Below are 71,615 nucleotides of genomic sequence, written 5' to 3' on the forward strand. Positions count from 1 at the left end.
GTAACTCAAACAAAGTTCAAATCAATACTAATGCTAATAAAAGAAATTCAATTCAACACTAGGAATGACAATAGTGTTGGATTTTTTTAGTTTTACATTGGTTTATAATAAAAATACATAACTTAGTTTATCTTTTTTCTTATTGCTTAGTTGTGTAATCAGTAGTATTTATTAGCTATACTTATTTTAGAATGACCTATATAGTATTTTTAGATTATGTTAATTTTCATTATGGCTTATTAATTAGCAATATTTGCTTTATGTAATTTTATTATTTTTGTTATTGAGTATTTTAGTATGATGCAACTTATCTTATATTAGTGTGTTATTTTCTTGAAAAATACATTATATAGTTATATCTTACTAGAACTAAAGAAATATTTAGAGCACAAGTTACATATTTTGTGCTATAAAAATTTTACCGAGAAAAAAAAAACGAAAACCCGAGAAAAACCGAAAAATCCGAGAAAAACCGAGATTGAAAAACTTGACTTTGTTGGTTTGGTTCGGTATATAATTTTAAGAACCTGACGCCATTGGTTTGTTTGGTAATTGAAAATTTTGAACCAACCCGACCTATTTACACCCCTACTAACTAGCATGCGAACCAAACGACTCCTACCTTAATTGACACATGCTAACACTTGGATTGTTATTTCTACAACTCCCAAGATACAACTAACCACGAGGTTACATTAATTTGTAAAATACTAGTAATATGGCCTTAATTTTGAAGTTAGTGTTGTACATTTTATGTGTTTGACCCGATCAACGGTAGTAAAGCCTTTGAAGGATGTGAATGTGTCGATATGACTTCAAAAGGTCGAGGTCAAAGATGAAAGATAAAGCGGAGCCGAGGTCGAACCGAATCGGCAGAGGACGAGGACGAGCATCAATTCTCACCACGTAGTGACGGCTAGTCCTATGATTTAGAGAATATTTTATGGATATTCTCTTATGTTGTACTATCTAGGGTTTTGTTACCCATGTGCCCTTATAAATGGGAAGAGAGGTAGATCAAAGGAGGATTGGGCATTTTGTAAAGGATTTCATCAAGATTTTCACTTTGTTGAATAGAAATAAAGATTGACTTTACATTTCCCTTCCTTTATTTTCTAGTTCTTGTGATGTTAATATTATTTCTTTGGTTTCTGTTTGATGGTACTAATATATTATCCCTTCCCTTCTCTTCTCGTATTTTCTGTCTTCTTGAGCCGAGGGTCTTTCGGAAATAGTCTATCTACTCCTTCGGATACACACTATCCTCTTCAAATCCCACTTGTGGGATTTTACTGGATCGTTCTTGTTGTTATTCTTCTCTCTCGATCCAAGAAGGATTGGAATATACGATCACTAATCAACCTCCATCATTGTTGAAAACATATTGAGGATCTAATACTTGTCGCTTGTCGGGTTATCTTTGTCTCATTTACTGCTTGAAAGTCATTTATTACTATCATTTATTGCTCTCCTTTAGACTTGTAGGTCTTTATTGCTTAATTCATATTTCAAGTTGTTTTCTTTAGTGTTACACATTAACGCACTTACCATAAAACACTGGATCTGTCCTTAAATATTGATTTTGACTGTGATTAACCACATTTTTCTATTAATCTAATTGTATAAAACCAAAATCTATTTTTTGGGTCATACAAGTTTCAAATTATCTTTAGCTTGTAGTGAAATTTTGCACTTTCCATTGAAAAAGTAAAAGTGCTTCTCACAAGGCCACACCTTAAACGTTGTAAACCGATGTCAGGATCTGGTTGGAAATGCCATTGCAAAACTATACCAACAATAGAAGTTTGATTAACACAGAATCTGTCTTCTTACAAAGGAATCTCAAAATCTCTTTCTTCCCCTTTAAGAATGCATTATCTGCTCTTTCTCTCCGGTCAAGAATGTCTTCCAGATAATCTCCTTCACGGCTCGATCATGAATAAGCAGATGTCCAACATTGGGTACTTCATGGTATTGTATCCACGGAAGCCATTGTGCGACGTAGCGCTGTAATATAACAGGCACAACCCAGTCTTCAACACCATGCCACAAGTGGACAAAGCCTTCACTGTTCGGGAAAGGGCTCTTAAGATCCATAGGATCAAAATCCCATTTCCCGAACCCCACCATCATGTCACGATGGAGGGACTCGTATACTCCTTGTTTTACAGCATATTCCTACATACGAAAGAAGCAGCAACTTTTAAGCCAACAACGATCATCAAATAAGTAATAGCTCATGAAAGTAATTCCGAATTGTGGGTTATTTGTACTAATCAATTACATTCTAGCACTATGGTGGCTTGCTTTTCACTTCCACTCAAAAATAACAACATCAACAACAAACCCAGTGTAATCCCATATGTGGGGTCTGGGAGGGTAGTGTGTGCGCAGACCTTACCCTACCTTTAAGAAGGCGGAGAGATTGTTTCCGGTAGACCGTCGGCTCAGGAAAGATAAAAGGTAGGGCAACAACAAGCACACCAATCAGAAAACCGAAGCGAAAATACAAAACTAACACTAGATAATACAATGAGAAAACCGAAATGAAAGCAACAACAAGCAATAACAGAAGTCAAGAAATACGAAAATACACAAATGACACTAAGTCATGTACTAGCCACTTCACATGACTAGCCAAGGTGCAAAAAGTAACATAATACCACAGATCCTGGTGCAACAAACATGAAAACTTGTAATTCGTATGGTTTTGTCGCTCCTATAGTGGTTATTCTAATGTCTCACTAAAAACAGTAGAAACATGTAATATGAGCAAGAATAAAACAACTCCAAGCCGTGACACTTCACATTTCCATGAATTCTTCCAGCAAATTTATTACAAGGATCAAACACATTCAAGGGATCGTGAACCGACTGTAATCTAACGGTAAATTATCCATATTCAGGCAGGAAACTGATTTACCTTAAGATTTTTTATTTTGCTTGCGTGCTCAGCAGATCTAGAAGCAACTTTTAAATCTGGAGGAGACATTTTTGGTTTTTCAGCTATAACACTATTGCACGGGAACCACTTCTGAGTGTTCCACCAGTAGACTAGCCAAGGTGCATAATGTGCAACTCGAAGCGCCCATTGGTCCTGTGGGAGCTGTAGATTGTATCCTTCTGTAGATAAATTAGCAGGAAATCCAGGCCACCAGTAATTGACAACGGGAGCAACTAGAGCTACTCCTGCCAACCTATTAGCACCAGAAAAAATGCAACTTTATATTTGAGAAAAGCAATCAAATCTTATGAGTAAAAGGAAGAACTGCCACAGAGAGGAAAAGAATGTAGCCCTGTAAAAATAGTAGAAAATACAGGAATTACTGGAATTCTACTTGCTGTTCATGAGAATAGCGAGGTTCCACAAGAAAGTAGCAAAATATCACGTAGGGGAACTTTGATTCTGTCAAGTTGTGAAATAGCGAGATCTACGCTTCTTCAGTTACACCACTATACCTTTCAGGTGAAGATATGTATCATAGTGGCAAGTACTTAAGGTGAAAATCTGCTAAAATTTATAGAACAGTTTGTTTCATGTTGGAAAGGCTTTGCTATATAATCAAAACTTCCTCCTCCTCTGTTAATTCTTAGGTCTTTACATTTTGTGACTGATGGGTTATGATAATGATGACATGGTAGTTGAACGTTAAAGACAAGATTTCATGGAGCATGTTGCTCATGCCAAATGATTTTCAGACGTCGAACTTAAAAGCAAAAGATCATTCCGTACACTATACATACCGATTAGGGATGTACTTAAGGCAACCCCAAACTGAATGACCACCCATGGAAAACCCCATAACATAAAATTTAGGGCCAAGTCCCAGTTGATCAGCGAGCTCTTCCATATCCAAAGCTGTAGTTTTTATGGTTCGCTCTGGATCAGGATCGCTTTCCCCATAACCAGGTCTATCAAAAGAGACAACATACGCCCCTAATTCTTCAAGTGTTTCCTGAAAGAAACAACATGATCCATTCCAATCTCAGTTCGATTATACTCGAACGGAAGCAGAATTATAAGTTTGACAAAGAGTCGATGAAATACCAAAGGTGCAACAGCTGCATCATATCTGCAAGATCCAAAGCTATGAGCATATATGACCTTATATTTGGCGGTTTCTTTGGATACACCATGCTCCTTATAAGCCAGATGTCTTCCGTCCCTAAGTTTGATTCTCGGTCCAGTAATTAATGGACCACCAGGAGAGCCACAGATTTTGGGGGGTGGAGGTTGGAGGGGTGGGAATGCCCATGCTAGACCTGCAACCAACAAGACAACTAAAACTTTCCCAAGCATACCTGAAGCCCTGAACACAAGACATACGTAGTTCTTACAATAATATTGGAAAATACAGATCGCATAGTGCAACTGTACATAGTTTGAATGACAGAGGGCCAAAACCTAAGAAATACTGATGACTTAGTTGGAAAAAAAAAAACATTTTTTTCATAACGGATACAGATGAATTAGTTGGACAAAAAACAAAAAAATAGATTTTGCTTACAAGGAAAGTTCAGCATTTATATGACAATAAAGAAAATAAAGAATGGTGGCGAGGTGATGATGAATAAGAGAATGTGGAATGCACAACTGAAGGACAAACAAATTAAACAAGATGTAATAACTTACAATTAGGTGTTCTATTGGAATTTTCAACTAATCAAGTTCTTCAACAAGCAAGAAACATAAGCACCCTCTTTTTTGTTAAGATTGAAGGGTTGCAATCACAAAACTTCAGTATGATAACCCTAGCTGATCTAAATGCCAGATTCCCCGAACTTATGAATTCATCCACTTGAGTCCTACAACCACAATGGATGCAGTAACACACCATATTCAAGGGGAGGTGCCATGGTGTATGTTGTTCGCTGATGATATAGTTCTGATTGATGAGACGCGAGGCGGCACTAACGAGAGGCTTGAGATTTGGAGACAGACCTTTGAGCTTAAAGGTTTCAAGTTGAGTAGGACTTAGACAAAATATCTGGAGTGCAAGTTCAGTGATGTGTCGGGGGAAGCTGACATGGACGTGAGGCTTGACTCACAAGTCATCCCCAAGAAAGGAAGTTTTAAGTACCTTGGTTCAATTATCCATGGGGTGGGGAAATAGACGAGGATGTCACGCACCGTAAAGGGGTGGGGTGGATGAATGAAGGTTAGCATCCGGAATCCTGTGTGACAAGAAAGTGCCACCGAAACTTAAAGGCAAGTTCTACAAAGCGGTGGTTAGACCGGCCATGTTGTATGGGGTTGAGTGTTGGCCAGTCAAGAATTCTCATATCCACAAGATGAAAGTAGCAGAAATGAGTATGTTGAGATGGATGTGCAGGCACATTAGGCTGGATAAGATTAGGAATGAAGATATACTGGAGAAGGTGGGCGTGGCTCCCATGGACGACAAGATGCGGGAAGCGAGGCTTAGATGGTTCGGGCACGTGCAGAGGAGAAACCTAGATGCCCCAGTTAGGATGTGTGAGCGATTAGCATTGGCATGCATGAGAAGAGGTAGAGGGTGGCCTAAGAAGTATTGGGGTGAGGTGATCATGCAAAACATGGCGCAACTTCAGATTTCCAAGGACATGGCTCTTGATAGGAAGGTGTGGAAGTCGACATTAGGGTTGAAGGGTAGGAAGGAATCGAGCGTTTTTCTACTTTGTACCGGGGGCGGGGCTAGTCTGATAGTGTTTTGCCTTGGATTGCTAGTGGTTTATGTAGTGTCCACACTATTTTTCCGTTTTTTCATAGTACTGTGGCATTATTATTGTTTATTGGGTATTGCTTTTCCATCTATTTTTTGTCTCTTACGATGCTGATATTATTTTTCTGACTTTTGTTGTCACTGATCTATTATTTATTTTCGTTTTATTTTCATCTTCTTGAGCCGAGGGTCTTCGGAAACATCCTCTCTACCCCTTTGGCGTAGGGGTAATGTCTGTGTACACTCTACACTCCCCATACCCCACTTGTGGGATTTTACTGGGTCGTTGTTGTTGAGTCCTACATCCCATTTCCCTCAATGTGGCAAGGAAAAATTGAAGTAAAAGATTGTCTACTATGACTTAGCTTGGATTATACTTCCTTTATGGCGATAGGCACTTTTAACTCCAACAACAAATTCCTACGTCTTTCTTTAATCCTCTCTGTCTAAAACCTACACAGTAGAAATGAAGCTAGATTTGGCAGATGCAAACATAAAATTACACAAATATAACTTTATATCTTCTTCTCTATACTTAATTCTTCTCTTATATTCCATCAAACCATCAGATCTTCTTGTTTCCTTTTCTACTCTTCTTTTCTGGCTAATGTAATTTCTCCTCTCAATTTTCCTCTTCAATCCCTCTTTGTTTCTCAATTTTTTCTCAGCAACTCCTACTTTTTCCTTTTATAACCGTGTTCACGCAGCTTGCGCGCCTCGACTAATTCCATGGGATAGGAATTGAACTTGAGACCTCATGGTTCTCAACACACTTCATTTACCACACCCTTGAGTGCAGCTGCTACTTTCCTACTCTAATTTTCCTTCTCATAATTCTAATCCTAAACATTTTAACCAATCAATCAATTAATCAACTACGCCTTAATCCTAAACTAGTTGAGTTCAGTTGCATGGATCTTCAATAACCATTCTGCTCAATTCAGTTAAATAAAAGAATTCATCAATAAAATCCCTTTAAAAAATCGAATCTTGATTTCACTTTTAGTTAAAGAACACAGGACTTAAAAATAAAAAAACAAAGAACAAAAGCATTAACGAGTTGGATGTCATCTAGTTGTCCTGTAACATACCTTGACTGGAATTGGAATGGTAAAAAATTGAGTCTTGAAGATGATTCAAAGGCTTTGTACGGAGAATTTTACGAGCTTGAGGTTTAACAAGTGAGAAGACAGTTGGGTTTAACTTATTAGAACTATGGGGGGAACTGTATAAAGATTTTGTAGAAGTCAAGAATGTTGGGTGAAGTCCCTGTTTTTGAATAAATGGAGGCATTGAAATGTGACAGCAGCAGCCAAATTTATTTGTTGAAAAAGTAGAGGTGACATTTTTATAGTGGTGGTTGGTTCCCAGCAGCACCTACTCTATAATACATAGTAGCTCCTTAAAATTGAGCTACTAACTTCAAAAAGCAAATTCTAAAAAGCTTCATACTCCATTTAAATAAGATTTATCACTATTTTCTTATTAATTTGTTTCAAAAATATTTACTATCTTTCAATATTTTCTTAATAAAAAACATCATAATTTTAAAAAGTTTTACAGTCACACAAATAATATAATTTATTTAATAACACATATCTCAAAAGTCTTTTTCTTCTTTATTAAACTTTGTGTCAAGTCAAACTAAGACAATATTTTTTAAACAGATGAAACAGTTATTTTATCTTCTTATATAGTCTTGGACAAGATGAATAATTCTATCATTATAATCTTGAAATAACTTATTCTCTAATCAAACGCCTTCTAATAATTTAGTTTAAATTAAATTAATTAAAAGAGTAAAAAGCTCCTGAAAAAATAAGAGTAAAAAATTACCGACATACAATTGGTTTTTACATAATCATTGAATTAAAAGAGAGATTAGTATCACATCGGATATGTGATATTAATAATCCCTCAATTATTTAGTACTATTGCTTTATAATCCAATTATTCAAAATTCAAAACATGTGTTTGGCACCAGCCACCAAGCTAGATAAACTTGAATGAATTTCTATTCTTAATAGTAACCTTGAATGTTAAAGTAATGGCAATGAAAAGGGGCTTTTAAGGGGGGTAATATTGGATTTTGATAACTTTATCGTTGCATAGTTAATTCGAATATTTATATCACATATCCAATATGAGATAAATAATACCAAATTTTTAGTATAAACTTGATACCAATATTACCTATAATACTAGTAACCAAACGTTAGATCAACATAATCCCAAATTTTATTTTAGATTAAAATCCTGACTCCACTAACCATTTGGTTCACATATATTAGTCGCGTAAAAAATTTCATGCCTTAAACACTAAATAATAATTTAAGAATCATTTGGATGAACAATGTCATAGAAATTACTATGACTTGCATGAAAATTGCTTAAGAGATAAAAATTGTTATTTTGTTTTTTCCAATATAATATTAATGAACTTCTAGACCAAGAAATAAGTAAGAATGGTTTTAAGAGATCATTTACATGAAAATGGAGTGGCTAAAGTAAAATTTGGTAATTGGAATAAAATTTACGTTGGAAGTTTCATTTTTAACTAAGGAGTTCCTATAAGTAAAGCAATAAAGTTAGGCTGATTTGACCAGAAATTCAATCTATTAAAGAAAGTATGATCAGCTATAATTACATAAACAAATTCCTATTCAATTGCCGATGCAATTTGAAGTTATTACTTAAAAAAACAATTATTTTATTCGACAAGATAAGTTTGTTACGATGATTATAGAATTAGATAGACGAGATCTCTTTATTCTTTATTTAAACCCCAAGCTGGAAAGATCCCAACTACAGATTAAGAAAGAATAAATTATTTTTTGAACTTAGTGGTTTTTAAATATGCCGTGAAATTGTATATCAATAAAAGCATGTTATTAATGACAAAAGAAAAGAATAATATAATAAATAGTACTACATAAATTTAAAAAGATGGGTCATTTTGTAATTAAAGTTTTTTTTTAAACTAGGATTATGCAAACATTTTTAACTAAATTCTGTATTAATCTCTAAATATATTTTCCTAAACTAGAAAACCTCTTCTTTGAACGAGACTGATAAAGCTGTTCTGAAACCAGCTTTCTAGGAAAGGAGTGTTTAATCTTTATCGTTGAATCCTCCGTCTGACATCCACGTGGAAGGAGGAGATTTCTTTATCCCAAAAAAGGAAGAAAGAAAATCATCAACTTGTCACACTTTACTCTAATAAGATGAGAAAAGAAACGCTATTTCAAGACTTCATTAGAAGTTATCAGATTATCGAACTGGATCAAAAGGAAATACATTTAATCATGAGAAGGGTCTTTTGCGAGGAAAAATGATTTCGTGAATCACTTTCATATGAGGAACAGATTTATACTGATCCAAGTAAGACGGTACAAAGCAAAAAGTAGACTCGAATAGATTCAACAACATGATTAATAGCATGTTTAGCCAAGCAGGAAAAATCAGCTTATTTGAGAAGTATTTTTTTTTTAAATGATTTTGGTAAAAAATAATTTGTGTTTGGCTAATTAATTTAAAAAATACTTCTAAACATCAACTTGTGTTTGGTCAAGCTTTTAAAAAGTGTTTCTAAGTGTATTTTTCTCAAAAGTGCTTCTAAAAAAATATTTCTGAAAAGAAACTACTTTTTCCTGCTTCTCCAAAGTTGTTTCTGCTTCTACTCAAAAGCACTTATTTTTCCTTCCAAAAACTTGGCCACTTCAACTTTGAAAAAAAAAAAGTTTTCAGAAAAAAATGCTTTTCATCATCGTGGAGAAGCTTGGCCAGGTTATAAGCCAGCCAGCGCAGCCTAATCTATTCCTTACACATCTCTGGGGTATTTTTTGAAACACTAGTTCAGCATAAGACATGTATAAGCAAGTCAGTTATCTGTTGAAACAACTGCAACGCACATTTAAAGACTAGTTCAAATCAAAGAAAGATCTATCCGAGCTAGGCGAAGATAATTATGAGAGCGCAACGAAGTTTACATGAGTTGGTATGGTGGTTATAGGTAGGATTTCACCTCAGAATTGCCGACATATTTTAGCACTTGTTCATGCAATCAACTTAGCATATGAAGAAGGCACGAAAGTCACTATAACAAGAGAACCAAGAGTCACGTGTAGACAGCAAACAAGCTAAAGGACATTGAGGAAAGTTTCTGATACATTGGCCGTATCAGGCCACAAGATGAAAAGGAGCACTCACAAAACGACCAAAAGACATTCTACGGCACCAATAACAGCACAATCTGCTTGAACCACATAGAATTGCAAAAAATTGCTACACTTTTGCTCCAGTCTCTTGGTTAAGTGATGTTTTGCTCAACCTAAAACTATTGTGGCAAAAATAAAGGAAAAATATCTGGAGATGGAGAGTTTGAAAACTGAAATTGATGATAATTCCTTTCAGCAAACTAAGGACTAACCCCAAAACAAATCAGCAAATAGGTCAGTAGATGAACATCTGTATATAATTCCACAATATTCATTCAACCTAAAACTAAGTTCTTGTCCAGAAAAAAAAAAAAAAAAAAAAGAGGAGAAGGGGGGAAGCAGGCAAAACAAGGTCAGCGACCAATTTTTCAACCAAAAGATCCTTTACTTCATTACAAAAAGAAATTCCCACAATCAGATCCTTTACTTCAGGGCACCTCTTTCTTTGCAAACTAGGTCAAAAATAAATGAGAAAGTAGGTCACTGAATCAACTGCTTCCTTGATCTTATTTTCTCCACCACCTTAGGTATTACTGATAGGTAGTGTAGGAATAATATTGATATAAAAAGAACATTTATCTTAATGCTGGATCCACCACAATAGGTATCTATAAATGACTAAGCTAAATCTTTGCAGAATTCATTGCTCATTAGCTGAAAACAGCTTGTCCACTAGCTGCATAAATGCAAAACGCTCATTTTAACACCATAAACCTTATCATATCACATGTTCACACTACTGTAGACAAATTCATGGAGGCAAGTAGGCATTACATAAACTGTACAGTAGATTCCATGCCAATGTATGTTGATGCACGAAAACATTCTTTGTGGATCTTACTAGAATAAGAAAATATTGAATCGCAGGTCCCTTGACTACCTCAAAAAATCTGGGCCATTCTTTAATATAAACGACAAAGACATTTCGTCATTGATTAAAACAATCAAGTTTAATCTGAAATAATCTTACCACCGATAAATAAACAATTAACAAAACACTGTCATCAACAAAAAGTTGGCCTCAATCCTCTAAAATCTCTAACCACAAGCCTATTCCGAAAATTTGGACCTAGACCTTGACAGAGAACTGACCGGTAGTTACTAAAACAAGCATCAGGTAGATTCTGGATAAGAACTATAGCTTCAATGCACAATAACCGACTCAAAAGGTTGGATCATAAAGTTCAATGTATAACTCACTGCCCCACACAAAATGAAATGGCTCCATGCCTCAAGAAGCTATTCATTGGTAGCCTGAGTCTAATATCTTATATTTTCTCTAGATCAGGGAACAACACTACCATCATTAGCTTGTTCCAACTTGCTCTACCATCATTAGTTGCCATCAAACTTCTCTAGTATATGCATGAAGAGGTGAATGTGCAGGAATTGAAATCACCCAACTGAGTTGTTTATGCTGATAAGAAGGCACATTAACAGATGACACATAAGAACTCAATCATCATTAACCACCATCACACATATCATTCAAGTGGTTATTTGATTTCACTTATTTTGTTGATAAGGTAGTTTTATTAATAAAATCAGTACCCACAAGGTGCCAAAAACGGAGTACAAGAAGTTGGACTTGTTTTCAGACTACCCAAGACCCAAAGCAGAATCTAACAAGTCCAAGAAATCAACTGTGCTAATTACAGGATCTACACCATGCCAATAAGATAAATTCTGCATACATCTGTACTTTACAGAAAAAATTGACACTTTATCAAAGTATCTTCTATTCCTCTCAAGCCAAACTGTCCAGATTATGCATAAAGAGGTTAGCTTTCCGTATCTTCTTCAGCCTTTTGTTCATTGGCCTTCTTTATTTGATACTATGAAACAAATGAAGTTTGGTGAGAGATGGATTTAATGGATCAAGGCTTGCATTTCCACAGTTAGATTCTCTGTTTTATTGTGATTTCACTCATTCTTGCTTACACTACATCTCGCAAATAGATCAGACCTTTTATAATCTTCATAGCATCCAAGCAGTTTCTTGAAAACTCGCTTCAGATATGAAACTTAATACGGGTATCGCCTGATCAACAAAATACTCGAAATCTCTTCTTTTCTTCAACCAAAGTGGAGTACAAAATCCATAATATATCAACACACTAATGAAATCTTTTCTTAATGTTAAGGTAGTTCCTAGTCCACAGGCAATAAAAGAAGGATAATGTATAAACATCTTTAAAATATATTCTAGCAAATTTGAAAGAACTCGTTAATCTTTTGAATATCCTAAAAAAAGCAAGAAATTACAAAAATAGCTCCTTTCAGACCTAGGAATAATGAAGCCAGAAAACAAAAGTACAGCTTCATTTAACATTTAGAATCCCAAGACATTTGAAACCTGCTAAAGCATAGGAAGAAACTAAACCACAAAATCTCCTCCCACTATAACAAATCGTGCATTTAATTTAAAACTAATATAATGCAGTTCTCTATGTTCATCTTTGCAGAATAGAACTAACAAACTAAAAATGGACTGAGCCATAAACAGCAATATACCAAACACATTAATCTGGTTCAAAATATCACTAGCAAAGAGAAGAGCATGTAAATTAAGAAACAGGCATACGCGATCAGGCCACGATGCTCATCCCCACAGGACGCCAGTTCAACCACGAGCCTAGTGCAAACCCGGGTGGACCATATCACGAAAACTCCTGTCACCACTTTAATCACCAATCCTCCAGGCAAAAACAAGGAGATCGCGGACAAAATCACAATAGGCAACATACAGTAACCGATCAGGCTAACACACCTGTACAAATCCAAATTCCCATTTCGGCCCGCGAGCATATTGAACACTACGTAAAGAAACAACGAAGCCATTATAACCCAGCCTAATATAATTCCAAAATGAAGCTTTCCTGCCAGTAATTGAAAAAGCCCAAATGCCATGAGAAATATAAAAGGCCCTGACAGATCAGCATCTTCGTGAAGATCTGATTTGACGCGGAAGGGATTGAGAATACTGAGGGTTTTTTGGTAAATTTGTTTTGTGTTAATCCCTAGCTCTTCGAGCAACGGCGGCTCGTCTTCGAAACCCGTTGAACCGCCGCCGATTGTGGTGGAGGCGAATTGAGGAGTGGAAAATGAAGTGGAAGCAGCTGCAGATCCTACATCGAAGGACATGAAAGGTATGCTAGGGTTTGATGATTTCGGCGGCTGAAACGGCGCCGTTGGAAGTCGACGTTGTTGTGGACCGGGGTTTCCGCCCGACGGAAAAACCACCGGCGGGACGTTGAACTCTTTCGCCATTGATCAGAGATCTGAAGATTGTTAATCGCAATAAAAGGTGAGAAATTGGATCGAAGTTGAGAGGGATACAAAGAAAAGGCTTCGATTTGTTGAAGAATGGGATATTGAAAACACGCGCTTCAATATGAGTGAAATTAATTAATAGCGAGAAACCAGAAGCGTTGAGGCTAAGGCAGCAAATGCAGTGTAAAACCCCATTTGAAGTATGGGAAAAGAAAGGGTGGAAAATCAAATTATTTGTAAAGGGAGCAAAAATAATTAAATTATGTGATCTTCCAAATTTTTCTTTATTCCAACAAGATGAATATTAGCACTCACAACAAGTAGTGCCGTTTATTTTTATTTTATGAAAATTGGTCTTCTATTATTGTAAAATGAAAGCCAGTTGTGAAAACCTTATTTTTGACTATATTTAAATTTTTATCACATTCTACTATATAAATATTTTCAGAATTTAATATATATATTTTTTTAGCTTTGTTACACTTATACATATATATATAGAGAGAGAGAAAAAAAAATTATTAATAATTTAAAAGGTCAATTATTACTATTATTATTATTTTTATTATTATTTTTATCTTTATTTTTAAATAAAATGAATTAAAAACCGAAAATAAATAAAAGTTAATTATTATATTTATTTATTTTAAACAAATTTCGTATGGGAATTAAAAAATAGAAAAACTAGAAATATAAAATTGAAAAGTAAAGTAAAAGTAGGTAGAAATTGTTTAATAAAAAAAGTAAAAGAAAGTGGAAAATTAAAAAAATAAAAGTAAAAGAATGTGGAAATTTTAAAAATAAAAAGTAAAATAAAGTTGGAATTAAAAAATAAAAGTAAGGGTATCTGGGTTTTTTTTTTTTAAGTAAAAGTAAGTGGGAAATAAAAAAAAAGTAAAATAAGTGGAAAATAAAAAAAGTAAAGTAAAAAAGTGGAATTTTAAATATATTAAAAGTAAAAAAAATGAGAAATTAAAAAATAAAAGTAAAGAAAATTGGAGAAATTTTTTTAAAAAAATAAGAAAAATGGAAAGTGGAAAATAAATTTAATTTTAAAAAAAAATGAAAATTTCGAGAAAAAAAAATCTATAAATATAAGAGAAATGTGATGAAAAAAAAAGAGGAGAGAAAAAGGAAAAAATAGGGAGGTAGGAATTGAGAAAAGTTTATTTTTCTTCTTCTAGGATAAGGACATTTCTACACTTTTCATTCTTTTTTCGGCTTTCTTTCGAAAACTCCAGCAACTTCACCACCCCAAAACCAACGGCTCTTTATCACTTTAGAGCCATCATTAACTAAAAAAAAACACTAAATCGTCAATTTTGTAAGGTCGATTGAGGTTGCAAGTTGAGATTTGCCGCTCGAGTTTTTCGTGGTCCGAAGGGTCCGGTTGAGAGCTATCCGATCATTGAGTTGTTATAATTTAAATCCACAATCATCAATACATAGGTTCACTTCTCTTTCTAATTTGTTTTTGTCATTAATATTTTGGGTCACTATGTTTTAATTTAACTTTGAGTATGATATGATCGAGTTCGCATTTGAGTGTGCTAAGATTAATTTGTTCTCATGTTGAGTATTTGTTACGATTAATTTATTATCCTTTTTAGTAGTTCATATGGTTAATTTTATTGATGAATATGTATTAATTCATTACTTTTCTTGTTTATTCAATGAAGTAATGACTTTCCATTTTAGCATGTTTTAGTTTCATTTTGATCTCTTATCTTAGCGACTAAAGTGGTCATGCCTGTATCTATCTATTCCTGCCATAAATTTAGTCTAGTTTTAAATATTGGTTAGCAGTAAAATTATAAGAGATTAAGTTGGGTCATGATTAATGTAAGACTTTAATTGGACTTCCCTAACGTATTTATGGGCTAATTGTTGCACAAGACCAAAAACAAATAAGCATTCACAAGGTAGCCAACTTTTTCCATAGTTAATTTACTTCATTTCTTCCATAACAATATACATACCTCATGACCTTACAATAATATCAAAATTAGTAATTGAATAATATTCGAACACCGTAGCTTGATTTAGGCGCGATTAATAATAAATCACTGTGACTATGGGTACGATTCCTATGGCATAGTCATGAAACGTAAACCCCAATTCAAGTGCGCGTTTCATGCGACTTGGCCATAACTTCAAATAATAATAAAAATAAACATGTTGTAAATCGCGGATACGTTTCACGTGGCGCGGTTTGCAATGTGTACCAAAACGACAAGTATGCGATATCGCGACTTGTTCAAATAAATTCCATGAATATTAAAAAGAGGTAAAAGACAAAAATGCACAATAGGTTTAAACACATGTAATAAATCAGATAACTACGCCATGTATTAATTGTTAAGCGAACGTGCTAAAACCACGGAACTCGGGAGTACCTCACACCTTCTCCCAGGTTAACAGAATTTCTTACCCGGTCTTCTGTGTTCGCGGACCAAAAATAAGAGTTAAATTTTCTCGATTTGGGATTCTAAAATAAATCGGTGACTTGGGACACAATAAATTATTCCAAGTGGCTACTCTAAATAAATAAATAATCTCATTTCGAATAATGTCACTTAAATTGGAAAAACTCTCATATCCCCTATCCCTACGGGAAAAATGAAGTGTGACAACAGTAATTCAAATTTTGAATTTTGGGTTCATTAAGTAAATTTGGATGGTTTTTTTATGTTTTTAATTTTTTGCTACATCATTACATGGTGTTGGAAATATCAACTTCGTACTAAGTTGACTTTGTGTGTGAAATAGCAATAACAAAGTAATTTTTCTTTTTCTTGCACAATGTTCATTAAACTGATGATCATTTAAGCAATCTAACTCTATATTCACCTATGCAACATATTTTTACAATTAAAGTAATATCATGTGGACGAAGAAAATTCTTATAGAATAATTTGTGAAGTTAATTAATTTCATATATAATACATTTTATAGTTTTCAATATAGTTGTGCACAAAAAAATAGTGGTGATGAACAATAACATATATAGTTACCGAATAAAGCAACATGAATAGGTTGAGTAACTCATTAACAATGCCTTTGAATGACTAAAGACGGAAAAGGAAGCCCTATGACTATGAGCATGTGAGATGAGATGCAACAACATAGACGAACCAATTGTGAAATCTAATAGATAATGATATTATAAATTACTCAAAATAATCAAACGTGGCAGTTCAATGTCAACATAATATCTTGTCACAAACTTAATTACTTTAATTTCAAATGTTAGCTAGTGAGTTGAAAGTTTATCAATCGCTTATCAGCGGCATAATTTTCCTTTTCTTACCCCACGTGAATTGACAGTACGTTCATTATCATTTAGCCTAACTCGAATATAACACTAGTTAGAAAAGAGGTAATATTGGTTATGATACCATTGCGTCACCAATCTCATTACAATTTAACCTTGAAAGTTAACTCATAACTAGGGGTGTCAATGGATATCGGAAAATTGACTAAACCGACTGAACCGTAATGTACCGAATCGATTTTTAGATTTCTTAAAAAACTGTAGGTTTTTATATAAATTTATAACCGCACCGATAATTATGATATGTTTTTTATTTTATAAAAATAAATCGAAAAAAGACTGAACCGTACCGAATAAATTTTACACATGAAAAATATATTTATGTAGTAAGTTTAAAAATAATAATGCATTAATTTTTTTGGGGCATTGGAATTATAAAAACTATTACAAGTAATTAAACTCAAAATACTAATTCCTAAAACCTATTATGCTACATCTACTTAAACTAAGTTATTTTAAGTATCTTTATTAGCAAGACACAAAGTATTATAGCGATAATGAGTGGCAAACTATAATGTATTGAATATGTTTCCTTTTATATAATTTAAATTTATCTTTTTTAATATTTAATCTTCTATATACTTTATTCTTGAGTCCCAGCTTGGCTAATATTTTTCTACTTGTGTGATTTATATTTTCTCTGTCTTTGCTTGGTTTCTTTTACGTTGTTGTAGAATAGTTGATGGATCTATATTCTAGCCATCTTTTATTTTTTTTAATTCATCACCCTTTAAACAGTAAAAATATCTAGAGAGCTTTGCTAAATCCTATAGAAGAACGTATGTTATTGCATTCTATTTCTACTGGTGAATTTTACATTATATTTAAAAAAATACCGAAAATTAACCGAACCGTACCGATTCCGAAGAGAAACCGACATAATTGAAAAGGTTTCGAAAAGTCTAATTTTGGTTATACATAATAGAATAACCAAAAAAAATAGTATGGTATAAATTTTATAAAATAACCGATCGAACCGAACCACTGACACCTCATAACTTGGCGGAGCCTTCCTCTCGCGCCTGATGTGAAATTGGGCGTCACAATATGCTCACACGTTGGGTATTTGTCACCCTTGTGCTAACAATAACCAGAAGGAATAGTATTTACTGCTTTTAAACTTGTAAATTGATCAGTGATGTAACTATTGCAAACTGTTGAGCTTAAATTGCGCTATTAAATCTACATTAACATTTATGATCAATTTTTTTCTAACAACTAAAACATGGAAAGGAATGACGGATTTTATGAATCAAATTACTAATGTTTCTTTTTTATCCTTCAATTGATACCGTTATTTTCTCAAAAAGCTAAAATCTTCATTTCAAACTCTCTATGATTTCTTTTGCCACAGAAACTTATTTAAAAGACAACTTTTAAACATTATTAAAGCTTAAAATTCATATGGTTAGATGAACCTGATAATAACCATATAGTTATTATAAAAGTCAAAATTATTCATATACCATCTGCTTACGAACACTTTTACCCTCCGTTAATAGTTGGGTATTTTTGGGGGATTTTTACCTAGCTATACTATAATAGAAACATATTTACCATATTTATTCAGGTTCCTTATTAATTACATTGTATATCTATATTTACAAGTTATATACAAAATTATAAAATAAAAAAAATTAAGATCCCTTAATTTTAGCCCGACACCCACCCCCATTTTCAATACCCCTACATTTAAGATTTTGTTTCTTTTCCAAAGAATGTCAAAAATATTTTCTCTCTTTCTTAATAATTACCTAAAATATCTCTTTTTTTTATACCCCTACCCCCCCCCCCCCACACACACACACACACAAAATTTTCAATTCTTTTCCTTTTCCAAAGTTTTTCAAATCCAATTTCTCTCTTTCTTACTAATCAGCCAAAATTTATATTTCTTATTGATACAATGCAGACGAAATTCAGAATATTGCTCTATAATCAAGTTGTGACTTGTGCGTAAGTTTTGAATCTTGTTTTTTTTCTTTCTAAATTTTTTATTGTATGTGACTTGTATATAATACATCAATACCCAAAACAATACTTGATACAACACTAATACAATTATAATACGATTATATTATACTTTTAATACAAAGTTGTGATTGAAAGTTGAAGAGTATGAAGATCATAATTGTATCACAATTTTCAGAAATGTATCGCGATTGTATTATAATTGTATATGTATCATAATTATTGAAGGAATTGTATTACAAATGTATGATAATCGTATATTCATTGTATATTGTTACGAGTAGTTGTGAGTTCGTGACGAATTTCACACTTTATATCACAAATATATGTTAATTGTGTATTAATTTATTAGTATTGTATCAGGTGTTATTTTGTGTATTAATGTACCATATACAAATTAGGTACAATTGTGATACAAGTATGATATAACTGCGTTTTATACATTGATGTATCTGGTACAATGCAAAAATAATTATGATACTTATCATACAATTATAATTAAATTCCCGAATATTTCTTCATTTTCAGTGTTGTCCAGCCTCCCAATAAAGAACGATGCAATTGATGATTTTTAAATAATATAAAGTTATCTTTAATGGTGGGAAGATAGAAGATGGAGATTGGCTTAGATTAAGGGATTTTGATGTAAAACAAAAAAGGTGAGAGAAGAGGAGAGGGGGAATAAAAGAAGAAAATGATGTAATTGAATCCCTTAATTGATAATGGGGGAGCCTTTTAAGGAGAAATATATACAATTTGTAAGAAAAACCTATATAATTATTAAAAATTATAAAACATAGAGAACATATGTAAATAAGTTTTTAATATAATATAGATAAGTAAAAATCCTTTTTTTGCCCCTACTATTACGAAATTGGCACATAATCGCTGTCATGGGGGCTTTCCAACCATGCCCCATGACCCCTTGGATGCGCCCCGTGGCGTCCTGGCCAGCCTCCCAACGCCCGTCACCACGGTCGGCCCCATGGTCTCGGCAGCTCCAAGTGACAAGCGCGCATGTGCCTCTGTCGCCCCACCGATAGCCATCGCCAGCGCCCAGCCACAGGCAGAAGCCAACAGCGCCGCGCGCGCAGACAATTTCGCGCGCGCAGACCCTGATGCTAAAGACAAAGTTGCTGCCAACGGACTTGTTGCTGCTTTGTAGAAGACTAAGTCCTTTTCATTGTAAATATAGAGTAGTTTTGCTGCATTTTCTTTAAGTGTGATTTTCCAGCTTTCATATGTCTAGTCATGTAACTTTGGTTTATTTTTTTTAAGCATTATTAAGGGGGACCAAGCAATCAAAACTTTCAAGCAAGCAAACAATTCTATGTACTGGTGTCTCTCCCCCCCGACACCATCTTGTTTTCTGTAATAGCTTCCATTCAATGCAATTAAGCTTTCTTTCATTCTCAATTCTCTTTTCTGCTATCTTTCAATTGCTCATGACATTGGTTTTCCCGTACGGCACTGACAATCTAGTCTAGCGTACGGAGGGGGCCTTAGTTGGCGGACAACAACTGTAGTGACATCGGTTTCCTAGCCTTACGTCGCCCTTCCAAGGAACTTCAGGAAGGCGCCGCGTAACAGTTGGTATCAGAGCCTAGGCTCGACATCGGACGAGGGATTACATTGTAATTACTACCATTTCTAACCATGGTAAATTATGGGGATCGCATCGCGATCCTTGAGGGAACGGTTGACGCATTACGGCCCATCGTGGAAATGGTGCCCGATCTAAAGACCATCCTAGTGCAAAGGTTGGACGACCTGGACCGCAGACTCATCCAGGCCGAAGTTGACATAGAAAACATCAGTCGCGACACTGAAGGAGACCGGCAAACAGCAGCCACAGAGGCAGCTGGGATTTTTGGTAAATTTGAGGTCCTCCAGCAGGAGCGTGCCGAGGATTTAGCCAACAGGGAACAAGAGGCAGACAGGGTAACTGCCATGCAACAAACCATAGACAACTTGACAGGCCAGCTCAATGTTGTCAATTATGCTTTACAAGGCCTACTTCGAGGAGGCGGAAACCAATTTGGGGGTGGTGTGAACCTCGCCCCCATGGCACAAAAGCTGAAAATTCCTGAGCCAAAGCCATACAGTGGAGCTCGGAATGCCAAAGAAGTGGAAAATTTCATTTTCGACATCGAGCAATACTTCGATGCCGTGGGAAGCCTGGAAGAAGCTAAGAAGGTAGCAACTGCTGCCATGTATCTTCAGGGTGATGCCAAACTCTGGTGGCGGGTGAAGTACGAAGCCATCAAGGCAGGTGAAGATGCCCTCGACACATGGGCGGAACTGAAGGCAGCCATACGCCTACAGTTCTTCCCCGAAAATGTTGAGTACAATGCCAGGAGAAAGTTGCGGGAGCTCCGCCAGACCAAATCAGTGCGAGATTACGTGCGGGAATTCTCCGCGCTCATGCTGAACATCCGTGACATGGGGGACAAAGACAAACTCTTCACCTTCCTGGAAGGGTTGAAACCTTATGCCCGGATGGAGTTGCAGAGACAAAGGGTAGACACGTTGCCTAAGGCAATCCAAGCAGCAGAGTGCCTTGGGGATTACCAAGTGGAAGACCGGAAGGATAGGCCTCAACAGCCTGTCCGAGGAGGATACAAAGGGGGCCAACCAAACACTGGTGGCCCTAGCAGAAGTGGAGGAGACCGGAGTGCACCCAAATCCAAGGCTCCCTCTTCCGGCAGTACTAGTGTTGCGTCTAACAACAATGATCGGGGGAGGAAGCCCCCCTCAGGATGTCGTCATTGTGGCGGACCACATTGGAATAATGAATGTCCACATGCACAGATGAACGCCCATCAAGCTTTTGAGGATGGGACGGATGACGACGCCGATGATGCAGACCAGACCGAGCCAGTAGGTGCATTCAATGCAATTGTTGGCTCCATTTCTGAGCCCTTAGCGGGAACCAGTGCCGGTATCCGCAAGAAGAAGGACCCTTGTCCAATTGCCAGGAAAGGAAATAAGAAGGCAAATTTGAGGACTCCTCCTCATCAAGAGAGTACCCTAATGTTCGTTGACATGAAGGTAAATGGCAAGCCCATTCGGGCAATGATAGACACGGGTGCCACCCACAACTACTTAGCCCCGACTCAGGTAGAGCGTCTTGGACTAGTTGTAGGAAAGGGCAAAGGTCGTGTGAAGGCTATCAACTCACCACCTCAACTAGTTGGTGGAATAGCCAAAGAAGTACCAGTGAAGCTTGGCCCTTATGAAAGAAAGTTCAACCTGCGCGTAGTGATCATAGATGACTTTGAGTTAATAGTGGGGTTGGAATTCCTGAGACAGACCAATACCATGCCCGCACCGTATGCAGACATGCTACTGATGATGGGGGCAAATGGGGCCAAGCCCTGCATTATTCCGTGCATTCCCATGAAGATGGCAGCCGAGAACATCTCGGCCTTGCAGTTGAAGAAGGGGGTAAAAAGGCATGAACCCACGTTCCTGGCTACCCTCTGCATGGAAGATATAGAACGCTCCTCGGGTCCCATTCCTGCACCCGTGAAGGAGTTACTTCTGGAATTTGAAGACATCATGCCACAAGACATGCCAAAACGTCTTCCGCCTAAGCGAACTGTGGACCATGAGATTGAGTTGGTACCGGGTGCAAAGCCACCTTCTCGGGCGCCATACAGAATGTCACAACCCGAACTCACCGAGCTTCGGAGACAATTGGCGGAAATGCTAGACACAGGGATTATTGTGCCCTCCAAGTCCCCATACGGGTCCCATGTGTTTCCAAAAGAAATATGATGGTAGTTTACGACTCTGCGTGGATTACCAAGCTCTAAACAAAATCACCATGAAAACAAGTACCATATTCCGCTAATGGCAGACTTGTTTGATAGACTGGGTGGTGTGACGGTATTCACCAAAATAGACCCGAGGACAGGTTATTGGCAAGTTCGGATTGCAGATGGTGATGAGCACAAGATGACCTGTGTGACAAGATATTGGTCGTACGATTTCCTGGTTATGCCATTTGGCTTGACTAACGCGCCAGCCACATTTTGCACCTTGATGAACCAAGTCTTCCGAGAATACATTGATGAATTCGTCGTGGTTTATTTGGATGGCATTGTGGTATATATCCAGACACTAGAAGAACACCTGGAGCATTTGCGGAAGGTCCTAGCCCGATTGCGGCTGCACGAATTATATGCGAAGCTATCCAAGTGATCCTTTGCTCAGAAACAAATTGACTTCCTCAGACATGTCATCGAGGAAGGGAGGATCAAGATGGACCAGCAGAAAATTCAGGCCATTACAGAATGGCCGCCTCCTAAGGATATACATGCCTTGAGGTCATTCCTTGGCCTATGCAACTTCTATCGGCGGTTTGTGAAAAGTTACTCCCTCATTGCAGTGCCGCTGACAGAACTTCTCAAGAAGGCCACCCCGTGGGATTGGGGGCCCAAGCGGACAGAGGCCTTCGACGCATTGAAGATGGCTATGTCTAGTAGCCCAGTCTTGGCCCTCCCTGACTTGGCCAAGCCATTCGAAGTGCAAACGGATGCCTCCAACTATGCACTTGGTGGATTATTGCTACAAGAAGGGCATCCCGTAGCGTACGAGAGCCGGAAACTGAAGGATGCAGAGCGGCGCTATGCCGCCCATGAGAAAGAATTATTGGATGTTGTTCATTGCTTTCGCCTTTGGAGGCATTATCTACTGGGAGCCCCATTCGTGGTCAAGACAGACAACACAGTCGTTAGCCATTTCATGACCCAACCAAAGCTGAATGGACGACATGCTAGGTGGCAGGAACTCCTAGCGGAATTTCACTTCAACCTGGAGTACCGAAGTGGAAAGACCAATCATGTTGCCGATGCACTCAGTCAGAGAGCTGATCTAGCATCGATGTGTGTACTCGCCGCCCTAAAGGGAAGCGAAGTAACCACCACCATAAAAGACCAGATATAGGATCTACTCATCAAGGATCCTGCTGCACAGTATTTGGTTGATTTGGTAGGACAGGGCAAGACTCGCCAGTTCTACACCGAAGATGGGTTCATAAAGGTGAAAGGGAACCGACTTTATGTTCCTAAAGGAGGAGATCTGTGACGGACTCTTCTTGCAGAATGCCACGATACTTTGTGGGCCGGTCATCCCGGCGAGGAACGCACCATATCATTACTTCGCCGTGCGTATTATTGGCCTCAAATAGTCGATGACGTCGCTCAGTGTGTGAAGACTTGTCTAGTATGCCAGAAAGATAAGTTAGACCGCTTGACGCAGACATGGCTCTTAGAACCACTAGCTGTACCAAAAAGACCTTGGGAAAGCGTTTCCCTGGACTTCATCACCGGATTGCCTAAGGTCGGAGATCTCACAACTATCTTGGTTGTGGTGGATCGGTTTTCCAAGTATGCTACCTTTATAGCAGCCCCACAATATATATCAGCGGAAGATACATCTCGACTATTCTTTTCTCATGTCATCAAATATTGGGGCCTACCTAAAGACATTGTTAGTGATCGCGACTCACGTTTCACTAGCAATTTTTGGACCCAACTCTTTAAGTGCCTCGGGTCAAAATTGAGTCATAGCTCAAGTTTTCATCCGCAATCTGATGGCCAGACGGAGCGATTCAATGGCATGCTAGAGGAATATCTCCAGCACTTTGTGACCGGATCGCAGAAGAATTGGGTGAAGCTTCTGGATGCTGCTCAACTGTGTTTCAATTTACAAAAGAGCTCAAGTACCAACAAAAGCGCTTTTGAAATTGTTACCGGACAACAACCACTACTCCCACGCATAATGAACGCACCAAACATGTCAAAATCTCCTCGGGCTGCTAGCTTCTCAAAAGAATGGAAGCAAAATTTGGAGATAGTGCGGAGCTATCTTGTCAAAGCCCAAAAGCGGATGAAGAGGCACGCTGATCAGAATCGCCGCTTTGTGGAATACCAGGTGGGAGACAAAGTGATGGTCAAAATCCCAAAGCGGTACTTGTTTGCAGGGGTCTATGACCCTCGCCTATTGCAAAAATATATTGGACCCTTGTCCATTGAAAGGCGCATTGGGAAAGTTGCATACCGGGTGGATACCTCAGCTTGGTGGAAAATCCATCCTGTTTTCCATGTCATTCTCTTGAAACCTTTTCGGGAAGATATGGAGGATCCTTCACGAAGCCAACTCACAATACCAAGTATTCGAGGCCCCAATTCAACCGGGAAAAGGCATGCTAAAGCTATTCTTGATGATCGGGTGATTCACGCCTCAAGAAAAGATCACCAGGAGTTCTTGGTGAAATGGCAGGTATGTGATGTAGATGAGAATAATTGGAAGAGGGGAACAAACCTCAAAGCCTACAAGAGCATGATTGATGATTACCTTGCAAGGAAGGCGCCGAGGACGTCGCCAACTCAGGTGGGGGAGAATGTCATGGGCGGCTTTCCAACCATGCCCCATGACCCCTTGGACGCGCCCTGTGGCTTCCTGGCCAGCCTCCCAACGCCCGTCGCCACGGTCGGCCCCGTGGTCTTGGCAGCTGCAAGTGACAAGCGCGCATGTGCCTCTGTCGCCCCACCGATAGCCATCGCCAGCGCCCAGCCACATGCAGAAGCCAACAGCACCGCACGCGCATGCCCTGATGCTAAAGACAAAGTTGCTGCCAACGGACTTGTTGCTGTTTTGTAGAAGACTAAGTCCTTTTCATTGTAAATATAGAGTAGTTTTGCTGCATTTTCTTTAAGTGTGATTTTCCAACTTTCATAGGTCTAGTCATGTAACTTTGGTTTATTTTTTTTAAGCATTATTAAGGGGGACCAAGCAATCAAAACTTTCAAGCAAGCAAACAATTCTCTGTACTGGTGTCTCTCCCCCCGACACCGTCTTGTTTTCTATAATAGCTTTCATTCAATGCAATCAAGCTTTCTTTCATTCTTAATTCTCTTTTCTGCTCTCTTTCAATTGCTCATGACATTGGTTTTCCCGTACGACACTGACAATCTAGTCTAGCGTACGGAGGGGACCTCAGTTGGCGGACAACAACCGTACTGACATCGGTTGCCTAGCCTTACGTCGCCCTTCCAAGGAACTTCAGGAAAGCACCGCGTATCATCGCTCATGTGATTTGCTAAAGGTTCACTTTATCCTTTTTACGAATGGAGCCATTAAAAAAATAAAATAAACATGGAAAAGGTATAAATTTCTTATTGACTAGAGTGGAGTAATATAATTTTTATATGTTTTTTTCTAAAGTCCTAAATCAAAAATCAATGGAAATCTTGAAATTAAAACTAATAATCGAAGAGTTTTATCAAAAGTAAAAGAGCTATGGAGCTTGAATCCAGATCATTAATTTAGATTCCGATTCTTGATTCATACTTATTATTGAATATAAACAATTACTTCTCTCAAATACAAACATTTATCTCTAAAATCAAGGCATAATACATCGAGACCCCTCCTAAACTTGATAACGCTTATTCGGTGAATATGTAAACTATCTTTTATCCTAATTAACCTCCGAACTTGAAAGCTTGATAGTATTCAGCACCCCTGGATGTTAACGTTGCAAAGAGCGTGGATACATACTTCTTTCCATAGTGTGTGAGTGGAGAAATATATAATAATTTATTTATTTTAGATGTGGGGTACTCTTCAATAGTCAATTGCAACATAGTTGTATATAATAAATTTATTTATTCTAATTGTGTATTTCTTTTAATATATCACATATTTTACCTCGACTATGTATTTTTCCCCCATTTAGTTGCAATTGTTATTTATTCTAACTGTGTATATTTTCCGGACCAAATCTATTACTAAAATATTTGACTGAAACTCTATTAGTTTTTGCTAGATAAAAAGTTTTAACCAAAATAATAGAATTCCAAGTATATATTAAGAGACTTTTTTCTTCTTCTTCTGGAGATGCAATTAATATTTATTCTAACATTGTTCAAGCCAAATATGTAAAATTGAGATTTTCCTCCTAGTGGTCAATTATTTTTTAGTTAAAATAATGGAGTTCTAACAATGAGTTTCTTTTTGTATCTTATTTATGCACCAATTATTATTTCAATGGTGTACTTTTTCTTATTGTCCAGAGCTCCATGATTTTTGGGCAAATAAAAGTTTAGTAGCCAAAATAAAGGAGATTCAAATGTGTATTTTTACGGATAAAAATACTCGAGTGAAATTCCATTATGTTTGAAAAATAAGAAAATAAGCCCAATAATGGAGTTCTAGACATATGCTTTTACAAATTTACCCTTAAAAAATTATTAGAAGAAATTAATAAATTTAAAAAGGTAAAATGGAGTAATATTTTATTGTTAATCCTGGTCTTTTAGCCCAATCCTTCAAATAGGTCCAGATAGTTGTAGTGTTTCACACGACAATGGCGGCCAACGCCATAGCTCGATTCCAATTCCTACAACCATATCCATTCCCCAAACCTTCAGTACTTCTCTCAAAAGTCCCTCACTCCTCATCACCGCGTTTCTCCATTAATGTCCCCAACGTCAATAATCCCTACCGCATTCATTTCCGTAAGTTCTCAGCCGTCACATCACCTCTGTGCTCCACCTCCGGCTCAATTCCAGAGGTCATTTCTATTTCCTAATTTTTTTTACACTAAAATCATTTATTAGGTAATTATAAAGCATTAGTTGGTAAACTGGTAAACATGGAAATTTAGTCTACTATATACTGTAAATAAATACGTCAATTTCGCCTAATATTTTGGGTGTGAACTCCAATATCAAAATTTTAACATTTTCTTCTATTAAGAAATGGCATGATTCATAGTAAGAGAGTTGGTGATTCAAGTAATTTTTTTGTGAGTTGGAATATCAATTTTTATTAATATTTTTAAATTTAAAATAACGTAGTTCCGTGCGAGAGTCAAGTAATATAATTTTGGTTTGAGAATTGAGAGTCAATTCATCTAATTTTGGTGTGAATTCAGATATGATTTAATATTTAATAAAAGCATATGTTTATTACATAAAAATGCTGTAAACCACAATTTTATATAACTGAAATTTCTTAAAAAAATACTTGAAAAGTCATAGTTAAAAGGTCTATTTGTTAACTGAAAAAGAATGGTGTGACTCTTTAAACAGTAATGTGGCAAACAAATTGGGACAGAGAGAGTATTTGCTAACATCTATCAACAGCAGGCAGCAGCAGTTGTTTTTTACCAAAAGATGTTGTTAACCTATACCTTAATTGCAATGCAGAGTGCTGAAAGTTCTGAATCGAGTACATCAATTGTTGGCGACCTGTTAGACTATCTGAATGAGTCATGGACTCAGTTTCATGCTACAGGTATATATTCCTGAAGGCGCAACTTGTTGTTGTATTGTGTTTGTATTAAGTTGCCATTCTTTAGTCTCTGACTGCAGTTTTTAATTTGTGACCATCAAGATGGATATTCACACTCTAATGCATCTTACATTTGCTAGCATTTTTTGTTTGGACCAAATAGCAAAGTACGCGAATTAGAACAATGTATATTGCTTTGTAATGTAATTAAGGAAAAGGAACAATGAATGTTGCTTACTGGGGGAAAGTGGTAAGGAAAACACTATACTGGTTTGGACTTGAGGTTTGACCGTGCTTTTCTTGTTGTGCATTTTTATCTCCTAATTTCCTCTATAAAATCCAAATTCATGCATAACCACACAATAGTTGAGCTCGAAACGAAGTGCGGGGAAGTTTGAGAAGATTGCCTTAAAATGGAAATGTTTCCTCTTGGTGTTATGAGTTCGGAGCAAAGATGGAATGAGACAAGCACAATTATGTTTTTTTACTAAAAAGTGACTGTCTTCCAAATCTTGCAGCCATAAGTCTTCATGCCAAATGTAATAGCAAATGAGTAGGTTACTTATGACTAATTTCAGAGTAGTGATTATGGGCAATATGCACCTTTTTCAGAAAGCTAAAGAAGAAAACACTTTTGGACTAATTTTACATTTTGTGACTTGGTCAATCACAAAACTTGGTAATTATATAGAAAGTTATTAACACAGGTGAAAGTTAGTGGTAGTTGTCTCTAATGATAGATAGCGCTGGTATTTATCAACTTTGGTTATGCAAATTCGGACATCTGTTCAATCTCAATTCTCAACCACCTCCAAGATTGGATGCTTCATGGTGAGGCAATGCACAATAATGTTAAATTAAAGCACCGTATACTTCTTTTCATCAAAAAATATCTTATAACAAAGTTGGAAGTTCAGCCAGTAGAATCGTTCTTGAGCATGAGAAAGGGTTCTCTGACACTCTGCTGATCGCTATAATCCCAATTTTGATGATTTTAATCGAGAGATTCACTCTATGCAAGAATTCCATATTGGATTTAAGGAAAAAGATGCTGCCAAATCAATACATGGATAACCAATTATTGAAGGATAAAGTTTTGACGAATAAAGGCAAAAGAGGGGTCCTTCGTCTTAGATGGGGTAAGGGGACTCCATGCTTACAACTTGGTCTGGATGTGTCAAGGAAAATGAAAGGTAAAATGAGGTGAAGAAAGAAAAGATTGTCGCCGAAAATTCTTTAATTGAGAGTTAGAAGAATTTTGTTAAATGATCTCAGGACAGTAAGGTCATTTAACAGAAAGTGTAGATGTTTAGTTAGTTTCTATAGATTCCATGAATGCTTTAGACATAGTTTTATATTGCACTTTGACGTAGTAATCAAAGTCCTTTCATTTGTGTTCTGTCTTTCCTCTAGTCAAAACTAACCTGCTTACCGTGAAAAAATAGATGCACTATAGGTGAATAACTGCTATTGCACTATGTCGATGTTGTTTCATAAGGTGCATCATGTAGAAAGGAGGGCAAATAGTAGTCTTTATAGCAAAGATAATTTCTCCAACAGCGATAGAAATGTCGGAGGACAGGCTATCATGACAAATACATGCATATATACAAAGCATTTAATAGGTGAAGTTTCCGCTTTTTAAGCAGTGTTGGTAGTCCCATAGGAAACTTCTTTTTTCCTCTCCTTTCACGTTCATGAGAATAAGGACAAGGGGAGCAGTCTCGTAGATTTTAATATAGTCTTCCCTTTACTAACTTGACGACAAAAACACCTCACAGCAAATGACACAATTAAATAAACCCAGTGAGAGAAGTAAATTAGTACCACGGCATGGATCAGGTGACATGATCAAGCAGCTGCATTAATATCTGACAAGGTGTTTTTATAGCATCACAAGTCTCTTGAGTTCTTGGTCTCAAATTTTCTTATTGGAAAATGTTGCATGTACTAATGACTTAATTAATTTTCTTAATTCTTTTCTCTAACTAAATTAAGCAATTGTGTGTGAAATTTCTTTTTTTGATAATGAGCAATTGTACATACGTTTTATTATCCTATTTTAAAACGTTAGAGCTTTTGTTTGGTTGGTTTAGGTAAAATAATCCTAACATAAAATCTTGCGTAGAATAAGACAATGTTTGGTTGGAGGATTACAGAAAACAATCCCCACATAATTAATGCAACGTTTAGTTAGTAGTATAAGAAAATATATTCTTCGCATAATTTATACAATGTCTGGTTGACCATATTAAATAATTCTTGCATTAAGTTATGCAGGAATCTGCTTACTCCAAAAAGAAAAATAATCTTTCTCAAAAAGTTATGCTGGAATCTGTGTACTATTTTGTGTGAGATAGAATTTGGAACAAAATTATACTATTAGCAATACATCGATGAGTGTTTAAAGACCAAAATGCCCTTAAAGTAGGTAATCCCTACATAATATTCTATGTATTACTATTAGTCACTGCATAACAGTTCCTAAATTATTATTTACTGTACAACAATACCTATTATTATTCACCGCATAAACAATCACGACATTGTAATTCCCTCAACGAGCATGTGAACTGACACCCCACAGTGTACCAATAAATTTAGACTGTCTTAAACTTTTATTCTCCAAACATTTGGAGTAGGTGTTCTCGCTCTTCCTAATTTGATCTAAACTTATGACTGCGTCCTTTATGGGCCATCCTCCTTTCAGATCTATTGCATTTTTCACTTTTCCACATTATCTTATTTCTGCCTTTTGTGTTGGTGCATTGTCTATGATCTATCTATATCACCTTGCTTTCACGGAACTTAGTTATAAGTAATATCTGCTAGTTGATTCCTATATAACATTGGTTTACAAGATTATGTATAAAATTTTTTACAATGTAAATTATTGGCTGTTTAATTCTGGTTAGTACTTTTCATTTGTTATCCGGCTATTATTTGCTTCACAATATTTATGCTATTCAATATTATTTGATTTATCAAGCTGTGGAAGTGCATAAAGTTTACGTCTCCACTATGCGTGGTGGACATGTATAGGACAATATGCTGTGCACGTATCCACATGTCTCATTATTTTTGTGACATCTGATATAGCAAAGGGGCATAGTCAGAAAAGTGTATAAAATTAAACCATGCATCCTTGATGCTCCTCTGCCTTTTTTAAGGACCTGGGTTCACAATTCACATCACAGGTCTTGAAGTTTGTGAATTTTCAAAAGGTTTTGAATTTTGTATTTGGACTTGTTTAGTTGTTTTGATCAGATACGTGTTAAAATAGGATAGACAGCAGAGCTAAGATGATTAAGGCAGGAGAGTAAGAAATGTAGGAGACAAACCTGGTTTGTTAATGGCGATTGATGACTTGAGTGGTGTATCTACTAAACAAGTTCGATAGTTGAGAAAGCTGTTTGTTATGTTTTCTTTTAGCGTCTTTATCTGGTTCAGCTGTGATTTTGTAGCCACCATGATGTCATTTTTATGACAATATCATAAATAGAGCATACAATTTGTTGCATAAGTTGATTGGGCATTTAAGATAAACAAAGCTATTTTTCTCGTAGTATTCACCATTTTCTTTTGCATGATTCTTTCTATTGAAAATGAGCTTACCTCATTTCACAGGATGGTTCTCAAATTATTAGTTTTTGGCGACTGGGTTGATTATTCTTCAAGCAACAGTATATGTTAATCTGAGCTGCATGAAATTTATTCTTTTACGTGGGTGAAACTTAGGCAGTCAATCAATTGAGATTTTTTGGAAATTGGAACCAATGTTTGAACTTTGGTTTGGTGCGAAAGCTGCATTTTCTGTGTTCGGACATGTATGGGGAGTGTACAGATCTCTTAAACAGAGTTCTTGTGTTCATGGTTTGTTGCAGTCAATTCAGACTTCTGCTTTCACCTGCACACTATTTAAACATGTGTTCTTTCTTTTTTATGATAGCTGAAGCAAAAAGGCAACTAATTGCCGCTGGATTTCATCTGCTGAAAGAAAATGAGAAATGGGATCTGCAGCCTGGTGGGCGCTATTTCTTTACACGGAACATGTCCTCTTTGGTTGCATTTGCCATTGGAAAGAAGTGAGCAAACACTACATACCTCCTAAAGGTTACATTACAATTGCTAATTAGTCATGCAATGCTCCTTACATATATGAGCCTGTAGAAACCAAATTAAAAAATGGAATGTTCTGCAATTAGACGCCAGTTATATCAAGGGGCAGCCTCTCTAAACAATATTACTCTCATCCAACCATTTCGTTTTCCTCTTCTTCAGGAATATTTTCTTATGTTGTTTAATCAGAGATATGAATTAGCTTTGCAGGTATTCTATTGGTAATGGCTTTCACGTGATTGCTGCTCACACAGATAGCCCATGTTTAAAACTAAAGCCAAAGTCAGCATCGACCAAATCTGGCTATCTTATGGTCAATGTGCAATTATATGGTGGTGGGTTATGGCACACTTGGTTTGATCGGGATTTGAGTGTAGCTGGGAGGGTTATTCTAAGAGCTGATGATGGTTCCTTTCTGCACAGGCTTGTGAAAATAACGAGGCCTCTCTTGCGAGTGCCTACGTTGGCTATTCATCTTAATCGGTCAGTTGCTTTTCGCTGAAGTTTCCTTTTTTTTTTTCCTCATAGTTTTTCCTGCTCTCTGTTTGTGGTGAGGGCGCTTTTACATTCTTGAGTAGGTAAACATGATCCTTATTTCCTGATATCATCTACCATCTAAGTTATTGCTTTGAGACCACAAATCAATTGCACAGAGAACAAACACAATAAGAAATTGAAGCTGATAACTCCTGCATGATCAAGTTTGAGAGTCAAATTCTCTTATTTTTAACTTCATCCTTCTTTCCCTATGACACGTGGTAGAGGAAATTGAATTTGGGAAAAACAATAAATCAATAATCAGCGATATGCTTAAATTGGTCCATTAATGTGTCAATATGTGTTTAGAACATGGATGGGAATATTCATGCAAATTTGAATAGCTTTCTCCCAGAAATGACCTATGTTTGTACTTGATCTAAATTTTACACGAAATAAGATTAATTGGTCCAAGACAAATAGCAATTTTTTTAAGCACTTAAATCTGAAATCTTGTGGATATACTGAGTATTTTAAGTCAAAGTTAAGCCCTACTTAAATTGTTGGATCACATAGCATGTGTCGTTGCTTCTCTTTTATTGATAGAACTTCTTACAAAGACTTTAGAGGTCAATCTTTGAATATCTACCATGAGCTTCAGAATTAAGGAGTGTTAATGGTTGCTCGCGAACCCAAGTGTGTCTCAGTGCCCTTGAAAGCTCAAGTATTTATCTCAAAGTGCAGACATATTTCCTCCTTTCCATGCTGACTAGCTCAAAAAATCACCTTACTAAGAAGAGACACGGTCTAACTAACATCTCGTCCAGCAAAAATTAATTTGTTCTTAGCCTATTTATTATTATTATTATTATTTTTGGGGATAAGGCCGTTTTTTGGTTTATTATGCAATCCTTTTTGTGCAAAGCAGCCGATAAAGATCTGTGCTCTTAAAAGCACACTAGCTACTGTAACTGGTACAAAAGTTTCATTCATGCTTATTGTACGTTCAGATAGTCCTACATCGGTGGCACAATGAGAACAATAACTTGCAATTTCTTCTCCGAATAGAAGGCAACTGCCTTTTCCTCTTCTGTTTTTATGTTTTCAAAAGTTTGGAAGTCTGAAACTGACTAAAATTCTCCAAAAATGTCTAGTTTTTGGTCCCAGTTATTGCAATGTTTAAACTAGCTTCCGAATTTTGTCTTTCTAACACTAGTAAACTCATAATAGAAAGATTTCTTTTTTTTATCCTTTTCCCAAACTCATTTCAGCCTTCTTGTTCATCAGATGTTATTAGTTGAAAGGGAATCTTGTTTTAGTAGCATCACTTTTATACTCATAAGTTGGTTTTTGTTTTCTGAAGTACTGGAGTATTGTTAAACATAGCTTCCTTTTTAAGGTTAGGCTATCTTCTTTAGATTGACAAACATCAATAACAAAATATAAAGATTAAAGGGTAACCTTGATGGAGGAGCTCTTTTGATTTATGTTTTGTCAAACTGGTCAATTATCAGTGACAGTTGTCAATGATCTTTTTTTTTTTTTTTGAAATACGACAGTTGTCAATGATCTTTAATTTATTTCACCACAAGATAAACGGCAATCAAGCATTTTTCTGTAGTGTTTGTTTGCTTGAAGGCTTTGCTGATATCTCCTTTGCCCTGTCCAATTTTCCTGGCATGTAGAACTGTGAATCAGGATGGTTTTAAGCCAAACCTTGAGACTCAACTTATTCCACTACTGGCAACAAAGACAGAGAATGCAACTGCTGATTCCACAGAGAAAAGTAATGTGTCTTCTTCAAAAGATGTTCATCATCAACTCCTTCTGCAGGTAATTGTTTATATTATTTTCACTAAATCTGACCTATAGTCCAGGAAATTTTCTAGGTTGGGGTGGTCAATCCATAGATATGTAAAGAAGATTTTGACGGACAACCAAAAAGAGAAACTCCTTTCCTGAATTTTTTCCTGGACTTATCTGATCATATTATTAACTATAGAATGTAGACTGATAGATGGGTTCCTCATTATTTCATTCCCTGGTCAAACACTGTGAATGCTTTAACCTGCTCTTTCTATGTTGCTTCTAATCAAGATTTGTTTTGATAAACTGTAGTATTGGACAGCATGTAAGAGACACTGTGTTGAGAATATTAAAATAATGTATCAAACAAATGATCAAGATAGGTAGCTGAATGTCAGAGGTTGAAGGCTCTTTTGTGCCAAAGATGTGTAGGTGTAACATTTTTTCCGCGAAGCTGATTCTTTATCTGTTTGTAAGGGAAAATTATCTGTCATGAGCTTATTTATAGGCTCAAGCTTTTGGGGATTGAAATATACTTCATTTCTAGGATAACCAACTGGAAACACAGCTTTAGCTTCTAGTAGTCTCCAAAAACAAACGCATTTAAATGTCTAGTAACGATACTTTAGCCGATGGAAAAGCTAGAACCTGTATTGATTTTTGATTCTTGGTAGATCACGTTGCTATTATTGTCACATGCATGTTTATCAGAATGCCGTATTTATATTAGTTTGCTTGCTTTAGTGGTAGCAGCACTGAAAGCCATGAAATTTGTTACACACCTCATTTATATGATGAGTGTACTGCTTTTCTGTTCTTCCATCTTATTTTCCAACATCTAGAATTTGTTACATTATTTACACAAGGGAATGATGGAGAAGGAATACATTATGGATTACTGGATATGAACATTGATATTTTCCTCTGTGATCGCAGATCTTGTCAGATGAGCTAAGCTGTAAAATTGATGACATAGTTAGTGTTGAGTTAAATCTTTGTGATACCCAACCTAGCTGCCTTGGAGGTGCAAATAATGAGTTCATATTTTCTGGAAGATTGGATAATCTTGCGTCAAGCTTTTGTGGTTTGAGAGCTCTGGTTGATTCATGTGCTTTGCCCGAAGATTTATCAAATGAGCATGCAATTCGGATGATTGCTCTTTTTGATAATGAAGAGGTACGTAGTATTGCTCAGTCTGAAAGTTCTATCAGTGGTTTCCTTAAATTATTTTCTTCTGCATTCTACAAATGCTACTCTTAGATGAGAGGTAGATTCTGGGGAACATCAGATCAGTCCTTGTTCAATTTCTAAATTTTAGAATATTCCAAACTACGAAGTATTTTTGCTTATCACAGACCAAATTTTTGTCTTGAAAATACTTGTTTGATGTCGATCGATTTTTTCATGTGTGTCAAATGTTCCAAGTGAGCACAAAAGCAATAAAGACCGGTTAGCAGTAATCTGAATCGTCTTTACAAGCTCTTTTAAACTATTCTATATCCTCTTTCTAAGCTGTTTTTACATTTTTCCCCCAAAAAACAAGAAAATGAAAACCAGAAAGGTTGTCAGTCTCTTACTTGTTTCGAAATTTCCTAATTTAATCAGTCAAGTTCAGCTTGAAATTGAACTTTGAATGAACTGATATTCCTTGTTTCAGTTTCCCATACTTAAGCATGAGGTCTAACTCCACCAAGACTTTAGGTTGGTTCAGATTCATACCAAGGAGCTGGTGCGCCAACTATGTTTGAGGCAATGAGACGAATAACTCACTGCCTAAGTCATCAGTCTGCTGGAGAATCTGATTTTGCCCGCGCGATTCGCCACTCTTTTCTTGGTACTCTTTTCTTGATATGTCTGTGGCCTTCAGATAAGTGTTTGTATATGACTGGCTACTCCTGTTTGTACTCTCAAACCTTTCCTATGTGGAAACTCCTCGTCTTGTTCAGCAGTAATGCAATTGATCCCAGCTCAAAATAAGACAATATAATGTGAAAGGTTGTTACGTTACGTGATTCTTTGAAAAGGCAGTAAATTCAATATTGGGCCCTGTTAAGTTTACGCCTCTTCAGTTTCATTTACTGAACATATCAATCTGAATACATGCAAAGGTGTATTAGCAATTGTCTTTTGAAGAAAAACTAATACATTCATTATTTGAGTTTATCTTAACTTGTATACACTATATGCTCTATGGACTGACTAAGTGTTCGTACTGAGGCTTTCCCCTGACGAGTGCATTTCATTAACTAATTTATTGAGAAATCTACTAGCCTTTGCTTAAGGATGGAGTTTCTCCCGTTTCATGTAACTAGAAGGTCTAAAGAGTTCCTCGAAACTTGTTCCTTCATAGAAAGGCAAATGTGATTGCAGTGTGATACAAACCAGCCAAGTAGGACATCATTCTCCTTGTCAATAGGTTCTACCAGAATTTATGGGGTCTAACATGCAAATAACTTGTGATGTCATAACATACAGAATGAAAATCAGTTTCCAGCATTCTTGTCAAATCACATTATTTTCTCCTCTACATCTCATGTGAAACTTATGTCTAGTATCTCATTCAAATAACAGTGTCTGCTGATATGGCTCATGGAGTTCACCCTAATTTTGTGGATAAGCATGAGGAGCACCATCGTCCTGAATTACAGAAGGGGCTTGTAATCAAGCATAATGCAAATCAACGCTATGCCACGAGTGGAGTTACCTCTTTTCTTTTTAAAGAAGTTGCAAGACTCCACAGCCTTCCGACACAGGTGATTATCATCTTCCAAGTGCTTTAGCATAAATGAACTGGAAACCATCAAAGAAATAGGAAGAGGGAACGGAAGCCATGACTTGACCTATTCCTTGACTCCCCATCTTTCTCTTGTTCAGGAGTCAATGTATAACTTCTATTAAGGATTCAAATCCTTTGTGTTAATGCTGCAAATGATAACTATTCCTTTAACTCCTTACAGGACTTTGTGGTGCGAAATGATATGGGATGTGGATCAACTATAGGTCCGATACTTGCTTCAGGAGTTGGAATTCGTACTGTTGATTGTGGTATTGCTCAGCTATCCATGCACAGGTATCTAGTTATGTACTATTCCATTCAATGTTGTGCTACACGGTAATTTCCTAGAATTCTCTTCCACTTTTTTTTGGAAATTGGTTATACACCAGTCAGTAGTTTCCAACTTTCCATTAGGCAGAACGTAATACTAACAAATTTCTGAGAGCAAAAAAAATATTGCTTTACTCTTAGTTCCAATCTCAAGTACTATTAACACACTTCTAAAAGCAAAAAAATGTTTCCTTACTCTTAGTTCCAGTAAAATTGTTTTACCCAAGATGGGATAGGGGCAGCAGTCTATAACTAGCTTACTCTATTGTCATGCATCATCTGACATAAATTTTGCTTGAGCCCATATTCGACAGAATGATCTATATTATCAAGCTGCAATGCTTGTCCTACAGTGCAAGTAGTGATAAGTTGTGATATGCACTACTTTTTGGAGTTTCCAAAAAGATAGATGTGTTGGGAAGCGTGTCATGCTAATAGAAGGGAAAAAATATTTAAAAGAGAAGCAATAAATTGCACAAGACAAGACAAGATTTACGTGGTTCGGTAATTTTTGCCTACTCCACGGCCACACAAAGAATAACTCTTTATTAATTGAAGAGAAAGAAGAAGTTGAGGGATAATTTACAACCGAAGGAGGGGATGCCTATTTATAGGCCAAACATCTGGTGAAAGAAATTTTTCAGCGAATGTGAATACGAAGAAGACGGCACCGCAAATTGCGCGCCGAATTTTGCTTTCACATTTGCAGCCTGCCAACTTTGACTTTTCCATGTTTTCTTTCTTCCCTTTTTTTCTCTGTCTTCTTTTACAACTTTTGTTTTTTCACATTTTCTTCTCTTTTTCTCTGTGTCTTCTTTTACAACTTTTGTCTTCTTTCTTTTATTTCTTTTACAGCTGGATTTGTTCCTTTCAATCTCCCCCTCAAACCCATATACATCAAGAAAGAAAATTAAATAAAAAAAAAGATTTGCTATTCTCTGGTGGCGCCTTCACATTATCAATTTTGAAGGCTAACTAAGGCGGTGCACAACCTCAGTTTGTCAACACCGACAACTTTGGTCAACATGTCTGGCAGGTTCTTCGATCCTGGTATCTTCTGCAGGGAAAGAGTTCCTTCACTTATCAACTCTCGGATATGATGATACCTCAACTGGATGTGCTTTGATCTTGCATGAAATACTGAATTTTTGGCAAGATGAATTGCACTCTGGCTATCGCTGAAAAGCTCACAATTGTCCTGCTCTTTACCTAGCTCTTTAAGAAAATTCTTGAGCCAAATCATCTCTTTTTCAGTTTCTGAGCTTGCCATGTACTTTGCTTCAGTGGTAGATAGAGCAACACTTTTCTGAAGTTTGGACATCCAGCTAACAACAGTACCACCCAAGGTGAACACGTAGCCTGTGGTACTTTTTCGACTATCCAAATCGCCGCCTAAATTTGCATCAGCAAAACCTTGTAAGATAATATTGTTCCTTTTAAAACAAAGTGCCATACCTGAGGTGCCTTTGAGATACCGCAATATCCATTTTACACCTTCCCAATGCTCCTTTCCTGGATCTAACATGTATCTACTGACAACTCCAACTGCATGGGCTATGTCAGGTCTAGTGCAAACCATAGCATACATCAAACTTCCTACTGCTGAAGCATATGGAACTTTGGACATGTACTTCCTTTCTTCATCTGTCTTAGATGATTGGTCCTTCGACAAATTAAGATGGCTTCCGAGTGGAGTGCTTCTGGTCTTTGCATCATGAAGACTGAACATGCTTAGTACCTTCTGTATGTATTTTTCTTGAGACAATTTTAAGGTTCCTTCATAAATGTTTTTGCTAATCCTCATCCCAAGCATTTGCTTAGCTAGTCCTAAGTCTTTCATTTCAAACTCCTCCGCCAGTTGTTGCTTAACCCCGTTGATCTCATTTATGCTAGATCCTGCAATTATCATATCATCAACGTACAACAGTAAAATGATATAGGATTTATCAAGATTTTTGATATAACAACAATGGTCCATCTCACATCGTGTGAAACTATTATTATGCATGAATCCATCAAATTTCTTGTACCATTGCCGGGATGCTTGTTTCAAACCATACAAACTCTTTTTCAACTTACACACAATGTTTTCTTTACCAGAAAATTGAAAACCTTCGGGTTGCTTCATGTAGATGTCTTCTTCAAGGTCACCATGCAAGAAAGCAGTTTTAACATCTAGCTGCTCCAAATGCAAATTTTCTGCAGCTACAATACTTAGCACCAACCTGATAGTAGTTAATTTGATTACAGGAGAGAAGATCTCGGTGTAGTCAATCCCTTCCTTCTACTGAAAGCCTTTTACTACAAATCGTGTTTTGTATCTCTTCTTACCATCATGCTCTTACTTGACCATGTACACCCACTTGTTTTGCAATGCCTTCTTTCCTTTTGGTAACACTGTAAGTATCCATGTTTTGTTCTTTTGAAGAGAATTCATCTCTTCTTTCATGGCTAGCTTCCTCTTATCAGAGCTTATCACCTGCATTGCTTCAACAAAATGCTCTGGTTCTCCGGCATCAATCAGAAGTAAATAGTGGATAGAGAGAGTTAACCTATCTAGAGCATTCGTGACTCTTTTAGATCTCCTTAATGTAGGTTCATGATTAACTGATCCCGAATTTGATTCAAGTCCTGACTCCAGATCAGGTTCTCCATCTAATTCTATCTTTGGTTCTGATTCTGATCCAGAATCGACTTCTGGTTCGGCATTTTCAATTTCAGATCCAGTTGTAGTCTCTCTAGCCACTTCATTTCCTGAGATTTCTTCTAACTCATTTGTTTCAGATGTCTGTCTGCTGGTGCTAGTTAGTTCTACTTCAAGCTTGTCTTTGTACATCACATTTTCATTAAATGTGACATTCCTGTGTCTTGGGATCTTTTTATTCTGATCATCCCAAAATCGATAACCAAAATTATCATCACCATAGCCAAAAAAGAAACATTCCTTGGCTTTAGGATCAAGCTTATCTCTATCATTAGAGTTTACATGCACATAAGCAACACAACCAAAAAAAATTAGATGTGAGAGAGTTACCTCCTTTCCTGTCCATACCTACTCAGGAATTTCAAAATTCAGTGGTACAGAGGGTCCCCTGTTTATGAGGTAAGCTGCCGTGTTAACAACCTCGGCCCAAAAATACTTCGGCAATCCAGAATGTATTCTCATACTTCTGGCTCGTTCATTCAGGGTTTTGTTCATCCTCTCAGCAACGCTATTTTGTTCCGGTGTTCCAGGAACTGTCTTGATCATTCTGATCCCATTCTCAGAGCAGAATGCTTTAAACTCTTGACTATCATACTCCCCTCCATTGTCAGACTTCACACATTTTAATTTTAGACTTGGTCTGATTTTCAACTTCAGCTTTCCATCATTTAAAGGCAACAAACACATCAGATTTATTTTTCAGAAATTAAACCCATACCTTGTGGAATCATCAATAAAGGTGACATAATAGCGTGAGCCTCTTAGAGAAGTTACAGAAGCTGATCCCCACACATCTGTATGCACTAGTTCCAGCTTCTCATTCTTTGGCGTCCTTCCAGCCTTAGAGAAACTAACTCTCTTTTGTTTCCCGTAAATGCAATCTTCGCACAAACGTAATTCAACATGCTTTAGGTTTGACAACTTTTCCTTGGATGCCAACAACTTCATTCCCTTCTCACTCATATGCCCGAGCCTCTGGTGCCATAATGTTGTATCACGACTATGATCAACTGTTGCTATAGTATCTCTCTGTATTGCAGTTGCATACAGTGTTCCCTTCTTGAAGCCTCGTGCCACAACCAAATTTTCTTTGGTTATCTTCCACGATCCGTTATCGAATATTGTTGTATAACCTTCACTGTCAATCTGGCCCATTGATATCAGATTTTTCTTGAGGCCAGGAACATGTCGGACATTTTGCAATTTTCATAGCGTGCCTTGTGAAGTCTTTATATGAACTTCACCTTTCTCGACAATGTCTAGAGGTTCGCCGTCTGCTAGATAAACCTTTCCAAATTTTTCAGCAATATAATTATGCAATAATTCTTTGCATGATGTAGAGTGAAAGGATGCACCTGAGTCCAGAATCCAAGATTCGACTGCACAACAAATTAGTGCATCACCGACTTGTTCAGCAATTGCATTTGCTGAATTATCATCCTTGTATTGATCGTTCTTCTTCTTTGGCTTATCGCAATTCCAACACGTAATGTCTTTGCGATTTTTGGATTGCCCTCTTCTCCTTGACTTTGATCTGCCATGACCATGACTTTGTCTTCTTTGGCTGTTTCTCCCCTGCTTTCGGTATTCAAAGCAGATCCTGGGGAATCACTTGATTCTCTTTGGCGAATATCTTCACTTAGAACCAAGTCTCTAATATCATCCAATTTGAGTTTGGTACTTCCCGATGAATTGCAGACCAACTCTCCGGTAGAGATGATAGTAGAATCAATGCCCTGACTTCGTCATCGAATGTTATATAGACAGAACTCAACTGAATTAATATTACATTAAGCTCATTGATATGTTCCGTAACATATCCACCTTCTGTCATCTTTAAGTTGAACAATCGACGCATCAAATAGACTTTATTTGAAGCAGATGGCTTCTTGTACATATTTGATAACGCATTCATCAGGCGTGCAATGGTCTTCTCGTTAATGATGTTAAACGCCACATTTCGTGTTAGCGTCAAACGAATCACACCAAGAACTTGGTGATTTAATAGATCCCAATCCGCTTTGGCCATATTCTCTGGTTTTACCTCGGTCAGAGGTAAGTGTAATTTTTTCTGGTACAAATAATCATCTATTTGTATTTTTCAGAATCCAAAATCTTTGCCATTGAACTTATCAATCTTAACATTCACTTCTTCCGATGCCATTTTTCACAATTTTGTTTTTATGCGAATAGTGCCTGTGAATAGTAACGGCGAATACTATTCCGTGTAAGAAAAAAATATCCCAACTGTATAAGGTAGACAACAATTACTATTGGTGAATAGTACTATCACTATTAATGAATAGTGTTAGTAATAATGATCAATAGTGTCGCACTATTCTTGTTAATAGTACCTGCACCAATACCAGAATTACACTTTCTGTGCTTTAATACCAGTTGTTGGGAAGTGAGTCGGGCTAATAGAAGGGAATTTTTAAAAAAAAGAGAAGCAATAAATTACACAAGACAAAACAATATTTACGTGGTACTCCACGGCCATACAAAGAATAGTTCTTTATTAATTGAAGAGAGAAGAATAGCTCCACGGCAATTTTTGCCTGCTCCACCGCAAATTGCCGGCCGAATTCTTCTTTCACACCAACTTTCCACGTTTTCTTTCTTCCCTTTTTCTCTGTCTTCTTTTACAGCTTTTGTTTTTCCACGTTTTCTTTCTTCTCTTTTTCTCTGTCTTCTTTTACAGCTTTTGTCTTTCTTTTATTTCTTTTACGGTTGGGTTTGTTTCTTTTCGAGATGTTCAACATCCAGGCACCTTGGCGAACTTGCCATTAAGAATGTTTGTGTACTTTTTCAAAATAAAAATTTCTCTATGGTATAAGATAGGCTGCCAGATGATAAACATATGAAGTTTGAAGCTGTCATCAGCTCTGGTAGTTTGACATGATGAAACGGTCGCATGTAACTTGAGAGTTGAGGGACACTATAGTATTTGAATCTGTTCATTTATATCTTCTTCCTCATCCTAGTTTGCTAGATTTGCTTTTGTCACCTGCTTCCTTAAGTTGGTCATCTAATTCGATAAATATGACTTTACTTTTCTGCGATTGCAGCGTGAGAGAGATATGCGGAAAGGAAGATATTGATATTGCATACAAGCACTTCAAGGCATTTTACCAGACATTCTCAAGCATAGACAGGAAGTTAATTGTGGATTGATAATTGGTGAAGTAGAAACCTAGCTTTTTAGTTCACAACCCCTTATAGCATAATCCTTTTCCTGATTTTTCTGTTGGGGGTGCAGTTGGTAGTAGAGCTTTTAGGCAAGCACTATTTGATTACTAAAAAAGTACATTATTTTGGTGCGAATGCAAAAAAAAAAAGTTTTAGTTGGCACATAGCCTTGTAATTGCTATAATGTTGGTAAAACCCAAATTGAAAATTCTCATGATTTTGATCTTCACAAACACCTGGAGGAAGTGACTTGGAACATCACTCTCATTCCAGTACCTGACGTTTGTTGGCTTCCATTTGATCGCTGACAGAACTGGAACCCATATTAACTTCAAATTCAGGTTTCCGCTTGGCATTTATAGCTGCTAATTTCCGTTTCAGCTCTGATAACAAAGCTTGATTCTCCTGGTTGAGACGTTGAGCTTTCTTCCGCAGCCTCTCATTCTCCCACATAATCTGACAGTTACGCAGGTACAGCTCTGAATTCTCTCTGTCCATAGCTGTGAATTGATCATGAAAAAGTGAAGCAAAATCAGTATACCTCAATACAGAAACACAAGGCAGAGCAGAAAATATAGAAGACTATCTTCCATGTACAGTAAACATTGCATATACCGTGCATGAAGACAAAAATTGTAATGAATATAAAATGGTATATCTGGGCTCTGTGTTAACAGATGTAGTTAGTTTTTTTCTTTTTCTTGAGGTCATTAGTAATCAAGGGTCTAATAAACAAACCAACTCCCAATGACAGGACTGAATGTAACAATTAGTCCTTTTTTTCATGATACTTTATTGAAGGCACCAATTCTTAGAACAAAAAAAAGGGCGCAAGCAGTTGATAGACTTTGAGGTTTGAGTTAAGCAAGTAGAACAGAAATATTTTTTTTAAAAAGAAAGGAAAATGCTGAGTTTTAGTATGAACTTGAAGGGCCAGTACCTTAAGAGTAAGATCAATTTTGCTGGGCAGTGTTTGAGACAATAGATATGTTTATATAGTCATATGCACGTAAACTTGGTACACACTAATTGATAAACATGACAACAATCACACGAGAATAGCACAATTCACTATAAAGAAGTATTCATTACCATATCAGCAAAGCCCACAAACTTTTCTTTATCCTCATATAAAACACAGGTCAAAGTGCACTTTAACCATCAAGTTAGGGAAAGAGAAAGGTTTCCTATTATTTCCTCTTCCTAATAAGACGCTAGATTTTGCTTTAAAAGTGAGAAAGAGTTAGGCTAATCTTATAGGGAAATACTATTGCACGTGGTTTTTGCTTTGTAATAATAAGGTTGTTAAAGGAATAAAGCCAAGAAAGAGACATTCTCAGGGTGGAAAAAGTTGCCTCTTGTGGTGCAGACACAAACATGCTTGCGCAAGGCTTGAGCACGGGAGACAGCTGAGGCTAACCTGTGATTTGGATATTCATGTGAGAAACCCCAATATTGTTCACACAACCATATGATGCTGTAAGTTTTGACTTCCATATGCAAAACAAACATTTATAGAGAATTTTTACGTCAATTTAACCTGATGATATAAAAATATGCACGCCAATGAGCATAACTTTAACTCTGACGGTATTTAGAGTTTGAGAGTGCTGGAATAGGATAAAAGGAAGTGGTAGATTTGGTACTCATATATCGAAAACTAATTATTTAACCAAAATACTTCTTTAACGATATGAAATATCATATTTAAAGCACAACAAAAGAAGTTGTAAAGGTTTTCCGGTCTGTTACTGTTCTAAAGGAAACTTAAAATGAGTTTATTGATTTGATAAAGATAAAAAGAAAAGGGAAATAAATTAGGCAAATGTACCAATGTTTGGGATAGCTTTCCAATAGTGGGTTACTAGTAAAGTGTTTCGTTTTTCTTTTGCAAATGAGATAATAAAGTAATCAGGAACACGTCTTTCGCCCGAAGAAATGGTTGAGTAGAAAAATATATTTTTAACGCAATTGCACCATATAAACCTCATCTATCCACAAATCTTCTATTACTAGATCCATCTATTTAAGAGTTTTCTCTTTCTTTTTTCTTTCCAAGATGATTTTCCTTTATATTAGTTATCTATTTCACAAAACATTTACCTCATTTCCCAGACATTCCATTTGGCTACAGAAAGTCCACTTGTACTCGTTTTCATGGTATAACAATTTAGTTGTGAACGCCAACTTGTTGAAATTTGCGTCCTACTAGTAACTAATTGTTCATCCCTCTGACACTCCCGGTGCTAATTGACTGCAATTCTATTACGTAGAGTCCTGGCCGATAATGGGGTGAAGTCAAGAAAATAGACCATATTTGTTGAGTTTCATTGCCATTTTGAATACTTTCAGAAAATAAAAGTAATGCTGTTGTTGGGGGGCACGAGTCACATTTTCTTTGAACCGCCTATGACACTGAATAGAGAGCATACGAGATGTCCTGTTACGCCCAACCCCTAACTATTAGCCCTGGTAACTGGAACGATTTGACACAACCACCAAGTGTCAAGTTGCTTGACACTAGCACACTTGACCGCATCCCATTTCTCTACAGAGAATTAGGATAGATCAACCACAGGGGAATACTGGCATAGTCGCCAGTAAGGATCATTATCATTTTGGTGAAGAGCGACGGAGTTCTGACCAAACAAAATGCTTCAGTTACAAACTAGTCAGCGAAAGACAAAGTAGTCGAATATTCTGTCCAAACAAGAAAAGCAGTAAAAGGGGAAACACTTTCCATTTAAATACATTATCTGCAGAGTCTCTCCTGGACATTGCTTCAGAGGAACATCCGGTAATCAGAGCTCTGTATTATCACTGTCAGTCTGGCACCAAAGCTACCAATTGCTTAAGGTTGCATGTCCTGTCGACACTATTTACTCAAAATCTCTAACCGTATTGCCTTCCTTCTTGGAGCTTTGACGAGGCTGTGACACAAATTAAGCAGCACATTTTTACAATTACTTCAGATGTAGAAAAGACAACATAAAGAAAGGCAAGAAAATGGAAAACGAGACTAAACCTAAAACCGATAAAACTTCTTATATTGCCAGCTCTGAACTCTTGCTGATTTCATTTGTCGTCATCATCATCGTTGTCATGATTCCATGGCAATTGAGCTGAGTGCTCATCCATGCAATGGAACTTCCAGGACATATGAGCATCCTCAGCAATGCAGGAGGTTCCATAAAACTGAGACTGGTGGATGGAAAATATTGCAAGCTGAACAATCTACTCCAACAGGTCTCAGTTGTTCATGCCTGCACCCCGCCAATTGCAACATTTTACCGCTCAGCATCCCCCTCAAGATGCTGAATTGTACGTCGCAGGATGCAGGCATGGCCCGTGCCCCTCACCGGGGCCGGGCTAATCCAAAACCATCAGGTTGCAGTTGATGAGGCTGGAAACCATGAACAGGAGGATCAATCAAATGATGAAGCAAACCCTAAAGTGGAAAAAAAACCAGAATGCCAAACACAAATACTGATGGATAATTATATTATCTCATGTGGAAGAAAGAGACCCTCTACAAGCTAAAATTCCTCATACACATACCAATATAAGATAATATAGCTTAACAAGATACAACAAGCATCCTACAGGAAAGTAAGTGTAGCTGCCATTGGATCCACTTTTTGTATCTGCATCACTAAATCCTTCGAACATATAAACCAAGCACTTAAATATGAAGATCCCAGCATGCTCTTTACCTGAAATTTTTCCCCAAACTTACTAAACTTTGCTTCAAGCTTAACCTATTATCATCTCTTGCACTCTGTGTGAGGGGTAGTGTGAACATGTTACATCGAAACACGACTTATGAGACAGTTTGTCACCACATGAAGTATGAATTGGTGCAATTTCCTCTTAAATCTGTCCAGGTCCCCAGGGTTCAGCAACAAACAAGCCCAAATGATTGAAGCGAAAAGACTTTTTTTCCCATACCTGTGAGAAGGGTTGGTGAACCTGCTCGTGAGGATGGATAAAAGTCATTCCAGGACGCTGACAAGGATACTGCGTTGAATGCAAATATATAGCTGCGCTTGAGCGTGCACTAACATGATTGTGACTAAAAGGGGGAGGCATCATGCTCTCTGCCGGACCATAACCAATGCCAGGAGTCGCTGATGTTGCCCAAGGCCCAGGTAAATGTTGAGGAAGTGGACGAGGTTGGTTTTCAGCAGAAATGGGAGACCGAAGTGCTGCACCAAGCTGGGGAAACTCAGTGTTGTAGTTTATTGCAGGAGCGTACATGGGCTGAATTGTATATGGGCCACCAGTAAATCCAAACCCAGGATCAAACCTTTGCATGTATCTGCAAAATAAAAAGTCAATTAGACTCACCGACTAAATTGCAGGAAAACGACATGAGCATCATAGTAAAAAGACCCACGAGTACAATTGAGAGACTGAAAGATGGATTTGTTATATTTAATGCACATAATTCCATACAGCCATAAAGCTTTTGCAAGAAAAGCCATCACACATTCTCATATAAAGAATTCAAGCAGCATCAAATATAAATAGGACGTCACCCAAAATAGTTTAAACATCCAAAGAAGCAGTATGCAATAGAGAAGGAAGAAACAAGAGAAGGAACATAGGAATAATGGGAACTGAATAGCAGCTCCAAACCACCATAGCTTTAAAATCATAGCAGCTTATCTCAAATCAGGACCTCCCCTCTCTTCTTCCTATGTATGTTCTTCTCCTCCTCCTACCAGCTTCTTCTGTCCCTCTTCGAGTTCTTTCAATTCTTCAAGAGTCTACTTCATAGCTGTTAATAGGACTGTCTTCAGGGCTTGCATCTTTATTCCAGTATTATGTACCAGCCCCATAGTCTTCTGAAACAATTTGTTTGGCCTTTTTGGTTTCTATTTCGTGCCCAGAAACAGATGTAGTCCATTTTTTTACGGGAGGCAGAAGAGATATTCATTTAGAGTAGAGTGTTCCAGGAGACTGCACATGTCCAGGTCCTATCTTCCAATATATAACTCCAAATTCGATATTTGTTCTTCATAGCAAGCAAATAAACAAAATCTCCACTGTCCGGAGGATCATGATGAGTATTATGACAACTTCACTACATTCAAATCCAGATAGAATCACTTCGGCTATGATTTTTCATCAAATACGATTGGACAGGCCCAGAATGACAGTTTTTTTTGCCCAATCTTATCCTGTGTGTGAAGCAACAGACAAAAAGGATTTAAAAGCTTTTCCCTTATGCATCCTATAACCCAAACCTCAGGTTATATTCAATCCCCCACCCCACCCCACCCCACCCCAAAAAAAGAGAAAAAGAACCTACACGAAAAGAAAAGGGAACATAGGTGGTACAATGTCATAAGTCAGCATGTAATAAAAGAAAGAACCATAGATCCCCACATATACTTCGAATCACTCTCTGTGTGACACTAATCATTGTAGAACAGCCAGTCCACAAACAAGCATTTCCCCAGATTGGTCAGTAAAACATCAATAGGAATAAACATTTGTAGAAATAACCCATTTGAACATTTCATATACAGAATACATGGCAAAGAAATTCACGAATACTTGCCAGAATAAAGTGATGGTACTTAAACATCTCATAGAATAAAGGAGTGCTTTTACGACAATATAAAACAATCCGCTCGATCCATGTTAAAAGAGATACCACATGACTGAACCACCAACACATACACAAAACAGAAACTGAAGGAAAGGGGAGCACTTTACAGTATATTCACAAAATAGCAGAGGACTGAGAAAGACCTGTCATAACTCCTGTCGTAATCTGGGTCCTTCCGATCAATTTCCCGATCACGAAAGATAGCCACCTTATTATTAGATTTAGATCTACCAACTGGCTCCTTTTCTGTCCTACTTCTAGCTGATCTACTGCTACTTGTTGAAGAATCAATCAGACCCCGCCCAGTATTCAAATCAGAACCGCCAGCTAGACTAGCTTTTTCTTCTAGCTGTGGTATGACTATTGGACCATACTGGAAAGTATCCTGTGACCTTGATTCAGTTTCAGGTTTTACATTTGAGCTCCCACTTAAACTATTAGAGTTAAAAATACGTGCTCGAGCCCTATTATATTCCTCCTTTCTTTCCTCAACACTTTTGGCAGAATTTCCCTTTGATGAATTTGAATTTGAAGAACCTGCAAACTGTGAACCTTTCTGTGGCCTCTGCTTAATGGCAACCTTAACCACGCCAATATCTCCTTGAGGCAAATTCACCGGGATGTCAGCCAAGCGAATCAAAGGCATCCGACATTCAGAAGTCTTGCGCACAATAATTCTGGAACCCGAGCCATCCGGTAGACTATTGTCCAACAAAACCATTGATTGTAGTGAATAGTGCTGTGCCACACGGTGAGCAGCCAGTCGCAAATAGGAGGTAGGCAGCTGCTGGAATTCCATCTGCTGTCGACCAGGGTCCCTGATGAACTTTTCAACATCCTGCTCCATCCTCAGAACTGAGAAAAAGGTAATGAAAAATCACTAAGTGCATGATAGAGAGAACTGACCCAACTAACAGAGAACCCCAACACCCCCCCCCCCCAAAAAAAGAGAAAAAGACAGGGAAAAGGAAAAGTGCAAACAGTGACATTTAAGGAGACTAGTTATCTCAAAATGGAAACACAGAGGAAGAAGCAAGATAGTTGGGAAAAAAAAGGCACGTAGAATAGAAAAAAGCACCCAAAGGTAAGTAAAAAGTAAAACAATGAATATTTTTATATAAGTGCATCATATTAGTACATGATGACCAAGAGCCTATGTCAGCATAACAGCTAATGACTACATAACCGAGAATATATAATAGAGAACATGGTTTTTCTGATAGAAAATCGTTCAAGTTTCTCCTTTTCTTTTTTCCTTTTTTAGTAAGGTAGTAATGGTTCAAGTTATCCTTCATTCAGCCAAAACGGATAATTATTCCTTCGAAAACTTGCCCTTTTCTGCTTTTAGATTACATAAAATGGTTCTATTTTCTCTCCTTTTTTGTGATAAGCAAAGACTTTATGATGTATATCAGCACTAAGAGTGCTGGACTTGCACATGGCTGATGATGTAAGAACGAGCTGCTCCGGGAATTGCAGAGATCTAGAAGAGGCTCTACAATATGTGGACGTCATCCAACACCAAAAAGCTATTCGAATTTGTACCTTTGCTTTACTACACATTCCTATTGCCCTCACACATTCCAGAATTCCTTTCCCTAAAGATACCCACCAGATGCAAGGGGGGATGGTCTTGCATAATGGTTTAGGCTCTTTCTAAAGCTTACTGATCCAGCATTGCATCAACTTAGTGAGAGTCTTCGGCATTGTCCATTAGAGCTTAAAAAAGATAAAAGACATATTCCAATTTCTCCGGGTGGAAGTGCAAACCAAAGAGAATCTGTTGGAAATAGACAGGCCTTCTTTCTGCAAGGTGTTTGGAATTAAATAGGCACTAAAAAGCAATCTGCAACCTTAAATAATGCCTGAAATTTCCCATTTCTTTTCTAGGATAGCGAGAAGGAGATACTCTATAAGGTGATAGCATTTGTAGCAGGATTTCACTGTGGACTACCCCTTTCTGTGTCCTTCGCCGCCAATATAGACTAGAGTTTGTGTTAGTTCAGGAGCTGACTCTAACTGCAACAGTAGACTTACCCCCCCCCCCCCGAAAAAAATACAGCAGTATAGTCATTCTTTCCAAATCCCAACCATTGCAATTCCTTCTGAAGGTTACATCCCAACCTTGATTAGATATAAACTCTGCAATTATGGCCTTAGTATCTCCTGCACAACGGAGCACCTCAGAGTGCTCTTCTAGAATTTTAGCGGGGCATAGGGGTGGCATGTGGGCTTCGCGGGCCCGGTCCTTAGTGGGCTTCGCGGGCCCGGTCCTAAGCGGTCCCGGGCTTCTTGTTGGAATCGGTCTGGGACCACGAACTAACGGTCCCGGGTCAAGTGGGTCCAACGGATGCTTTCTATCTTTAAATTTTTTTTTATAGAAGTTAGAGAAAAAAAATGGTAATAAAAATATCTAAGGCAATTCCTTGTAAATTATATTATAGAATTATCACCTAAATTTTTTAATTCAAATTTAAAGACAAAAATATTTTAAAGAGATATTCAAAGCACTGCGTTATAATATTATAATATATATATACATCTTAAGATATATAAGCTATATTCGTTATATATATATATATATATATAGAGAGAGAGAGAGAGAGAGTATAGTATATACTATACTGTATATACATCTTAAGATATATAAGCTATATTCGATTTACTATATATACATCTTAATATATATAAGTTATATTCGATCTAGAATCGAAAATTTCTACTATCCCTGGTTTTGTATAGTGTGTACTCTAAAAGGTCCTCCGAAGCCTTTGATATGCTTCCATCCTCCTAACACTACAGGGGTTAGTGACAGAGTGACCTTGCACCATATTTTGCTCTGACCAGTGGATTCAATATAGCATAATCCTGCCCACAGAGAAGTCCTTGAATCAGTTATTCAGTGTGACTTTCTTGACATTCTGCTTGGTTATTCCATTACTAGAATAAAAAGGAAGGACAGAAGGGATCACCTCAGCTCAGGCCCCTTTTGAAGGAAAGAATCTTGTTGGTGTGCCATACATTTGAACTAACATTACATCTATAGAGATGCATAAATAAATCCAGTTGATCAATTTTTCTTCAAATCCCAAGTCTTTCAAAAGATGGTTAGTCCACTTAGCAGGATCAGATACTTTTCCAATGTCGAGCTTACACAGTTACAGTCTTGTTTAGTGTCCTGGCATTATTCTACTATGATTGCGGATTGCCCTTGATGAAAGCTAACTGAGTGTCAGGTAAAAGCTTCCTAGTTACCTACTTAGCCTCTTTGCAAGGATTTTGGTAGAAGCTACGAGCCAAGTTTACTGCCTGGTATTCTTTCAATTCCTTGTATCCACTCTTCTTTGTTTAAAAAAAAGTAAAGCTCGTCATTGAAATACATGCAACATGAAATGTAAAAAGAGCACTTCCCAAAGCTTTAACTTGGGTGGAACCGTGGAAAAATCGATAGCTCACTCCTTCATCATATCCCAACTTTCAAATAAAATGATATGGTGGTCAGTTGGTCACCAAGGTCAGGTGCCTTGTCTTCTATAGTTCTATGTATTCTTTCACCACTGCAATGTCTTTGGATCCATTCTTTCTCCTCAACAGTTATCTTCGCTATGCAGTCAAAAGAGACCAATAATGACAAAGACTGTTTTCAGGTTTTAGCAATATGCAATCTGAACTTGTAGTCATCCAAAGGGGTCATCAGGGGAAGATCTCCTTCAATCCAACATGAAACTTGGTCTCACGGAGATGAAAGTTTCACTGCTTATCAGTTACATCCATAGCAACCAATGCCTTGATCTTCTTTTTTCAATAAAAGTATTACCTTAACTTCTAAAAAAATAAGAGTGGCGTCCGAGCCTCATTGCACGCACCACCTAGTACATACTACCTCCCACCAAGGCTTAGGCAGATGGAAAAAGTTCACCTAGTGGTTTTTTGTGAACCATGGTCTCCCATGATTTTACACATTGCATAGACCGCCACACACTTGGATGTAGCCAATACTCTAATCTCGAATTCAAACAATTAGAGACTCAGCAAGCTTTTCCAGATAAATACACTACTTTTCAGTTCCTCTGATTTTTTTATGAAGTAAGATCAATTCCTTTAGTTCCTAATTGTCCTCAATGCCTCAATTCCCTTTTCTTTCTACTATTGCGTTGGTACGCCAGACAAGCAAAAGTACCAAATTTGTATCCTTCACACTAACTACCAGAGAGAAACAAAGTGGATGCAGTTCATAGAGTAAAGCACTACCAGACACTGATTAGAAAAGAATCTAGTCAGTCTACCAAATAATCCGCAGTTGTCATTTCAGGTTCTTACCGAATGGGTAATTTAACCAACTGAACTATAGCAGCTCTATTGTCATCTCATTAAGGTCTTACGATAATATTGTGACATTGCATTCATTTGGGATTCATATAACAGACCCCAACTAATTTACAATTCAGCTGTACTTAACTGATTGACACAACTAACAACAATGTGACAGCTAGTATAGGACCGAGTATACGACCACAGAAATGATCACATATCGAAACAAGGCACATCAGAAAAACAAACAAAAAAATCAACTAACAAACCCTAAATATAACGCAAATTAGCACAATAATCAGATTTTCTTTAAAAAGGGGGAATACTAACCGGAAAGCCGCTCTCTAGGGTTTTGTAAAGCCTCACGAAGAAACTGATCGACGGTGTTAACCATATCCTCCGACACACCACCCGAACCAGCACGGGCCAAAGCCGAAGACGAGGAATCAAGCAGCTCAGATTGATTACTATTATTATTGACAGAAGAATCGGAATCCTTTTTGGAAGAAGAAAGTATCAGCCGCCGCATACTAGCTTCCACGTCAGCTACCTCCCATGACTCCGGCGGGGCTCCGAGATCATCTGTAATAGCCACAGAGCCCTCCATAGGGTTCAATTTTTTAGCTAAAAAAACAAAAACAAAAAACGGAAAAACTAGGGTTTGTTCATGCAAGTAATCATTGAATCCAACCTAGATTTGAAAATTTGGAGAAATTTCATAGAGATTCAGAGAATCGAATCTAAAAGGAGAGGAGACAAACAGGACAAAACGGTTCTAGGGTTTCGAGAGAATGTGTGAGAGGAGAGAGAGAGAGAGGGGGGGGGGGGGGGGGTTTGACGAATTATAAAATGTTTTCTTTTGCGTTGCTTCGAGGGCATACTAATACATGGCGCGTAATATGCACGCTCATAAATTGAGAGTGGGAGTTTGCCAAGGGGTGTGTTATTTCGGAAATATGCTGGTTTTTGGGAATGTGATATTTTTGCGAAAAACAAAAAGGAGTGGATGGAATCGACTGCTGGGTCGGAAAAAAGAATCGGGACTAACGTGGATGTGGCAATGACAAGTCATTATGGAGGGGGCCATTTCGATCAAAATTCAAAAAGATTAGTGAACTATTATTGAGAGATATATAAATAATTTACATTTGATATGTTTAATATTTTAGGTTCTTAGTGTAAATATTGTACACTTTTATATGTTCAAAAAATTTCTGCGCGTGGCTCGTTACTATCTCGGCGCATGACTGACTAACATGCGCCTCTACTGGGGAAGAGAGCTCGCGTACCATCGCAAAAGGCAATCGTGAACGCATCTTCCTCACTAAAATCATAGATTGTGCAATACAGAGTGTAGCTTTTTGGTTACTACAGCCACAAACTTTTTTGTTAGCTTGATTTTAGTGTAAAGGACTGAAACTGCGCTATGGTTCCATGTATATGGGAAGAGTAGGGGAATGTCTGTTTGGGAGATACAATAAAGGGTAGTTTTATTTTCATTAACTAAAAGGTAAATTAACTAAAAAGGATTCTGTAAACGTTAGATTTAACTAGTTGGTATCATAATATAGACCTTTTACTTTCACTGTATTATGTTTTTTGCTAAATCTCCCAAATTCTGATAGATTGACGTATGAATTTTGAGATAACTTCATGCAGCATGTGATATAATTTGAATGAATTTGTATAGTTGAAAAGTTAATGTAGTTAAGAAAACATCACATAACTGGTTAGTTGCATAATTTAGATATACTTGAATTGTTGAAGTGAGTTGTATGAATTGATATTGGTAGAATTAATTATGTGAAACATTTGGGAAGCCTAGAAGGAGATTGTGTCATATAATATTAGACAGAGGTATTTTTGTTATAAAGGTGTCCTGTTTTCTTGATGAAGAGATTGCGAGTGTATTTTCTGGATTTAATTTTATTACTGTAACACTAACTGAAGATGCATCCTGGAGATCTGTCAATTATGAAGTATTTGTAGCAATTTACGATTTCTATGATTCTGGGAAGCCGCTGTTACTCGACTCCAATGACACAGCTAAGGATAATTCAGAAACAGTTGCAATGATCAAGGATTTCTCCAAAGACTCGTATTCGTCCAGCTTTACAAGGTGATGGTGGGAACAATGAATACCGAGGATTTAATGCAGACACAGGAGTGGTCAAATTGAAAATGCGAGGAGCATGCCATGAGTTACTTGTAGCAGACACATAATCCATTACACTCAAACCTGGTATCGAGAATATGCTCATGCATTATGTGCCCGAGGTTAAAGGTGTGGAGGAGGAACTCAATGAAGATGAAGATCTAAATATTTAATACTGCCAAAATAGGGTCGCGGACATATTGGCTAAGGGAGGAGCAAAAAGGAAGCTTTTTGATATTCCGTATTTTATGGCACTTCCTTCCGTTTTTGCCTATTATGCTTTTTGGCTAAACTTTTTAGGAAGAACTATTTCTACTAATGTCAGCTCTAATTGTTATATATGTAGTTAAAGACTCCTTTGTCCGTTGTTGACCCCTTATCTTGTAATGATGAGCGCTTAATATATCTTTTATTAACCAAAAAAAAAGTAATAGCTACTTTCTTTTGTTTTGGCGATAAAGAGATGTCAATGTGAGTAAAGTTGAGTGCAAAAGTTTCTTTTATCTATCAAATTCATGCAAGGTAAGCAACTATATGCATCGAAAATTATAGCTTGGTAGTTCTTCAAAAGGAAAATGGCTAAAAATACCCCTAATGCATTAAAAATAGCTCACAAATACCCTTTTTTCCATCTTTTGGTTTAAAAATACCTTCAATCTTTATTTTTGTCATATGGATACACCTTAAACTATCAGCGTAAATCTGGGTCAAATTTGGCATGTATTATGATTTGTCACGTTTTTTTATTCAGAATTAAATTAAAATCCACCCATTTTATAAACCTCCCCCGTTTCTTTTTTTACTTAGATTATGTTCATCAAAATTTCCATTCCCAACATGAATCCTAGACGATGAAGCTCTTTGGCTCTCTGCTTTGCTTACTCTAAACCTCTATGCTGACATTTTCATTTTTTCTACATTACATCAAAGCTTCTCTCACACACAGAGACAGAACGAGTTTGTACTTCTCAAAATCAAGAAATTCACTTCATTACAAAGTTTTGACCAAATATTGTGACAAGGAAAATACCAGAACCACTTAGACGGAATCGTTGTCGAAAAATCGAACTCCGACGACCATACCTGAAAGCACTTTACCGGCAATCTTCATTTCCCTTTCCGGCAACTTCCAGATTCTTGGCGACTGAGGAACTCCACAAGTTTGTTGCCTGTAAAATCCACAAGGCCACAAACGGAAAACTTCGACTTTTCAATGTCCTTCCCGTTTCCACTCTGTTTTTAACCTCAGAATTTGCCCTCCTTACCAACAAAATCAACAGGACAGGGTATTGAGATAGCGTACTGGTCTAGGGAGCACCAGCTCTATATGTTTTACATCCACTTTGGGATTAAAAAACAGTGAAGATTGCAGTTGTAGTGAGGATGAAGAATCAGGGGTTTAAGGATAAAAGAAATGGGTCAGTAGTGGGGCGGGTTTATAAATTGGGTGGGTTTTAATTTAATTATGAATTGTGGCAAATCATAATAGACCACGTGGCTGTTTTAAAGAGCCAAATTTGACTCAGATTTTGACCGTTAGTTTGCGGGGTGTCCATGAGCCAAAAATAAAGGTCGTGGATATTTTTAGACCAAAAAATGAAAATAGGATATTTGTGAGACATTTTTCATACGTTAGAGATAATTTTGGCCCTTTTTTGTTCTTCTAATGTGTCACGTACTTGCTAGAACTCACTATATTAAAATTACTACGTACAATTGGTTGTAAACTGATCATTAGATCTATATCTGGGGTTATAGATTCCAAGAGAGTTTATGAATTATGAGGATTAGATCACGTTAGGTCCGCTTGGTTGGTTTGCTAGCAAGATAAAATTTCCACATAAAATCTTGCATAGTATTAGTATAATTACGTCAGGTTTCTACTTTTCTTTCCTTGATGAATAATACTTGCATAAATTATCCCAAATCATATATATTATTATTCTATACGGAATAAAATATAAAATAAAATGAGGGTATTAGCAATACTAGATTAAACAATAAATTACAAAACTAACTCTCATAATAGTAAACAAACTATTTATTTTGTTTAAGAAGTAAGCATATATTTATAATTATACAATATATATCAATTTTTCAACATACATCAAACTAAAATATGCACGCCAATTTGGTAAGTGTTAATATCCAAATGAAATGAAAAGTGAGAATATTGTTGATTTAAACCTTGTTTCAAACATCACTTTAGTAAGAGATGCGTGATGAAGTCCATGCATCTTCACGATTGTTGTAGCCACACCGAGTTGCATATGTAGCTCTTGAACTTTTTCATCGAGTGGTCAATTGTAAAGGGAAAGAATAAATTGCACTTATTTACCTATAATGTGATCTATAAATTAACCTATGCCGGTGAGAAATAATAGATATCCCGTGAAATTAGTCGAACTCTCTGCAGCCAAAGCGTCTTGGAATATATCAATTTTGATGTCTTCGGAATAATCAATCTTGTAATATGTGACTTTTTCAAGATGCTCCAAAATTAGTCTGGCCAAATTTGGTTGAGGGTAACACACATCCTCATTACCATTTCTTTAATTTTATGCAGCGATATAATGGTAGGCAATTTTTAATCATACAATATGTATTTTTAATCTGATTTTTAACGGTAATCAACTATCCTCGTTCTTCTCTTTGAATTGCTCTATTGAGTAACACTCGGTATTTGCAAAAATATCGAACCGATAGGATTAGGTACCAATAGTGACAATAGCATAGGGGGGGCGGACACATGCTTTGCTCCATCTAGTTATTACAGAAGATGTTATTAAATTCGTTTTTTCCCAACTTACGACCTCAAGTACTCAACAATAAACTTATCGATTGGGTTATGCAAATTATTTGTATTATTCCATGGTTGTTCCACTAAATTTTTGAATGTGTAGAGGGTTTTTAACGATCAGTTATAGCATAAATAGGCATATAGGATTATGGTTTTTTGTGGTATTTGCTTCAAGATACAGACTCGGACAAGATTGGGTACTTAAGAACCTGTCTAATCTTTTTAGGATAAGCTTACTACTAAGTTTTTTGTTGGAAAATATTTTTAGTGAAGATGGTCGACAGAAAAAAAAATATGAGTCAAATAACTATGAACATTCAACCAAACTCATTTATAACAATCTCGTTTGTTCCGATATTTTTTGGTTGATATATATAGTGAAGTGTGTTGGAAATTGTGTCAGGCTAATAGAAGAAAAAAAATATTTAAAAGAGAAAAGCAATAAATTACACAGGACAAGATTTACGTGGTTCGACAATTTTTGCCTACTCCATGGTCACACAAAGAATAGTTCTTTAGTAATTGAAAAGAAAGAGGTTGAGGAATGATCTGCAAATGAAAAGGCAGACCCCTTTTATAGGCATTTGAATGCCCTGCCGGCGTAATCACTTGCGTCATAAGAAAAAAATTCAAAGATGAATTCTTCCGCCTATCAAGGTGTTTCATGCTACTTTTTCTTTTCTCTTTGACTTTTTATTCTTTTGTTTTGTCTACTTTTTCTTTCTTTCACATACAACAAGGTTTACTCCCATCAATCTCCCCCTCAAACCTATGTTACATCAAGAAAGAAATTAAAAAAGATTGGCTATTCTCTGGTGGCACTTTCACATTATCAGTCTTGAAAGCTAACTGAGGCAGTGCACAACCTCGGTTTATCAATACAGATAACTTTGATCAACATGTCTGATGGGTTTTTCGATCCTGGTATCTTTTGCAGGGAAAGATTTTCTTCACTTATCAACTCTCGAATATGATGATATCTCAGCTGGATATGCTTCGATCTTGCATGAAACACTGGATTCTTGGCAAGATGAATTGCACTCTGGCTATCGCTGAAAAGCTCATAATTATCCTGCTCTTTAAGAAAATTCTTGAGCCAAATCATCTCTTTTCAAGCTTCTGAGATTGCCATATACTCTGCTTCAGTGGTAGATAGAGCAACACTTCTCTGGAGTCTGGACATCCAGCTAACAACAGTACCACACAAGGTGAACACGTAGCATGTGGTACTTTTTTGACTATCCAGATCGCCGCCTAAATTTGCATCGACAAAACCTTGTAAGATAATATTGCTCTTTTTAAAATAAAGTGTCATACCTGAGGTGCCTTTGAGATATCGCAATATCTATTTTATACCTTACCAATGCTACTTTCCTGGATCTGACATGTATCTACTGACAACTCCAACTGCATGGGCTATGTCAGGTTTATTGCAAACCATAGCATACATCAAACTTCCTACTGCTGAAGCATATGAAACTTTGGACATGTACTTCCTTTCTTCATCTATCTTAGGTGATTAGTCCTTCGACAGATTAATATGGCTTCCGGATGGAGTGCTTCTTATCTTTGCATCATGAAGACCGAACATGCTTAGTACTTTATGTATGTACTTTTCTTGAGACAACTTTAAAGTTCATTTAGACCTGTTTCTGCTAATCCTCGTCCCAAGCATTAGCTTGGCTGGTCCTAAGTCTTTCATTTCAAACTCCTCTGCTAATTGTTGCTTAACCCTGCTGATCTCTTTTATGCTAGATCCTACAATTAACATATCATCAACGAACAACAGTGAAATAATATATGATTCATCAAGATTTTTGATATAACATCAGTGGTCCATCTCACATCGCATGACACCATTGTTATGCATGAATCCATTAAATTTCTTGTACCGTTGTCTGGATGCTTATTTCAAATCATACAAACTCTTCTTCAACTTACACACAAGGTTTTCTTTATCAGAAACTTGAAAACCTTCGGTTTGCTTCAAGTAGATGTCTTCTTCAAGGTCACCATACAAGAAAGCAGTTTTAACATCTAGCTGGTCCAAATGCAAATTTTCTGTATCTACTTACTTAGCACCAACCTGATAGTAGTTAATTTGATTACAGTAGAGAAGATCTCGGTGTAGTCAATTCCTTCCTTCTGCTGAAAGCCTTTTACTACTAATCGTGCTTTGTATCTCTTCTTACTATCATGCTCTTCCTTGACCCAGTACACCCACTTGTTTTGCAATGCATTCTTTCCTTTTGGTAACTCTGTAAGTATCCATGTTTTATTCTTTTGAAGATAATTTATCTCTTCTTTCATGGCTAGCTACCACTTATCAGAGTTTATCACCTACACTGCTTCAACAAAATATTCTGATTCTCCAGCATCAGTCAGAAGTAAATAGTGGAGAGAGAGATTTAACCTATCTGGAGTATTCGTGACTCTTTTAGATCTCCTTAATATATGTTCAAGAGCAACTTATCCCGAATTTGTTTCAAGTTCTGACTCCAGATTTTGTTCTGCATCTGATTCTATCGCTGGTTCTGGTTCTGGTTCTTATCCAGATTCAGCTTCTGGTTCTGATCCAGATTCGGCTTCTGGTTTTTCATTTTCAATCTCAGAATCAGTTGTAATCCCTTTAGCCACTTCATTTTCTGATATTTCTTCTAACTCAATTGTTTCATATGTTTGTTTGCTAGTGCTGGTTGGTTCTACTTCAAGCTTGTCCTTGTACATCACATTTTCATTGAATTTGACATTCTTGTGTCTTAGGATCTTTCTAATGTGATCATCCCAAAATCGATAACCAAAATTATCATCACCATATCCAATAAAGAAATATTTCTTGGCTTTAAGATCAAGCTTATCTCTATCATTAGACTTTATATGCACATAAGCAACACAACTAAAAATTTTCAGATGTGAGAGAGTTACCTCATTTCCTGTCCATACCTCCTCAGGAATTTCAAAATTCAGCGGTACAGAGGGTCCCCTATTTATGAGGTAAGTTGTCGTGTTAACAACCTCGGCCCAAAAATACTTTTGCAATCCAGAACTTATTCTCATACTTCTGGCTCGTTAATTCAGGGTTTTGTTCATCCTCTCATCAACGCCATTTTATTCCGGTGTTCCAGGAACTGTCTTGATCATTCTGATCCCATTCTCAGAGCAGAATGCTTTAAACTCTTCACTATCATACTCTCCTCCATTGTCAGACTTCAGACATTTTAACGTTATACTTGTCTGATTTTCAACTTCACATTTCGATCTTTTAAAGGTAACAAACACATCAGGTTTATTTTTCAGAAAATAAACTCATACCCTTCTTGTGAAATCATTAATGAAGGTGACATAATAGCGTGATCCTCGAGAGAAGTTACAGGAGCTTGTCCCCACACATCTGTATGCACTAGTTGCAGCTTCTCTTTCTTTGGCGTCCTTCTCGCCTTTGAGAAACTAACTCCCTTTTGTTTCCCGTAAATCTTTCCACAAACCTAATTCAACATGCTTTAGGTTTGTCAACTTTTCTTTGGATGCCAACAACTTCATTCCCTTCTCACTCATATGCCCGAGCCTCCGGTGCCACAATGTTGTATCACGGCCATGATCAACTATTGCTATAGTATCTCTCTGTATTGTAGTTGCATACAATGTTCCCTTCTTGAAGCCTCGTGCCATAACTAAATTTCCTTTGGTTATCTTCCATGATCTGTTACCAAATGTTGTTGTATATCCTTCACTGTCAATCTGACCCATAGATATCAGATCTTTCTTGAGGACGGGAATATGTCAGATATTTTGCCATTTCTATAGTGTGACTTGTGAAGTCTTTATATGAACTTCACCTTTCCCGACAATATCCAGAGGTTCGCCGTCTGCTAGATAAACCTTCCCGAATTTTCCAGCAATATAATTATGCAATAATTCTTTGCATGTGGTAGAGTGAAAGGATGCTTTCGAGTCCAGAATCCAAGATTTAACTAGACTATTTACACAACAAATTAGTGCATCACCGACTTGTTCATCAATTATATTTACTGAGTTATCATCCTTGTATTGGTCATTCTTCTTCTTCTTTGGCTCTCTACATTGATTACTATAGTGACCCTTTTTATCGCAATTCCAACAAGTAATGTCTTTGCGGTTTTTGGATTGCCCTCTTCTCCTTGACTTTGATCTGCCACGACCATGACTTTGTCCTATTTGGTTGCTTCTTCCCCTGCTTTCGGTATTAAAAGCAGATCCTGGGGAATCAGTTGATTCTCTTCGAAAAAGATCTTCACTTAGAATCATGTCTCTAATATCATCCAATTTGAGTTTGGTACTTCCCGATGAACTACTAACTGCAGTTATTGTTACAGACCAACTCTCCGGTAAAGATGATAGTACAATCAACGTCGTGACTTCTTCATCGAATGTTATATTAATAGAACTCAACTGAGTTAATATTACATTAAACTCATTGATATGTTCCGTAACAGATCCACATTATATCATCTTTAAGTTGAACAATTAACACATCAAATAGACTTTATTTGAATTAGATGACTTCTCGTACATATTTAATAACGCCTTCATTAGACATGCAGTAGTCTTCTCGTTAATGATATTAAACACCACATTTCGTGTTAGCGTCAAACGAATCACACCAAGAGCTTGGCGATCTAATAGATCCCAATTCGCTTTGGCCATATTCTCTGGTTTTACCCCGGTCAGAGTGTAATTTTTTCTAGTACAAATAATCCTCTAATTGCATTTTTCAGAATCTAAAATATTTCCTATTGAACTAGTTAATCTTAACCTTCCCTTCTTCTGATGTCATTTTTCACAAAAAAAATATTTATGTGAATAGTAACAACGAATACTACTCCGTGTAAGAAAAAATATCCCAACCGTATAAGATAGACAACAATCACTATTGGTGAATAATACTATCACTATTAATGAATAGTACTTCACTATTGTTAATAGTATTAGTATTGATGATCAATAATATCGCACTATTATTGTGAATTGTACCTGTACCAATACTGTACTTTTCTACTAGAATTACACTATCTGTGCTCTGATACCAGTTTTTGGGAAGCTTTTCAGGTATTTAAAAGAGAAAAAAAAATTGCACAAGATAAGACAAGATTTATATGGTTCGGCAATTTTTACCTACTCCACGGCCACACAAAGAATATTTCTTTATTAATGAAAAAATGACCTCTGAGTCACTTAAACTTGTACTCATTTGTGAACCCGGTTGTAACGATCCGGCCGGTCGTTTTGAGTATTACAACCTTGCTTCCCCCTTTACTGCTCAAATTGTACTTTATAGTTATTGTGTGAATTATCGGGGTAATTGGTTCGGGTCCGGTGAGGCTTTTGGAATGAATTGAAACACTTAGTTCCAAGGTTTAAAGCTTAAGTTAAAATAGTGACTGGATGTCGGCTTATGTGTAAATGACCTCGAAATTTAATTCTGATGATTCCAATAGCTCCGTATGGTGATTTTGGACTTAGGAGCATGTCCGAAAAATTATTTGGAAGTCCGTAATGGAATTAGGCTTGAAATGCCGAAAGTTGAATTTTTGGAAAGTTTGACTGGGGAGTTGACTTTTTGATATCGAGGTCAGAATCCAATTCTGGAAATTAGAATAGCTCTGTTATGTCATTTATGACATGTGTACAAAATTTGAGGTCAGTCAGACGTGATTTGAGGTCATTAGGCTTGAATTGGGGTGTAATTCATGGTTTTAGCGTTGTTTAAGGTGATTTGAGGGTTCGACTAAGTTCGTATGATATTTTAGGACTTGTTGGTATATTTGGTTGAGGTCCCGAGGGGCTCGGGTGAGTTTTGGATGGTTAACGGATCATTTTCGGCCTTGGTGAGATTGCTGATATCTATTGTTGCATTTTTCGGATTTTCTCTTTCGCGTTCGCGAAGAGGAATTTGTGGTAGGCAGGATTTACTCTTCGCGTTCGCGAGGGGGTCTCGCATTTGCGAAGAAGCTGGGTTGTGCATCGCGTTCGCGTATGGGGTATCGCGTTCGCGAAGGGAAACATAGTGGGCATGGGTTTTTGCCTTCGCGTTCGCGAAGAGGAGATCGTGTTCGTGAAGAAGGGCTCCATTAAGCGTCGCGTTCGCGAGCAGTGTCTCGCGTTCGCGAAGAGCAAATGTTGGGAAGTACATTTTGTGCTTCGCGAACGCGAGGGACCTGTCGTGTTCGCGAAGAAGAGAGGTCTCAACAGAAAGTTTAAGTTCAAAAAATGGGACTTCAGAGGCGATTGAGGCGATTTTTGGGAGATCTTCAGAGGAAACAACGGGGTAAGTGTTCTTAAAAAATACTCAGTATTGATTAAACTACCTGAATCCATGGTTGTTTTTAGCATTTAATTGGTGAATTAAGTTGGAAAATTTTGTGAAAACCCTCTTGGTTTAATTTGGAGATTTGAGGGTCGAGTTGATGTCGGATTTGAGTAAAATTTATATGGTTGGACTTGTGGTTGAATGGATGTTAATATTTTGTAACTTTCGTCGGATTCCGAGAGTTTTGGGGCGTAATTTCGGATTTTGTAAAAATATTAGTATTTTGATATGGAATTAATTCCTATAATTTTTGTTGGCTGAATCAAATTAATTGTGACTAGATTCGAACCATTTAGAAGTTGATACACGCATAATGGAATTTCTAGAGCATTGTTTAGCTTGCTCGGCATTGGATTCGGCTTGTTCGAGGTACGTAACTCTTCTAATCTTGGAGTTGAGGGTATGAACCCTGAATATATGTATTTTGTGAATTGTTGGGAGGTGACGCACATGCTAGGTGATGGGCATGTGGGCGTGCACTATAGAAATTGTGACATAATTGTTATATAGAATTTTATAGTTACATAACCTTGGCATTTTCCATGCGGTTTTCTGTGTTAAAGAAATTGAGCTGGAAAGCATATTAAAAATCATGTTGAGGCTATGTGCCAATATTATTGGGACCCAGAGAGGTCATATTGCTGTGAATTATTGTGTTAAATTAAAAATTTATACTCAGTCATATTCATTTCATTGCATATCATAACTTAGTTTTGTGACTCTATTTTGATGCATATAAATATTTTGGGCAGAATGCCCTGTTTTACTAAAATACCTGAGTGGCTTGAGAGGTTTATGATTGAGTGAGGCCGAGGGCCTGATTTATGTTGCATATTTATGGGATCGGGCTGCACGCCGCAGTATGTTGCATATTTATGGGATCGGGTTGCACCCGCAGCATGTTTGATATCGGTTGAGGGCCTGATTTACGAGGATGAGTGTGGATCGGGGCTGCCCGTCTGCAACATATTTATGACTGAGTGAGGCTGAGGGCCTGATTTGTGAGGATGAGTGTGGATCAGGGTTGCCCGCCTGCAACATACTTTATTATTATAGCACGTGAGTTGTCCGTGCACATTATAGCGCTTGGTCTGAAGGAGCCCCTCTAGAGTCTGTACACACCTCCAGTGAACGCAGGTATCTACTGAGTGCGAGTGCCGAGTGCTAAGTGACTGGGAGGCATGAGTGATTGTGAGGTATGCCCGAGTGACAAGAGTGATTGTGAGGTATGCCCGAGTGGCAAGAGTGATTGTGAGGTATGCCCGAGTGGCACGAGTGACTGTGAGGTTTTGCCCGAAGGGCTGTATATGAGTGATGTTTTGCTCGAGGGGTTGTTTATGATTTTATCAATGAGTTGCATTGCATTGGCATGCACACATGTCATACACGCATAGAGATGTATTTCCTCATGTTGTACTACATCACATTATTCACGATTTCTCACACATTTATTTTTGACATATGGGCATAGTGATGCATTTCTTTTACACGGGTTATCCGGAAGGAAAATGAAATATATTATTTATTATTGAGAATATTTTTGGAGAAATTTATTATTTTCAAACTATTTATATTATTGAAAACTTCGGCAAACGATTTGGGTTTTCACTGAGGTATTTGAAAGGAAGAACTATAATTTTTTTGAAATCATTATTTGGTTGAGTATTTTATCCCTGAGTTACTTCTGGTATTATTTTCTTTATGTTGTTTATGGATTGTTGTGGACTATTGGTTTTGGACCCGACTTGGTGGAAGCTCGTCACTACTTTCAACCTACGGCTAGGTTTGTTACTTACTCAGTACATGGGGTCGGTTGTACTGATACTATACTTCTGCACATTGCGTGCAGATGTTGGCTGTTGTTGTTGCTGTACTCGATGGTTGCGGGACTCGAAGATGTACCTGTGTTTATGTTGTAGCTGCCTTTTGTTCAGGGTAGTCTTAGATTTATAAAAGCTCTATTTATGTATTATTCAAATAGACTATGTATTATTTCATTTTCGCTTTGTATACTCTATTCTTAGAAGCTCAGGATTTGTACTACCAGTTCTTGTGGAATGTATAAAGTTAAGATAATTATTTACTTAAATTTGTTTAATAATTGTTATTGGAATTGGATAGTTGAAAGTTGGCTTACCTAGCGGATTGGGTTAGGTGTCATCACGACTAGTTAGATTTTGGGTCATGACACCGGTGCATAAACTTTGCGCTTTCGCATTTGAACACCCCAACTCAACTATTTGCATACCAATAGACACCCTTAATTGAGCGTGTTTCTCGGTCGGGATGACATAATTGACACGTCACTTAATTAGCCTTTTATAGTTTGACATGTATAATTTGTGGGTCCTACTTTTTTTAACCAACTTATCAAATGCTCCTAAAAAACCCCATCCTCAACCGGGTCTACCATCTCCACGGAAATCATATACCACCTCTTGATTCTCTTTTTGTTTTTCCATAACTCCAATCCGGCATACCAGCAACAATACCGCCGCTAACACTGCCACCATCTTTCCTATGGGAAACCTACAATCCCTTTTCTAAACATCAAAACTAAAACCCATAAATGAAAAAATGAAGAAAAAAGAAAAAAATCTTAATAAATTTTTGAAACCCAAATGTCAAGATAAAAGAAAAATCGCTTTTGCTTCAAGTTTTCTCATCTTCAAATCTAGTCCTTTGTTAATCAGAAACAATGAGTCGACTTGACTGGGTCAATTCACCGGAAAATAATTTTAACGCTCATATCAGTACTCTGGTTGTTGGCACATTTATTTTTTCTTGAAATTATAAGGTGATTTAGGAGTAGCTTAATAAGTTATTTGCATCGTATTTGGTAAAGAATAATCTCAATGCCTAATTTATTGAGAAGAAAAGAGGGGGAGAGGAAGGGGAGAAGAACATGAAAGTTGGAAGAAAATTAATTAGGGAAAGGAAGATGAACGGAAACTAGGGGAGAAGGGGGGACGAAAATTCTGAAAAAGAAGAACAAAACGCGGGAAGAGGAGGTGGGGGCGATGGAGCTCACATGATTTTTCTTTTTCTTTCTTTTACATTTTGTCTTATCTTTTGATTTTTAATTTCTTTTATATTTTAGTATTATTTTTTTACATAAACAAATTGAATTCACGCGCCTAATTTGCGTGAATTACACACAACATTGTCATATTACACATGATATTGCCACATAAGCATAGTCAATGGTCAAAGATGTCGATTAATGTACAAATAGTTGAGTTGGAGTGTTTAAATGAGAAAGTCCAAAGTTTCTTTACCGGATTGACAAATGATTACAAGTTTAAGTGGTCTAGAGGCCATTTTGCCTTTATTAATTGAAGAGAAAGAAGAGATTGAAGGATGATCCACAAATGAAAAGGCAGACCCCTTTTACAGGCATTTGAATGCCCTACCGACATAATCACTTACGTCATAAAAAAAGAATTCAAAGATGAATTCTTCCACCTATAATTCTTTTTCATGCTACTTTTTTTTTCTTTGACTTTTCATTCTTTTGTTTTGTCTACTTTTATTTCTTTCATATACAATAAGGTTTTCTCCCATCAAAGTATTTTTATAAAGGACATATATAATAATATAACATAATAATTAGGTATAAGAAAAACTTGACTTTTATAGTGAACGGCTGTTACATGTAGATGTTGTTATGATTGTATAATGATTAGATAATTAACGTTAATATCAAGACTTTGTTAGATAAAACTTGTTTCCCATGGAATATTACACCTAAAAGTTAGCAGTATTATTCAAGTGGTCGGCTGTTGGTCAAGAGAAAAGTAATTTTTAAACGAAAATGTTACTCCCTCCGGTCCACAATAAATGATTTTTTGGTTGTTTTCACACAGATTAAGAAATTCACCATTTAACATTAATTAGCAATGAAATTAACCATATTAACCTTTACTATCTCTTCACATAAACACTCCTAACACATACTCCAACACTATTTACTCCAAGGCAGTGTAAGAAAAAAATAATTAATTCATTCTTGAAATCTGAAAAAATCACTTATTTTGAAACACAAAAAAAAGTCAAAAAATTACTTATTGTGGACCGAAGGGAGTATTATATTAATTTCATTTAGTAAATAGTGTCAAAGTACTATTGCTAACATTTTCTATTGTTTCTTTTTAGTACAAAATCCCTTGTGACGAAAGCTGAATTCAATTGAAAAATACATAGGTTATCCCTTGAACTATGGACCAAATCCCTGTTACACACTTTTTGCGAACGAAAATAACTTTACACACTCAACCTTTTCAGATTGTTCCTAATACACATAACTTTTTTCTTGATCAATTTTTTCAAAACATGAATAATGTCACACTCTAATGAGATAGTGACATGTGTAATTAACATATTTAAAAAATAGATAAAAAACTTAAAATTATAATTAAACCCATATTCTTCATCATGGATGCCATCTCTTAAACTCCCATTCAGATTTCTCTACATCTGCTAGTTCTATTTTCACCTCATTTTCTCCATTATCTTTCTTACCTTCTTCTTCTTCGTTATTTTCTTTTCGAGCAAGTGATTCCCATAACTGATTATTAAGATCCGCCATTTTCATAGGATCAGATCAACATCTCATTAGAAGCAAACCATTTTTAGGCGGCATGAAAATGCTTACTCTAAATTTCTCCTCTTTCTCTACTTCTAATTTCTTCATTTTAGCAGTATTCTCAATATCCCAAAAAAATCGCAAAATAATTTGGACAAACCGAGAAAATCTCTCTTCAAAATTATTATCTCTCTCCACCTTTATAATTCCACAGACCATGAAGTTTCATTAATAAACTCTTCTTAATTTCTAGGGAGGAGTTTCAGGAAAACAAACAGGGGTCTAGGAACGATGGGGACTGTGGAAGAAAAACAAGGGAGGAGTTTTGATCGTTAAGAAAGAACAAAATAAAGTAAAATAAACGAAATAAAAGAAAGAAAAAGGAAAAGGAAAAATTATTTTAAACCGGTAGATCAATTTTATTAGATCTAGATCGTTCAAATAAAGAATCAGATAAGTTTTTTTGTTTCTTCACGCGCCTTATTTTTGTTGGTAAACCACGTAGTGGCCATGTAGGCATAGTAGTGTGTAATAGGTACAGTCTGAAAAGGTTGAGTGTGTAAAGTTATTTTTGTCAACAAAAAGTGTGTAATAGGGATTTGGTCCACAGTTGAGGGTTAACTTATGTGTTTTGCCAATTCAATTTGATTGAGTCTTGCAATAAAACTTGCGTAAGTCGTGACCGGTACTAATCAAATAATGCATTAGTTTTGCAGATTAAAAATTACATAATTATATGTTGAAAAATATATGTTGTACATTTGTTATGGAAATTTTATAATATAATTTTTTTTTCTCCTTACATAGCCAACAACCTTTAATCGACCTATAATTCGAAATTTTACACAACACAACAGACCAACAAAGCTCACAACAAAAAATAATCCTAATATGTATTTCTTACAAAAATTTAACGAGTATGTATTATATAGTAAAATATTTTTGGGATTTTTACCTTCTTATACTACATATGAAATTTTATTAATCTTCCTAATCAAGTTTTAACTTAATTACATGGCCATGTACAATTTATCAATTATATACAAATTAGTTTTAAATATGTATCTCTTTATATTAGGAATTGAATAAGGAATCACTTATTTTCCATCCATGTTCTCTCTCATGCGCTCTCTCTTTCTCTCTTTCTCTCTCTCTCTCTCTCTCTCTCTCTCTCTCTCTCTCTCCCCCGCGCTCTCTCAGTATCTCTCTATCTCTCATTCATGTTGCACAATTGGTGTTCAAATTGAAATTGTCAATCAATAACTTAACAATTTTCTCATTCATGTTGCACAATTGGTGTTCAAATTGAAATTGTCAATCAATAAATTTCGAAGGTGTTTGACTCTCCACCATTGACAACCATTAAAATATTTTGAAGTTTTGAATTCGAATTCGGGTTTTCAAAAACCATAATTTGTTTGGATTGGGTGTTGTTGTTGTAACGACCCGACCGGTCGTTTTGAGTATTTGCACTTCGCTCGGTAGTTAACGGGCATGAGTAGCTCCGTATGATGTATTATGACTTATATGAATCATCGGTTTTGATTTTCAGGCTATTCAGAATCGGATTGGAAGAATGGATTTCATTATTGAAACTTTAAATTGGGAGAGTTGACCAAGTTTGACTTTTTGTGAATTTGAACTTGGAACGGAGTTTTGATGGTTCTGGACTTCTGGTAGGTCCGTTGGGTGATTTTGGACTTAGGAGCGCGTCCGGATTGTGATTTGGCGGTATGTAGTGAAATTTGGTTTGAAATGACGAAAGTTGGATTTTTGGAAAGTTTGACCAGGAATGGACTTTTTGATATCGGATTTGGATTGTGATTTCGGGAATTGGAATAGCTTCATTTTGTTAAATGTGACGTGTGTGCAAAATTTGAGGTCAATCGGACGTGATTTGATAGGTTTCGGCATCAGTTGTGGAAGTTTGAAGTTTTAAAGTTCATTGATTTCGAGTTGAGGTGTGATTCATCATTTCATTGTTGTTATGTGTGTTTTAAGGCCTCGAATAGGTCTGTGTTATGTTATGAGACTTGTTGGTATGTTTGGACGGGGTCCCGAGGGGCTCGGGCGTGTTTCAGATTGATTTTCGGATCATTTTCTTTAATGTTGCTATTGTTTGTTCTGGTGTGACCGCACCTGCGGCTGGTTTGCACAGGTGCGATGGTCGCAGAAGCGACTAAGGGGTCGCAGGAGCGGAAATATTGATGGGAGCAGGGTTCCGCAGAATCGGAGATTGCTTTGCATCTGCAAAGGTGCAGATGCGGTGAGTTGAGCGCAGAAGCAGTTGGCTGCGCAGAAGCGATATTTGGGCGCACACCTGCGAGTGCGCAGATGCGGGTATTTTACCGCAGGTGCGAAGGTAGGCCTCTAGTGCTTCTCCGCAGAAGCGTGATTTTTGGTCGCAAAAGCGGTGTCGCAGGTGCGAAAGTGCTGGGCAGAATGATAAATACAAGGCTTTGCGATTTTGGCTTCATTTTAATATTTCCATACTTCTACTCGATTTTGGTTATATTTCATGAATCTACCTTCGGATTTGATTGTTAATTTAAAGAGAAAATAGAGGATTTTGGCCTAAAGCTTCATAATATAAAATT

General features: G+C 36.8%; 5 protein-coding genes across 9 annotated transcripts; 1 reads left to right on the plus strand and 4 right to left on the minus strand.

Annotated features, from left to right (window-relative positions):
• Positions 1 to 1,735: 1,735 nt before the first annotated feature.
• On the minus strand, positions 1,736 to 7,063 carry LOC104120311 (uncharacterized). Of its 3 annotated transcripts, none has more exons than XM_018779079.3 (5): positions 6,794 to 7,063; positions 4,049 to 4,302; positions 3,745 to 3,956; positions 2,924 to 3,197; positions 1,736 to 2,178 (listed from the first exon to the last, which is right to left on the minus strand). In XM_018779079.3, the coding sequence occupies exons 1-5, from the start codon at positions 6,993 to 6,995 to the stop codon at positions 1,864 to 1,866; spliced, it is 1,257 nt and encodes a 418-aa protein (XP_018634595.1). In that variant the 5' UTR covers positions 6,996 to 7,063; the 3' UTR covers positions 1,736 to 1,863. The 3 variants fall into 3 exon arrangements, with proteins under 3 accessions (XP_018634595.1, XP_009630347.1, XP_009630348.1); XM_009632052.4 differs by having other exon boundaries at positions 4,049 to 4,263; positions 6,794 to 7,062; XM_009632053.4 differs by having other exon boundaries at positions 4,049 to 4,310; positions 6,794 to 6,951.
• A 3,077-nt stretch (positions 7,064 to 10,140) lies between these two features.
• LOC104120312 (uncharacterized) lies at positions 10,141 to 13,403 on the minus strand. 2 transcript variants are annotated; one of them, XM_070175263.1, is made up of 2 exons: positions 12,504 to 13,402; positions 10,141 to 10,595 (listed from the first exon to the last, which is right to left on the minus strand). In XM_070175263.1, the coding sequence occupies exons 1-2, from the start codon at positions 13,187 to 13,189 to the stop codon at positions 10,592 to 10,594; spliced, it is 690 nt and encodes a 229-aa protein (XP_070031364.1). In that variant the 5' UTR covers positions 13,190 to 13,402; the 3' UTR covers positions 10,141 to 10,591. The 2 variants fall into 2 exon arrangements, with proteins under 2 accessions (XP_070031364.1, XP_009630349.2); XM_009632054.4 differs by lacking the exon at positions 10,141 to 10,595 and adding an exon at positions 10,797 to 11,336 and having other exon boundaries at positions 12,504 to 13,403.
• A 13,424-nt stretch (positions 13,404 to 26,827) lies between these two features.
• LOC104092317 (probable aspartyl aminopeptidase) lies at positions 26,828 to 43,421 on the plus strand. Its single transcript, XM_009597891.4, has 10 exons — positions 26,828 to 27,081; positions 27,719 to 27,806; positions 31,753 to 31,888; positions 32,133 to 32,405; positions 34,085 to 34,232; positions 35,142 to 35,381; positions 35,907 to 36,039; positions 36,777 to 36,958; positions 37,163 to 37,275; positions 43,084 to 43,421. The coding sequence occupies exons 1-10, from the start codon at positions 26,875 to 26,877 to the stop codon at positions 43,187 to 43,189; spliced, it is 1,626 nt and encodes a 541-aa protein (XP_009596186.1). The 5' UTR covers positions 26,828 to 26,874; the 3' UTR covers positions 43,190 to 43,421.
• LOC104092318 (protein LITTLE ZIPPER 4-like) lies at positions 43,266 to 44,181 on the minus strand. Its single transcript, XM_009597893.4, has 2 exons — positions 44,145 to 44,181; positions 43,266 to 43,704 (listed from the first exon to the last, which is right to left on the minus strand). Exon 2 carries the CDS (start codon positions 43,700 to 43,702, stop codon positions 43,469 to 43,471), a length of 234 nt encoding a protein of 77 aa, XP_009596188.1. The 5' UTR covers positions 43,703 to 43,704; positions 44,145 to 44,181; the 3' UTR covers positions 43,266 to 43,468.
• A 1,660-nt stretch (positions 44,182 to 45,841) lies between these two features.
• On the minus strand, positions 45,842 to 53,984 carry LOC104092319 (uncharacterized). Of its 2 annotated transcripts, XM_009597895.4 has the most exons (5): positions 53,463 to 53,984; positions 48,965 to 49,676; positions 47,153 to 47,522; positions 46,230 to 46,607; positions 45,842 to 46,134 (listed from the first exon to the last, which is right to left on the minus strand). In XM_009597895.4, the coding sequence occupies exons 1-4, from the start codon at positions 53,737 to 53,739 to the stop codon at positions 46,560 to 46,562; spliced, it is 1,407 nt and encodes a 468-aa protein (XP_009596190.1). In that variant the 5' UTR covers positions 53,740 to 53,984; the 3' UTR covers positions 45,842 to 46,134; positions 46,230 to 46,559. The 2 variants fall into 2 exon arrangements, with proteins under 2 accessions (XP_009596190.1, XP_009596189.1); XM_009597894.4 differs by lacking the exon at positions 46,230 to 46,607.
• Positions 53,985 to 71,615: the final 17,631 nt, after the last annotated feature.

The sequence above is a fragment of the Nicotiana tomentosiformis genome, chromosome 5 (assembly GCF_000390325.3).
Source record: "Nicotiana tomentosiformis chromosome 5, ASM39032v3, whole genome shotgun sequence".
Taxonomy (NCBI): domain Eukaryota; kingdom Viridiplantae; phylum Streptophyta; class Magnoliopsida; order Solanales; family Solanaceae; genus Nicotiana; species Nicotiana tomentosiformis.

What these genes read in the sequence shown, in the direction of transcription:
- LOC104120311 (XM_018779079.3), bottom strand. Translation starts at nt 6,995, where the DNA reads ATGCCTCCATTTATTCAAAAACAGGGACTTCACCCAACATTCTTGACT. An exon ending in ATGCAGCTGTTGCACCTTTG is followed by an intron (nt 3,957 to 4,048) that starts GTATTTCATCGA and finishes TGTTTCTTTCAG; the next exon opens with GAAACACTTGAAGAATTAGG. An exon ending in CTTAAGTACATCCCTAATCG is followed by an intron (nt 3,198 to 3,744) that starts GTATGTATAGTG and finishes TGGTGCTAATAG; the next exon opens with GTTGGCAGGAGTAGCTCTAG.
- LOC104120312 (XM_009632054.4), bottom strand. Translation starts at nt 13,189, where the DNA reads ATGGCGAAAGAGTTCAACGTCCCGCCGGTGGTTTTTCCGTCGGGCGGA. An exon ending in GAGCATCGTGGCCTGATCGC is followed by an intron (nt 11,337 to 12,503) that starts GTATGCCTGTTT and finishes CCTTCTTATCAG; the next exon opens with CATAAACAACTCAGTTGGGT.
- LOC104092317 (XM_009597891.4), top strand. Translation starts at nt 26,875, where the DNA reads ATGGCGGCCAACGCCATAGCTCGATTCCAATTCCTACAACCATATCCA. An exon ending in GCATTTGCCATTGGAAAGAA is followed by an intron (nt 31,889 to 32,132) that starts GTGAGCAAACAC and finishes TTAGCTTTGCAG; the next exon opens with GTATTCTATTGGTAATGGCT. An exon ending in TTGGCTATTCATCTTAATCG is followed by an intron (nt 32,406 to 34,084) that starts GTCAGTTGCTTT and finishes CCTGGCATGTAG; the next exon opens with AACTGTGAATCAGGATGGTT.
- LOC104092318 (XM_009597893.4), bottom strand. Translation starts at nt 43,702, where the DNA reads ATGGACAGAGAGAATTCAGAGCTGTACCTGCGTAACTGTCAGATTATG.
- LOC104092319 (XM_009597894.4), bottom strand. Translation starts at nt 53,739, where the DNA reads ATGGAGGGCTCTGTGGCTATTACAGATGATCTCGGAGCCCCGCCGGAG. An exon ending in CCCTAGAGAGCGGCTTTCCG is followed by an intron (nt 49,677 to 53,462) that starts GTTAGTATTCCC and finishes CCTTTTTCTCAG; the next exon opens with TTCTGAGGATGGAGCAGGAT. An exon ending in TTCACCAACCCTTCTCACAG is followed by an intron (nt 46,135 to 47,152) that starts GTATGGGAAAAA and finishes TTTGTGTCACAG; the next exon opens with CCTCGTCAAAGCTCCAAGAA.